This window comes from Peromyscus leucopus, chromosome 2 (assembly GCF_004664715.2).
Source record: "Peromyscus leucopus breed LL Stock chromosome 2, UCI_PerLeu_2.1, whole genome shotgun sequence".
In the NCBI taxonomy this organism is placed as follows: domain Eukaryota; kingdom Metazoa; phylum Chordata; class Mammalia; order Rodentia; family Cricetidae; genus Peromyscus; species Peromyscus leucopus.
Genome location: NC_051064.1, coordinates 134734506 through 134804371, shown reverse-complemented (window position 1 = coordinate 134804371; position 69866 = coordinate 134734506). Strand labels below are relative to the sequence as shown.

At 47.3% G+C, this 69866-nt stretch overlaps 3 protein-coding genes across 5 annotated transcripts; all 3 read left to right on the top strand.

The window, feature by feature from the left end:
* Positions 1-14227: 14227 nt before the first annotated feature.
* Positions 14228-28575, top strand: Lin28a (lin-28 homolog A). Its single transcript, XM_028888199.2, has 4 exons — positions 14228-14396; positions 14861-15057; positions 24804-24988; positions 25908-28575. Exons 1-4 carry the CDS (start codon positions 14366-14368, stop codon positions 26122-26124), a joined length of 630 nt encoding a protein of 209 aa, XP_028744032.1. The 5' UTR covers positions 14228-14365; the 3' UTR covers positions 26125-28575.
* A 2401-nt stretch (positions 28576-30976) lies between these two features.
* On the top strand, positions 30977-57542 carry Dhdds (dehydrodolichyl diphosphate synthase subunit). Of its 3 annotated transcripts, none has more exons than XM_028888106.2 (9): positions 30977-31175; positions 31520-31633; positions 35013-35129; positions 37374-37516; positions 39104-39220; positions 40242-40343; positions 46119-46233; positions 49601-49708; positions 55786-57542. In XM_028888106.2, exons 2-9 carry the CDS (start codon positions 31571-31573, stop codon positions 56023-56025), a joined length of 1005 nt encoding a protein of 334 aa, XP_028743939.1. In that variant the 5' UTR covers positions 30977-31175; positions 31520-31570; the 3' UTR covers positions 56026-57542. The 3 variants fall into 3 exon arrangements, with proteins under 3 accessions (XP_028743939.1, XP_028743937.1, XP_028743940.1); XM_028888104.2 differs by having other exon boundaries at positions 30978-31182; XM_028888107.2 differs by having other exon boundaries at positions 30980-31182; positions 55789-57542.
* A 1449-nt stretch (positions 57543-58991) lies between these two features.
* Positions 58992-62315, top strand: Hmgn2 (high mobility group nucleosomal binding domain 2). Its single transcript, XM_028888108.1, has 6 exons — positions 58992-59183; positions 59951-59995; positions 60182-60211; positions 60512-60562; positions 60953-61048; positions 61471-62315. Exons 1-6 carry the CDS (start codon positions 59169-59171, stop codon positions 61504-61506), a joined length of 273 nt encoding a protein of 90 aa, XP_028743941.1. The 5' UTR covers positions 58992-59168; the 3' UTR covers positions 61507-62315.
* The last annotated feature ends 7551 nt before the right edge of the window (positions 62316-69866 follow it).

Sequence of the window (69866 nt, the reverse complement as noted above, 5' to 3'; positions counted from 1 at the left end):
AGGCAGACAGGAGTTGAGACAATAAGAGGTTAGGTTAGGAGATGGCAAAAAAAAAATTTATTGTAATTAAAAATGTAGATCTGAATTTTGGCCATTATTAACTGTGGGAATGTAGGCAAATTCACTTAGCAAACATTTAACAAGGAATTATGCCAAGTCGTCGGCTGGGTCTGTGTACTCAATACAGATATAGACCCTAGCTTCTTGAGTCTATAGTGGAATAGTTGATGGGAAAGAAAATAGGTAAATCCTACAGAGTGGGACAAGTGTCCTGTCACAGAAGAGTACAGTACTGAAGGAGCACTGGGCAAGGGTGGGGGATAGGTGAGGGGCGGGGCAAAGAGACCCCTGAACGATGGAGTGACAGCTGTGCTGAAGACTAAGAACTGAACAGTGGCCAGATGTGGCGGCCATGCCTGCCATGCCAGCACTTAGAAGGACGAAGCAGAGCCATGAGGCGCCTCTGCACTTACTGTGAAAAGCCTCAGGACCTGAGTTCAGTCCCTAGAACTGTCTTCAAAAAGTTGTCCTCTGTCTTCTACATGCATGTCCCTACACACACACACACACACACACACACACACACACACACACACACACTAATAATTATGATATGTTGGCCGGGGGGTGGTGGCGCACGCCTTTAATCCCAGCACTCGGGAGGCAGAGCCAGGCGGATCTCTGTGAGTTCGAGGCCAGCCTGGGCTACCAAGTGAGCTCCAGGAAAGGCGCAAAGCTACACAGAGAAACCCTGTCTCGAAAAACCAAAAAAAAAAAAAAAATAATAATAATAATAATAATAATTATGATATGTTAATACAATGAATTTTTAAAAAAGAAGTCTGAGGCAGGAGGATTGCCACAAATGTCCAGGACAACCTGGGTTATAGAGTGAGATTCTGTCTCAAAAATAAACGGAGGAGGTGGGCTAGAGAGGTGGCTTAGCCATTAAGAGCATTTGGTGCTGTTGCAGAGGACCACCTCTGGGTTCAGTTCCCGGCACTCACATGGTGGCTCACAACCTTCCCCCAGTTCCCAGGTCTGGCACCTTCTTCTGACCTCTACAGATACCAGGCATGCACATGGTGCACAGACATACATGCAGGCAATACTCATGCACATAAAACATAATAAATCAATGTTTTACAAAGAGGCTGGAAGCAGCGGCACTTACATTTAATCCCAGCACTTGGGAGGCAGAGGCAGGTGAGTATCTGCTTTTAAGGGCAGCTTGTTCTAGATACTGAGTTATAGGCTAGCCGTAGCAAGAGGAGAGGGGGAGAGAGGGAGGGAGGGAGAGAAAATACAACAAAAGCATAGTGATGCTGAGCATGGTGTCTCTGCTGAGGCAGGAGGATCAGAAATCCAAGGCCATCTTTAGCTACATCAAAAGTTAAAAGCCAGCCTGGGCTTAATGACACCCTCTAAAAAAATAAAATAGGTGCTGGAAGAGATGGCTCAGCGGTTAAGAGCACTGACTGCTCTTCCAGAGGTCCTGAGTTCAATTCCCAGCAACCTCATGGTGGCTCACAACCATCTGTAATGGCGCCCTCTTCTGGACTGCAGGGACACATGCAGGCAGAACACTGTATACATCTAAATAAATAAGAATAAATTAAAAAATAAAACAATAACAACAATAGTAATCAACAAACTGAAAGGAAATGTCTCTTCATGCAGAAACAAGATCACAAGGAAACAGCAGGAAGAGAGAGCCAAGGGTGTGGAAGTCTGAGAGTATCGTTTTATGATACAACAGAGTGGGAGACCAAGGAGTTGAGGTTGGAAGTAAGGCTTGGAACTGGGGCAGAGACCTGCCTTACCTTACACAACTATGCACACCCCTCCTGTTCCAGCAGCCCACATTTCTAGGATCCAAGGACAGGAGAAATGGGAAACCACCTTGTTGTTGGAAAAGCATTGCACAAAATAGTATGTAGCCAATAGCAAGAGGCCAGGGGGTCACCAAGACCGGAGCTGCCTCAGTCAGGCGTGGAGACTATTCAAAACAAAATAAAACATAATTTGTCTGAGGCCACACAACTAGGGAAGGGTAGGATCAGGGTTTGAACATGAAGCATGCTCCTCAACCCCAAGTCTTTGCAGAGGATTCATCCTAAGGATGCCTGTGGGTAGAGCCTCCAGAGATCAGATTCAATCCACGGAAGAAGCCACTTTCCCGATCACTACCCCTGGGTGGACGAGGTCTCAGCAGCAGTGCGCTAGCTCCTTGTAGCTAGAAGTCTGTTAGACAATGGTGGACACCAAGCTGAGCCCATGGGGGCAGGACAGATGGCCTGCAGGAGGTCTGAAAGCCTGGTCTTCAAGGACTGTGGAGTGTGGCCATCTCCAGTCCACCCTCTTCCTCCTGACAGGACAGGGGCGGGACTTCAGTGTACAGAACATCACAGCACCGTTAACACCCAGTAGAGGCTGGAGGGGAGAGTGGGCAGCATTATGCCTCTTCTCTGTGATCCTTCTCAAACCACAGATGCCCCAAGGTGAAAAGAAAAGAACAAGAGAGTCCCCAATTTCCTTTTTTTTTTTTTTTTTTTTTTGTCAACTTGTCACAAGCTGGAGTCATGGGGAGAAGGATCCTCAATTGAGAAAATGCCTCCACCAGATTGGCCTGCAGGCAACCTGCAGGAAGGCTTCTTGAATACTGACTGGTTTGGGAGGGCCCAGCCCACGAGGGTCAGTGCCACCTCTGGGCAAGGTCTTAAGAAGAAACAACCCCTTTCCTCCCCAGTTGTTTTTGGTCATGGCGTGTGTCTTAGGGTTTCTATCACTGTGAAGAGATACCATGACCACGACAACTCTTATAAAAAAATTTTTAATTGAGGGGCTCGCTTACAGTTTCAGAGGTTCAGTCAATTATCGTCATGGCGAGGGAGCATGGTGGTGTGCAGGCAGAGGTGGTGCTGGAGCTGAGAGTCCTGTATCTCGACTCAGAGGCAACAGGAAGTCGACTGACTGTCCCATTGAGTGAAGCTTGAGGAAAAGATCTCAAAGCCCATGTATACTTCCTCCAATAAGGCCACCCCCTTTTTTTTTTTTTTTTTTTTTTTTTTGGTTTCTCGAGACAGGGTTTCTCTGTGCAGTTTTGTGCCTTTCCTGGAACTCACTTGGTAGACCAGGCTGGCCTCGAACTCACAGAGATCCGCCTGCCTCTGCCTCCCGAGTGCTGGGACTAAAGGCGTGCGCCACCACCGCCCGGCAAGGCCACACTTCTTAATAGAGCCTTTCCCTCTGGGGGGCACTATTTCAAACCACCACAGTGTGTTATCACAGCCATAGAAACCCTAACACACCTGAAATTTGGCAGCCTTCACTTGGATGACTTATATGTGTTGTGTCTCCCCAGGAAATGTCTTGTCACATCATACCAGGTGAGGCCAAATGTTGTGGCTGCTCCTCAAATAAGCCATTCTGTTCTAAGACTCTTTGCTGTCATGGTTCCTGGAAGGTCCTACCCTCCTTAGCTTTCAAAACTATACCAGTGGTGGCTGGGCAGTGGTGGCGCACGCCTTAAACCCAGCACTCGGGAAGCGGAGCCAGGTGGATCTCTGTGAGTTCGAGGCCAGCCTGGTCTGCAAAGCGAGATCCAGGACAGGCACCAAAACTACACAGAGAAACCCTGTCTTGAAAAAACATAAAACAAAAACAAAACAAAACAAAAAAATAATACCAGTGGCGCACGCCTTTAATCCCAGCACTCAGGAGGCAGAGCCAGGGAGATCTCTGTGAGTTCGAGGCCAGCTGGTCTACAGAGGGAGTTCCAGGACAGTCAGGGCTACACAGAGAAACCCTATCTAGGAAAAAAAGCAAAACCTAACCAACTCTATACAAGGTCTCACTCAATGCTAACCCTCTTTGAAGTCTGCTGTCACATATAGCACATGTGAGTGTCCACTGTGTCCCCGTCACAATTGGTGAGTCTGTGTTTATCCTTCCGTCTGTTCTACTAGTTTTAGCCATGCTAAACACAGAGGGCAGAATGTGAATATGATCTTACATTGTGAAGATTTGAATGAGAATGGTACCCATATATTGTTCATATATTTGGATGCTTGGTTCCCGGTTGGTGGAACTGTTTGGGAAGGATTAGGAGGTGTGGCCTTGTTGGAGGAGGTGTGTCACGGGAGGTGGGCTTTGAGGTTTCAAAATCCCATGCCAGGCCCAGTCTCCCACTGCTTCCATCTTGCAGATCAATGTAAGGTTTCAGCTGCTGTCCATCTCCATATGTGCCTGCCACCCCACCATGCTTCCCACATGATGACCATGGCTAGCCCTCTGAACTATAAGCAAGCCCCCAATTAGAGGTTTCTTTTTCAAGTTGCCTTGGTCATGGTGTCTCTTCAGAGCAATGGAACAGTGACTAGGACCCCTCTAAGATGAGGATACCCACGGGAAACACCTGATGTCCACTTCTAGTTGTCAACTGGCTGAGACCTCAATCAAATGACTTGGAGAGAGCAGGCCACCTCCACATTCTCTAAATGGGGGAGGGGAGACAGTGTAGCAACATTGAGATCCAAGCCTGTAGCTAGAGTTTTTCTGCCTTGCCCACAGTCAGGACAAATCACTGTCACCCGTCAGTTCCATAGCTGCTCAGACCCAACCAAGTAAACACAGAGACTTATATTGCTTACAAACTGTATGGCCGTGGCAGGCTTCTTGCTAACTGTTCTTATAGCTTAAATTAATCCATTTCTATAAATCTATACCTTGCCATGTGGCTCATGGCTTACCGGCGTCTTCACATGCTGCTTATCATGGTGGCGGCTGGCAATGACTCCCTTTCCCTTCCTGTTCTTTCTTTTCTCCACTCTGTTAGTCCCGCCTATACTTCCTGCCTAGCCACTGGCCAATCAGTGTTTTATTTATTGACCAATCAGAGTAATTTGACATACAGACCATCCCACAGCACAAGCCTCTTTTCTTTCTTATTTGGTTTTGAGATGGGGTCTCACGTAGCCCAGGTTGATCCTGACCTTTGGCCCTCCTGCCTCCACTTCCCGAGTGCTGGGATTACTGAACTTGGAGCTCATTCAGCTGTGCACACTATACACAACTCTAACAGTCCTCCTCTTCTTTGAAGAGAATTCTTTTTACTTGTGTTTATGTGTATATGTGTCTGTGTTAGTCTATGCTGTGTGTGTGGGACCCATGGAGGCCAGAATAGGCTGTCAGCTCCCCTGGAGCTAGAGTTAGAGGCAGTTGTGAGCCACCTGACCTGAGGGCTGGGACCCAACCTAACATGGGTCCTTTCTAAGAGCAGCAGGTGCTCCTAACTGCTGAGCCTTCTCTCTAGGCTCTTTAACTCTCTTCTAATGGAAGAGGCAGAGAGTGCTGACGCAAAATGACAATTCTAGAACCAACCAGTTAGCCTCCTCCATGACTTTGAGTAAGCCAATTAACCTGTGCGTCTCCTTGCTTCATTAGTAACATGGTAATATTAGCCATGCCCAGCTCAGAAATGTGTTGGTAGGGTTAACTTTTATTGTTTTTTGGTTGGTTGGTTGGTTTTGTTTTGTTTTGTTTGAGACAGGGTTTCTCTGTGTAGTCCTGGCTGTTCTGGAACTCTCACTGTAGACCAGTTTGGCATGGAACTCACAGAGAACTGCCTGCCTCTGCCTCCTGAGTGCTGGGATGCCAGGGCTGTGCCACTTTGCCCAGCCTGTTGGGAGGGATGAGATAACTTATGTACAGCATTTGGCACATTGCCTGGCCATGGGGAGCCTTTAATCAAGGCTAGCAGTCATATGTTTTGTTCCATTGACAACTCAGAATCTGGAAAAGACATCTGCAACTTCAGCGTCCTCAAAGCAAGCCAGAGTGTCCTTCAGCAGCTCCGGTGTGCCGAGCACGGTATTAAAGAACATACTCGGAAATCATAAAGCAAGGGGAGAGGCTGGGTGCAGCTCAGCAGCTGAACACTGGCCTCCTCGAAGGATGACCAAGGCTCTGGGAAAACAAAACACAGTAACAAAGGATAGCGGAGCAAGCTTGGACATGCAAGGTCTGCCAGGAATCTTTTCTCTCTTTTTCTTTGTGTGTGTGTGTGTGTGTGTGTGTGTGTGTGTCTGTCTGTCTGTGTATAGAGGGCAGAGGATAACGCTCAGGTTCCTCCTCAATAGCTTCTCCTTTTTTGGTGAGGAGGGGGAAATGGGACAGTTTCACTGTGCAGTCCTGGCTGGTCTGGAACTTGTTATATAGATCAGGCTGGCCTTGAACTCACAGAGATCCCATTTGCCTTTGCTCCTGAGTGTACCACACTATATCCGGCTTCCAGGTGTCTTTCACTGAGCCTGAAGCTTACTGCCTGGCCAGGGAACACAGGGGATCTGCCTGTCTCCTCCACCCTCAGCACTGGTTTTCCAGACAGATGTTGTGATGCCTGGCTTCTTTTGTGGGTGTTGGGAAGCCACTCAGGATCTTATTCTTTCATAGCAAACACTTTTCCCACGGGGTTTTCAAGCCAGCCTACTCCAGTATAAACCTTTTCTTGGGCACTTACTAGAGGATATTCTCTTTGATGCTGAACCCAAACCCCATTCATGTGTGAGTCAGAAAGCTGAGTATGGTGATACGTGGCTTTGATCCCAGTACTCAGGAGGCGGATCTCTGTGAGTTTGAGGCCAGCCTGGCCTACATGGCAAGTTCTAGGTCAGCCAAGGCTACATAGAGAGTCCCTGACCAAGAAAAATGAAAAGATCCAAAAACATTAGTTCTAACCTGAAAAGCAGTGAGCAATCCCCAAGATGAGCACCGGGACGCAAACCTAGAGAGCAGGCAGGAGGAGGAGCAGGAACAGGCTCCAGAAAAGGGCTCAGCCAAAGGAAACGAGAACTTTGGAGATTTGAGAGTAAGTAAGGGTACATCAGTGGAAAAGGTGGCTAGAGAGTCCAAGGAGAAGCAGCAGCCAAATAAGGACAGGATTGTCTTGGCAACACACTGTGGGACATTTCCATAGTCATGACAAAGTAAACATCGGTTACAGATTTAGCTGGAAATGGTGATTTATCTGTACTTGGGAGGAAAGGGAAAGGGCCCTGTAGGGGGTAAGTTCTCATCCATCATAACAGGAAATCAATAGAGAAAAGCTAAAACCAATAAATCAAGGAATAGACATCCATGTATATTATTTAGAGATACAGAAGTATCCTCCAAAGAAATGGCTCAGAGAGAGGCAGCCTAAAAGAAGGGAGAGTGGGCTGGCCAGGGTACTCTTCCTGTAATTCTTCCCACACACACTGATTGTGCACGCTGGGCATTTACTACTTTATCTGTTTTGATAGAGAGGAACATCTTCTTTTGTGATCTGTAAGTTGAGGCTGTGTCTTGTCCAGTACCACCGGGGTCACATCTGGATGGCTGAGGACTGGAACAGACAGTGAGCACTGTGTGTATCACCTAGTCTCACATGTAAACAGTCACTGCCGATTCGGGAGAGTGGTTCAAAATGACATTTCAGAAATGACACCCTTTGGTCATCACCCTGCCTCCTGCCTCTGCGGTACATGACAACCATTGGATACAGACAAATGGACAGCGCGTGAATGACAGCCGGATGGGCTGTGACACCTCCCCTGCCCCCTCCTGCGCGCAACCCACCCCCCACCCTGCCAGTCTGGACTAGAGTCGTGGTGAGGATTCATGAATGCAGCAGCAACCAGCTGGCAAAAACCAGCTGGGTCTCAGAAGTTCTACTGCAGAGGATAGCTGGAGAAGGACTGACCCTGGACAGAGGGCTATCACGTGCTCATCATTTTCTCTTGTGGGGGACGTGTCAGAAAGAAAAGATTTAGAGGCTGTCAGGGTGAGGGTCAGAGGTCAGCTGGGGTCAGGAAGTCTATTTCATTGAGGTCACTTTCGTCTCCTTTCAATCTAATGAAGCCATTATTGGTGAAAGCAAGTGCCTGGCGTCTTGCTCTGTGAAGCAGGGCCAGCATGGGGAGCAGATGAAAGAAGGAAGGGGGGTCCCCTGACTCGTCCTCCTGCCAATTCAACAGGCCTACGAGGTGAGAGGTGCACAGCCCTGATGGATGTAGGAAGCACTGGTCCCTGCAGCGGGATGAGGATGACAGCATGGGGTGACAACAGATTGTTTCTCATTGTAGTTAGGAATGGGGTCACACACATGCACGCGCGCACACACACACACACACACACACACACACACACACACACACGCACACTCGCACACACACACCCTGCTTCAGAATTTCAGCTCTGGAAGACACATTTGTCACCAAGGACTCCAACTCTCATTTTAACCTTAAAGAATAAAACTGTGGGTGTGCATGTGCATGTGTGTATGTGTGTGTGTGTGGGGGGGTGCACACATGCATGTGAGTGCCTGTATGTTCAGCCATGCTGTGGCACCCATGTGAAGGGTTAGCATGATGGCTCTTTGGCTGAGTGAGCATGGTGGCGCATGACTTTGATCCCAGCACAGGAGGCAGAGGCAGGTGGATCTCTGTGAGTTCAAAGCCAACTTGGTTTACAGAGAGAGATCCTGATTCAAAAATAAACAAACACCTGTGATCTTCTCTTGCAATCACAGAGACTAACAGGCTGGAAGTACACGCCCTGTATATCAACCCATGCTTATTGTCTGTCTTTGTCTAGATCAACGAGCACGAGGACAGGAATTGACCTCTTCTGCTCCCTGCTGTGTCCCCAGCATTTCACCCAGTGCCATCGATACAAAGTAGATGCTCAGTAAGTATCTGTTAGTATATACATAAGTAGATATTTATATAGTATATAAATAAGTACCATCAGTGAGCTGATGAACTGCACACATCATGCCCCCCCCCCTTTTAATGACATTTTAGTGTGCTTGCGTGTGCATGCGTGTGCCAGTGTCTGTGTTCAGCCAGGCTGTGGTACCCATGTGAAGGTCACAGGACAACTTGCAGCTGTTAACCCTCTGTCTGCCATGAGGGTCTCAAGGGCTGAAATCAGGTCACCAGACTTGACAGCAGGTTATTTACCTACTAAACATTCCTGAGGGCCCCTCCATGTTTTTACTTTTGAGAAAGGGTCTCACTATATGGCCCTGGCTGTCAGGGAACTCACTCTGTAGACTGGCCTCAAACTCACAGAGATCCACCTGCCTCTGCCTCCTGAGTGCTGGGACTAAACATGTGTGCCACCATACCTGGCTCAGTGCCTCCATTTGTAAATTATTTTTACTTTTTTTTCTTTCTTTCTTTTTTTTTTTTTTTTTTTTTTTTTTTAAGACAAGGTTTCTCTCTGTAGTCCTGTCTGTCCTGAAACTCACCCAGGCTGGCCTCAGACTCACAGAGACCTGTCTCTGCCTCCCAAGTGCTGGGATTAAAGGTGTGTACCGTCACACCTGACTTCTCCATTTTAAAGTAACAATTAGAATGTTTCTTTCCAGTGTACACACATGTGTGTATGTACATGGCTGCATGTGTGCCGCAGTACACATGTGGAGATCAGAAGCTAACTTTTGGAACTTGGTTCCCTCCTTTCCCCATGTGGGTCCCAGCAATCAGGCTCAAATCCCCAGGCTAGGTGGCATGGTCCTCGCTGAGCCCTCCTATAAACCTTTCTTGATGAAGTTCAGGGCACTGACATACTGCATAGGAAACATAATAAATATACTGCTTTTTGGATCCTTTTACTGGGTGTTTGTTTTTTTTAAATTTCAAGTCTTCCAGTACAGGAAATGATGGCCTTGAACATCCACAGTACCGGGTTTACAGAATGCTCTGGTGTGACAAAACTTTTCCTGGGAAGACACAACACACTCACGCTAGATAGGGAACGCATGACAGACCAAAGTCCAGATACCACCAAAGTCCAACTTGCTGACCAATGAATGAGTTTTACTGGGACTACTTACAGGATCATGGTGGAGGGGTTACTTACAGGAGTATGGTGGAAGGGTTACTTACAGGAGTATGGGGGAGGGGTTACTTATAGGAGTATGGGGGAGGGGTTATTTACAGGATCATGGTGGAGGGGTTACTTACAGGATCATGGGGGAGGGGTTACTTACAGGATCATGGGGGAGGGGTTACTTACAGGAGTATGGGGGAGGGGTTACTTACAGGAGCAGACATGGACTCAAAGACAGCTGAGTCACCAAGGCCCACCCCAGCGTGGCTGACAGCTCACAAGGCTGGGAACCTGGAGCACACTCACAGCCTTCAGGCAGCTCAAGAGGTTGGAGAGTGTCCTTTCCAGGTGCCTCAGTTGGTCTAAACCTTTTCCTGACAGCTGGCTGGTTCCCCGCTTCTTCCTGGCATCTGGTCTGGCCTCAGAGTTTTCTTTGTAGCCCAAAGGAATTGTTTACCGGGACAGGGAGGGGCTTAGTGAATCTGGTCAGTTTCAGGGAGGTCTTGAGGCATTTCTTTTAGTTGTTTACCTTCCTGTTTCAGGAGCTCCCCTGCAGGAGGCAATGTTTGGGCCTTGGAGAAAACAGTTACACACCCCAGGCACCACCAAATCAGGCTTATGTGGTGCTAGGGACCTAGCTTAGGGCTCTGCGCATGCTCCCAGGCACTGACTTACATCTCCAGCCTTCACTTTTATTTCAAAGCATGGTGCGATGTATCAAAGGTCCTAAGGAGCTGGCATCTTTTCCTGTTTTGTTTTGTCCTTTTGAGACACTGTTCTCATGTAGCCCAGGCTGGCCTTGAACCTCAAATTCTTCTGCCTCCCTGTCTCAGGTACTGGGATTACAGATATGTGCAAGTGCACTGACTTGTGTGTGTGCACACACAGCTGGTGGGATGGGTATCTTGAGGGACACATTGGGGAACAGTTTTCTCGAGGGCACACTACCATTCATGTTAGCAGATGGCCAGGGCTTTACACTCAGAGCTGTTCTTGGGATAGAATTTAAAAAGATAGCCGAGGAAAATGAAAACTAGGAGTATTTTGACAATGCACCTTCTTCCAGTTAAAACCTATTCAAGCTGGGTGTGGTGGCTCATATCTGTAATCCTAGCACCCAGGATGCTGAGGCAGGAGGATTGACATAAGTGTGAGGTCAGCATGGGCTAAAGAGAGTGACCCCATCTCAAAAAGCCAACCAACCTACTAACAACAACAAAAAATAATAGCCTGTTTAGGAAACTCTTCCTGGGTGATTTCTACAGCCCAGCTACTGCCTTAGGTAGTAGGATGTTTGGGGTAAAAAACTGAGGCCAGCCTGGGACCCTGCTTCAAAACTACAATAAAAAAATGCTTTTCAGCTGGGTGGTGGTGACACACACCTTTAGTCCCAACACTCAGGAGGTAGAGGCAAGCAGATCTCTGTGAGTTCAAGGCCAGCTGGTCTACAGAGAGTTCCAGGACAACCAGAGTGGTTGCACAGTGAAACCTTGTCTCAAAACAAACAAACAAACAAACAAACAAACACAAAACAAAACAAAAAACCCAAAACAAAAAAATAGAAAGTGCTTTTCAATAATGGAACTCATTTTAAATTATTAGTAAATACACTATTATATTCAAAGATATTATCTTTCTTTATGATCACATGAGTAAGGTGAGCTTGCAATACCTGCAATGCTCTGAAAGAATCATTTACTTCTAGAAATGTCCTCTTCAGTGTTCAAGAAATATTCAGTACTGGAGAGAAGGCACAGTGATGAAGAGCATGGATTATTCTTCTGGAGGACATAAATTTGGTTCCCAGAAGCCACATTTGATGACTCACACCTATCTGTAACTTCAGCTCCTGGGAATCCAACATCCTCTTCTGGTTTCCGAGGGTAGGCATACAAATACACATAAATAAAAATATAATAAAATAAAATGAAAAAGAAAGATTCAGCCAGGCAAGGTGACATACATCTGTAATCCCAGTTCTAAGGAGGCAGAGGCAGGAGGATTACAATGTGATTGAAGTCATCGTGTGCCATGTAGCAAGGCCTTGTGCTAATAAAAAGCAAAAATAAAGCCGGGCAGTAGTGGCGCACGCCTTTAATCCCAGCATTTGGGAGGCAGAGGCAGGCGGATCTCTCTGAGTTTGAGGCCAGTCTGTTCTACAGAGCGAGTTACAGGACAGCCTGAGCTGTTACACAGAGAAATTCTGTCTCAAAAAAAGCAAAAATAAAGACTCTATTTGTCTCATGTATGTCAGGGGACCTTGGGTGAAAATCAGGTTTTCTGTGAAGGACTTGGAGGTAAGAATGCAGGAAGGTCTCAAGGCAGGAAACCGGAAAGGAGAGCGTGGCATTTTCAGCACCAGGGACAGAGCCACAGGCTCCCTCAGGACCCTGGACAGAGCAGTTGATCCAGCCTGCTGGGGAAACCCAACTACGCTGGAGTCTGACCCAGAGAAGCCTGAGGAGCGCTCACCTCGGTTTTTCACTTCCCTTCAGATGACCTCAACCACCTTCTTCTGAACCTCTGGAGCAGAGGTACAGGGAACAGATATTCTAAAGGCGCTTCTTAACGGGAGCGGGTTATGCAAAAAATGGCTTTGGAGGTTACACTCGGAGAACTCCGAAAAGATTTAATAGTCCCCAGTTGAGAATAGGGCACTGTTAATGATACTTATATTTTTTCAGCTAAGTAGCAGAAGGCTCACCATAGTCTTTTTTATTCCCCAAAGTCCTATCTCATACATCTTACGCTCAAAACTTTAGTCTCGTGCAAAGCACTACGTAGGAAAGAGGAAAATATTCTTCAGAGCCACTGATTCTCCCACCCATCTTCCATTTCCCTACCCCATCATCTTTTTTTTCTCGTTCTCAGATACACACGTGCCCATGAGCGCGCACCGACACACACACACACACACACACACACACACACACACACAGCTGCAGCGTGTGAACCACACAAGATATTCTACACATTTGTGGGGAAGACTGAATTCAGGGTAAGCGGATGCCCCTGAAAGCAGGCTCTGTCCCTTTAAATGGGTTGTAGCCGTGGGGGAGGGGAACTGACCGGAGCTGGCATTGTCCAGTTTGAACTGAGCACCGGAAGTGAAGGGGCAGGGCCAGGGCCGTGCACTGAGCCCCGGGCCATTGTCCATCTCTGACCAGGGCAGTGGCCACCCCCCGGTCCACCCTCTTTATCTTCTAGTAGGGAGTTTACCTCTTCAAATGAGAGACCTCCCTATGCAGTCCTTCCAGCGGCCGCACCACCCGGAGGGTAGCACCATTTGGGATGGTGACTGAGAACAGGAGGGTCTGGGAATCAGAGTGTCCCGGGTACTGGAGGAAGTGCCTCCACCCACAATCTATTACCCTCTGCCAGCAATGGGACAGGACGGGACGCGGCGGACAGGATGAGAAGGCAGCTTTCATAGAGGGCACCCTTCAGGGCTCCCCATGCGCTCCCAGGAAGCTCTCTACCTGGGACCAACTTTAGATGCAGGCTTGGAAGGAAGCAAAGGATTCTTGGCACAGAACCAATTAGGAACTTGTTTCTGATTGGGACAAACCCAGAAACTGATGTTGCGACTTGGAGATGGAGACATCTAGTTGTAGTTAGAGGCAGGCCGAGTTTGAGAGGCGGCCCCTAGGTTAAGACAGATCAGCTCTGTGGGGGTCTCCAGCCGTTTCCCTGCACCCCATCCTGGCTTCCTAGTGTCCAGAACTCCAGGTCTATCTAAGCACACGGGGGTGGGGGGTGAGCGCGGGTCAGCGCCAAGCAGCCGGGTCAGCTCGGAGGCCTGAGGGGGAAGGGGGGGAGGGGCGCTGAGGGGCTGGGGGAGGGGGAGGGCTCATCCATTTCTCCCTTGACAGGTGGTTTGTGTTTCTGATTGGACAGCGCCACCAGGCTCACACCTCCCTCCCCCAACTCTCTGGAATGTATAATTATCTGCCCGGGGGGTGGGGGTGGGGTGTATGTATGTGTGTGTGTGTGTGTGTGTGTGTGTGTGTAGAGTCACGTGGTTATAAAACTACCCCCCCCCCCAGTTCCCCCACCTGTGTCTGCTTTGGGTATCCGCACTGAGTCCTCAAAGTGCAGGATCCCCAAATTCTGGGGGACTCAAGACTTCTAGGGCAAAAGACCCCCATCCCCCAGATATGCGTATATGGAGGGGGTGTCAAGTCTCAAGGTTCTGGGAAGGGACACCCCAGAGGTGTCAGAGACCAGAGCAGTGGGGGAGGGCTGGAGCCAGAGCCGGAGGGAAAGGGAGGGGTAAGGAGAGAGGGGAGGGGAGGGGGCTGCCCGCGGGGGGTTGGGTCATTGTCTTTTAGAATTTGGGAGCCTTTGAAAAGCCGTGGGCCCTCCCACCGCTATTGTACGGGGGAAGATGTAGCAGCCTCTTCTCCGAACCACCCCTTTGCCTCCGGACTTCTCTGGGGCCAGCAGCCGCCCGACCTGGGGCCCGGGGCCACGGGCTCAGCCGACGACCATGGGCTCGGTGTCCAACCAGCAGTTTGCAGGTTCGAGCTTGCGATTCAGCGGGCACACCTTCGGGGGCAGGGCGCCCAAGAGCTAAATGGAAGGGAGGTGGGAAAGTGTCCCACGGACTTGCCCGCGGGATCCCCAAGTCCCTGCGGCCTCCCGCTTCTTGGGGCCATCTCTGGAGCAGGGAACCCTGGTGTTCCCGTGGCTTGTGCGCCGAGCCTATGGGGGCGGAGGGAGAGAAGAGGAGGGGCCTGTCCCGCCGCGTGTGCACGGGCAACATGTTGTGGGAAGACAAGCAAAACTTTCGGGGCATCAGCATCCTCGGTGTAACCTTGGGAAGGCAGCCGGGACAGGTTTCTTCTTGCCAGCTGTTGGGTAGCTGCTTCCTCCTGGGTGTCTATCCGCGGGCTCAGCGCCGAGATCTCCCAGACGGGTCCCCCCAAGAGGGCCCTGCGATGGCTTTGCCCCCAGCTGATCACCTGGCCCTCCCTGTCTCCAGGTGGCTGCGCCAAGGCAGCGGAGAAGGCGCCCGAGGAGGCGCCGGCTGACGCGGCCCGGGCGGCAGAGGAGCCGCAGCTGCTGCACGGGGCCGGCATCTGTAAGTGGTTCAACGTGCGCATGGGGTTCGGCTTCCTGTCCATGACCGCCCGCGCCGGGGTCGCGCTCGACCCCCCGGTGGACGTCTTTGTGCACCAGGTGAGACTGATTCTGGTAACTTGGCTAGAAAAATAGGAAGCCTGGGAGTTGTATGTACGGGCTTGGCGGATGGCCGCCCCTGTTGGATTGGAGGAGATAAAGGACCCTCATTGTGCGTCCCTATCTCTGCCGGGACACCCCAATTTTGAGTTTCGAGTAACTGCGGTGGAGCAAGGAGGAGGCATCACTGATTACCAGCACCCCTCCCCGCCCCCTTCCGGGAACCCCTCCGGCTTACCACGTGTCTATTACCTCTTTCCCCTGGGAAGGGAGCAGGGGGCAGGGAGGTGACCCCATGTGGCAGAAACTAAGGTTGTATTGTGCTTGCGGGTGGGGGAGGGCGAGCAGGCAGACCAGGGAAGCACATGCAGGGCCTGAGCCGGGCGCTAGCGCCTTGAGTCCTGAAGGTCTGAATGGAGTTTCCAGGGCAGGAGGGTATGGGGAATTTGCCACCCTACCTACAGCCATGAACCTGTGAAGTCAGGTTCTTCTCCTGTTTTAAGTGCAGACCGCAGTCAGGTGACCACCCAAAAAGCCAGGTCCTGTGGCCAGTGTAAGTTTGGCAGATCCCGGAAGGATCAATGTGTGGGCCGAAAAGCTCCCCTAGAGGGCTGGTTACAGTTCAGGACCGGCCGGCTCCTCGGCTGTCCACCAGGTCTTGCCAGGAAGGAAAACCGTTAAGAGCCCAGGCCTTCTTTCCTGGCTGGGCCAGTCTAGGAGACTTGGGTCCGAGCAATCCCAAGTTCTCAGTTAAAGAAGAGGAACGCAGTGGGGAGTGAAATTCAGTGTCGAGGGGCCAGGCGGTGCAAGGAGGCTGGCCTCTGGCCCTATTCTCCTCCGCTTGGCATTTATGGCCCCAGACAGTCATTGATTGCTGTCCCTAACATTCCTAACCCTAAACAAGGAAGGGAGTAGAGACCTCAGGTTTCCCTCTAACATGCCTTTCCCTCTCAACATCGTACGGGCATTCAAGTGGTCCCCGGGCCTCGGTGGGAAGGAGGTTCCCTCTTCATTTGCTGGTTAAGGCTGGACCAGGAAAGAAGAAATTGCTAATCCCTGGCCCTGGAGCTTGACACCCGGTCCGGGCAGGGAGGGGTTACTCCAGGGAGGTTAGCTTTAGGAGCTGTGGGGGAGGGGAAAGGAGGATGTGGGGATTAAGAGTTGGAGCCTGAGGGATGGCGTTCTTGAGGGGGAGGGGTGGGGAAGGAGATGCTGGATCGCCTGGTTGGAGGCTGGTAGCTGCTGTGAAGACTGAACACTGCCCTCCAGTCAGGAGGTTGAGGAGGTGAAACTAGGTAGATTTGGGTTGAAGGAATTTGGGGACCAGCTCTTTGCTGTGGGTGTATTAGGGTCACTGGGCTTCTGGAGCATGTGTTTAAGGGACCTGCAGCAGTCAGTACCCTTAGCTACTTACCTGAACCACTCCCCCCCCCATCACTACCACCAGACTGCTGGTTTCTGGATGGTGGCTTTGTACCCCCCATCTCATTTACATATGTGAATGATAACCCACAGGAAGTAATTGTGAGAGAGAAGGGAATTGGCCTCTTTAGATCTATTAAATCACTTTATTACAGGAACCAACTTTGAATGGCCCTCCTCAGCGGGTGGCAAGCCTCCCCTTCTCCATTTATCTGATCACAGAGATTAAAATCTTTCCTGGTCTGGAGATGGGCTGGACAGCTTCCCCAATTTTGGGAGGCTAGGATATAAAGTAGGTACAAAGCTTTCTTGACTCCTTCCAAAGGAGGGAGACACTAAGGAGAATGTACCCTCTGAGCTGAGGTTCAGATTGGTCGAGCTGTGCCTCAGACTTAGTCTTGGGCTTCATAGCAGTTGGAAAGCCAGGGTGTCACTGGAAAGCACTGACTGTCAGTGCAGACCAGCCTGGAGATCCATGTCCACCAGCCCACATTTGCAGTTTTTCTGTGTTTGGTTTTCTATTTTCTTTCTTTTTTTGACTGTCTAACTGGCTGGCCTGGAATTTGCTCTGTAGACCAGGCTGCCTCTGCCTCCTGGATATTGGGATTAAAAGCCAAGGCTCCTGGCTGGCACTCCTCACCCTGTAATTGGTGGTTTACCACAGCCTGCTGCTGGTGCTCGAGCTGGTCCCCACCCCAGCATCATTTAGGCTGGTGACCCCAGTTATCTCTTGCGGGAGGAATGTTGCAGATACTTAATCTCTAAAACTTGTTTACTCAGAAGGAGAGTGTTCATGAGGTAGAGAGGGTAAGAAGTCTCTAATGGAACTTTCTGTTCTGGCGATGAGGTAGGTTGGTGTGGAAGGGAAGAACTTCTCTAGACGACATTTGTCACCCATGGTAAGGGACGGGATCCAGGAATGGGTTGATAAGGTTCCCAACACCCTGTTAAAGATGGTCACCTTAGTTGACCTACAGTTGGGTGACATTCCTTTGCTTTGGCCTCTCTCATGTCTGATTTGCATACCCTTCTTTCTGTTCCCAGTACTAGAGAAGGCTGAGGGTGAGGGGCTTTCTCTAATGCCCACTGTGTTCAGGCAGGTCTTTTTAGATCTTGAAATCTATGTCTGGAATTGATGAGTTATAAAAACCAAACGTCACCATATCTTGTCCAGTGTCCCTTGGGAGGCAGAATCACTTCTAACTGAGAAACAGCAAGATAGTCCTCATTGTTAGGAGCTGCTGAGCACCTGAAGTTTGGGTTTTAACTCTGGTTTCCTGTGGCTCAAAATGGAGGCCACCAAGATTTGTAGAAAGTGGGAAGCACAAATGTATTGGTTTTCAGCAGCTCCTCAGAACATAGTTTTATGTTTTTAAGGTAGGCTCTTTTGTAGCCCAGGCTGGCCTGATCCTTCTACCTCTATATCTCCAGTGTTGGAATTATAGGTGTGCACGACCACCATCTAGCCTAGATGAGTTTTTATTGGCTTTTTGGCTTACAGGCAAAGACTATAAAGAACTAAGTTGGGTTTGGACAAAAAATGAAGCTAAAACTGGTTGAGCCACAATGGCTTGGACTTCAGAACATACCTGAATAACCTGAGGGTCTAGGTTCAGACAGCTGGCTTGCAGGATGTGTATAGGATCTTGCCTTCTTGGTTTATTACACTGCATTCCCAATGAGAATATCCTTTCAAGAGAAGAACTTGACAGTCTGGGTGATTTTTATAGTACATTCTTGATCTAAATGAACGAATATGGGAAGGAAAACAATGAGATGGAGGTGTCAGTGTCTTGAGGAGGATCAGGAGTGGAGGCTCTGTCTTCCAGAGGAGACAGGAAAGGCTGTAGGTGAAGCTGCTTTCTTTCTGGGTTGATTAGGATATGGCCCGGCACCTTAGATTGTGCTGTGAGTATTTGTGGGGTACATGTTGACAGCTCACAACTCCGAACCCCCAAACTTTGGCTTCATTAAGTTCAAAACCAAGACACTGCCTGTTATTCCTATGTCAGTAGGAAAAGGTGGCTTAAAAATACATTTTTTTTTTTTTTTGGTAAAGTTGGTATAAAGAAGTCCATGTGTTATTCTGGCATTTTTGAAATATTTGGCCTCTTTCTGATGAGGCATGCTTCCAGAGAACGTCCTGGGTAATGCTTTGCCACCATCCCAAGCAATGCTTCCAATATGGTAAACTTCTGCCTTGTGAACCTGTACCATATCAGTGGTTTTCAGTGACTTGGTCCAGGGTATAGTGCACAACCATTGCTCAGACATTCCTAATCAGACAGTTTTAAACTTCATATATGGCCGGGTGGCAGTGGCGCACCACTCTAATCTCAGGACTCAGGAGGCAGACCCAGGCGGATCTCTGTGAGTTCGAGGCCAGCCTGGTCTACAGAGTGAGATCCAGGACAGGCACCAAAACTACATAGAGAAACCCTGTCTTGAAAAAACAAAACAAAAAAACCCTTTCATATATGATTTTTTTTTCTTTTTCTTTTTTTGAGAAATCACCACCTGCATGAAGAGCAGCAAGCCTGTGTAGTCCAAGTCTGGGAGGTTGGAAGTTGAAGCAGGAAACATTCATAATTGTACATACCTTTTAAGCATGATTTCTTGTTGCTGTCAGAAACCAGTACGGTGGCTATTTCTATGGTTTTGGCATAAACTCCAGGGAGCTCTTCATTCCCATCCCCACCCTGCACTCCTTGTTCAAGGCCTAGGATCTGGGTTGGATGGGAAGAAAGCCCCATGTCCTTGCAACTCCAGCTTCTTAGAGGATGGAAAGGACCAAGAAAACCACCTTGAGGAGCTGAGGTGTCCGGGCTGCCACAAGTCCCCTCTGCTCAGAGCCTCACATAGGCTGATGCACCCCCTGGTGGAGAGCTGCGGAGGAGCATCTGGCCTGGGCCACTGAGCGGAGGGGATGGCAGTTGACCTTAGGCTGGGGACATTTGGGATACCAAGCTCTGGGCCTCTAGCAATGAGGCTTGGGTAAAGCTTTGACGCCGTTTGTCGGATCTCTAAAATTAAAAGGTATTATTTAGGAGTTTAAGAGTGTATCTAGGAAAAGTCATAGTCGGCTTGCCTTATTCGATCTTGCCGGCTAGAAAAACCAGGCTCGTGCAGTCAGCCCAACACTTGTCCCTTCTTGATACTGTGATCAAGGTGTTTCTTTTTATCTGAAGCTCCTATTGGGAGCTCCTGTCCAGGACACCCCCTCTGCCTGGCTCTCCCACATATATACTTGGCTAGTCTCCTCACTTCATTAGGGTTTCTGCTCCGATTTCTCCTCTAAAGGACATCCCTAACCTTCAAGGCATTTATGAACCTTCTGGTTGTAGTGCCACGTGGGTTTGATAGCAGTATTGGGCACCCTGCAGTCTAAAGTAAACATTGATAGGCATTTTGGCTACTAAACCCAGAATTGGTCACTCAAAATTGGAATGTCCCCAGGGTGCTGGAGAAGAGAGAAGGCCTAGCTTGGGTCCTGGTCAACCCTGTGGAGTAGGATGAAATTCTCCCACAAAGAAAGAAAGAGTGAAATGCTGTGTGCGGGTGCGGGCTGGAAGAGGCGCGACAGTCATAACGGAATCCCGACCTCTGCTTATTTTCGGTCCACATTTCTTAGATGACGCAGTATATGTGGGTTTAGTCCGGTGTGGATGCTGGGGTGGGGTATTTGATGTGGGGGCGGGTGGGGATTCGTCCAAAGAAAGAAGCAGAAGCCAGGAAGTGCTGTAACTCAGGAGCGGCACCGGGGAGGAAACGCGGTAACTGCGTCACGCCCCCCCACACCACACCCCTGCAGTGGCCCGAGCCCGGCTGCCCACCTGACTCACTTCAACAGGTTGGAAAAGGAAAATGGGATTCCTGCCCCATCGCCTTCCTGTTGAAATATTTATCAGCTGCGGGAAGGACTTGACAGAAGGCTTCCTAGGGGAGGCATCCTCTGTATTAGTCCATCCTGAAGGTTCAGGGAGGGCAGCGGGGGAGAGAAGATGGCTGTTAGCTGACTAGCAAACTTCCCCTTCCTGGGGTCCGACTGGGGAAGAGGTTCTTCAGCCATTCCTCTCACCCTGACCATACTGTAGAGGAAGGAAGGAAGGAACTGGTCCGCTTTGAATGTGGGGGAGGGTGGGAGAGAGCCATCCTAGGGGGATCTGTGCCTTGGAACTCCAGGAATCCGACCACCAGAACCAACCAGTGTCAACCCTTTGTTCCCTGGGGCTGGGCTCTATTGGGGGAGCTCAGGCCATGCCCCTCCCCCCCCAGGGCCTTTTCTTTTTGGAGGGGATGGGGAGAGGGGCGGGGCCCTGCTTTGTGTGTGGTTGGGGGGTGGTGGAAGAATTTTCAGGCTCCTTTTAGATGCTGGCCCTGGGAGTCTGGCTTGGTGGGGCTGCACACTGATTACCTATCTGATAAGGGAAGAATTCAAACTATGTTTTAGAAAGGCGTGGGGGAGGGGATGGGCAGCCACCCCTGGAGACCACCACTTTAAATCCTGCCTAGCCTTTCTGGTGAGGTGCTTGCTGGGGCGGTCTTCAGCAGATCGCTGGCAGTGCAAGGGCTGGGGGGTTAGTCAGTCTCATGGCCTTACCCATTTATACCGTCCCCCTTGGTCTCACAAGTCGTAGGAGTGGGGGAAAGAGGGAGGGTGTCGCTCTCAGTAAACTGGACCTCAGAGAGGGGCTGGGTTTTTTGAGTTCCCGAGAATGGTTAGTAATAAAAGCAGAGTTAATCTGAGCATCCCAGCACTTGGCTCTTACTGGTACCCTGTCTCCATCTAGCCTGAAAGGAAGATAATTGGTCCTCCCTCAGGATTTTACATGGCCAGGGAAGTGTTAACTACTTTTCATGTGTAAAGCCTCACATCATCACCATAAAAGCAGTATATACTCCATTCTACAAATGAGCCAGGAGGGAACAGGCTCCTAGACTCCGTTCTTAACCCGTTATCTGCGGGATCACCGCGGGACCCAGCCTAGGCAGGAATTGTCTGGGGAGGTCTGGCCCTCCAGGACCTCACTAGCTAGCTCCTCTTGGGTTGAGGGTGGTTTCTGTGCAGTTGGGGCAGAGAGGTGGGTCCTTTTGAACACTGTATTACTTTTATTTCCTTCTAAGGTTTCCCCCTCTGCTCACATCAAATTCAGGCAGTGGGGTAGGAAGCCACCACGCCCTGGATGTTCCTGTGGATGTGAAACACTAGGGAGGACCTGCGTGAGTGTGCTTAGCATGTGTAGGGCCTTGGTTTAACCCCAAGCCCCCTTTATAAAAAGTGAAAGAATATATCTGGAATATTTCTGTGATGCAACAATTACAAATAATCTTAAAGTATTTATTGCAAGCTTAGTAGGTCCATGCCCATCAGAATCTGGACTTAACGGTCTGTTTAGGTCAAAACGTTTTGCTTGTTTTAAGATGTCTACTAGCATTCAGGAGACTGAGGTGAAAGATCTCCACTTCAAGGCCAGCCTGGACTACATAGCTGGATAAACACTGCTTAAAAAAAGCAGATCTCTGAGTTCAAAGTAGTCTGGGCTACATAGTGAGTTCTAGGCCAGCCAAGGCTACATATTAGGACCCTGCCTCAAAAAAAAAAAAAAAAAAAAAAAAAAAAAAGGAAAGAAAGAAAGAGAAGGAAGGAGAAAACCAGTGCTTATCTATATTTCTGAAGAATCTTAAGGCCTGATTGATGAGCTCACATTTATGAGCATGGAGGATGGATATGGCGCCCAAGCTTGTGCTCTTCACCAACACCCTTGATGGAGGTTTTGTTTTGTTTAATATCACCTAAATTAAAACAAAAGTTAGGTCGGGTGGTGATGGCATATACCTTTAGCAGAGGCAAGTGGATCTTTGTGAGTTCAAGGACAGTCGTGGTTACACAGAGAAAACTTGTCATGAAAAACAACCCCCCCCAAACCAAAAAAAGAACCCCAAAAGTTAGAATGATTGAGGAATTTGTGTCTTACGGCTAATAAATAGTGGTTTTTTTTTTTTTTTTTTTCTAGAGTCCTAGTGTGAAGTATTCTACCAACTAGAATGCTAGTGGAAGTTGTTAACGCTCTCTGACAGTCCTGGCCAGATGCACAGTGGTCCCTTTTGTTTCTCTGAACTCATTTACTTTATCTTTGTCCCTCCACCCCCACCCTGTGTTGTGTGTGTGTGTGTGTGTGTGTGTGTGTGTGTGTGTGTGTGTGTGTGTGTGTTTGTGTGTTTGCAATAGGGTCTGTAGTTAACCATGTCTGGAACTCTATGTAGACCAGGCTGGCCTCAGGTACATGGCCTCTGCTGCACCACAAAGCCCAGGTCATTTACTCTCTTTTTGGGGAAGTGAGATCCACTGACTGCTACACAAGCAGAAGCATGGCCTTCCAGTCCCGTGTCCCACGGTGACATTCTTGGTGACGTAATTACACACTGAATCTCTCATTCTGGTTTACGCTGTGGTAAAGACTGTTCTGTTTCTGAGAAGAACTGGGAAGTGCTCTCTTCTGCACTAATAAACAACGGAGCTGGTCTGTGGTAAGGCAGCGGCTGCGCACTTAGGGCTTCTGGGTTCCTTGGATGACTAGGGTCCCTTCCTTTTTAAAGGAGCTGGACTCCTTTAAATTTATTTGCAAACTGCTTATACCTATCGGTGTTTTTCAAGTTTCAGGTAAGGTATGCAGTATTTTCGAGAAATTATTACGTAAATCTTTATTTCGGTTCACTATCCTCATTCCAAATCGAACAATTTGTGATCTCTTTTCTCGTCGCTGGACACCACACGTGGTCCCAGCTGCTGAAGAGGCTGCGGCAGCAGCAGTTTGGGCAACACAGTTGTCAAAAAATAAACCGAAACCTAACTCAGTGCCATGGAATACAGGTGTAGTTACGGCACTTTGGAGGCTGAGGCAGGAGAATCATGAATTTGAGGCCAGTCTGAGTGGCACAGTGAGACAAAATCCAGAAACCCACACTTCTTCATTAATACATCCAAAAATGGACCCAGATGAGGTACCAAAATGTGGCTTTTGTACTTTTCTAATTTGGGTGTGCTTGTGTGTATACAGCACACTTGCCACAGTGTACACTTGGCGGTCAGAGGACCACGTCTGTCCTTCCATCTCGTGGGCTCTAGAGACTAAACTTAAGTTTTCAGGCCTGGCAGCAACTGACTTTACCCACTGAACCATCTTGCCAGCTCCCCCTTATAAACCTTTTAAAATATGTGTCCTTCTATGTGTTCTGGCCTTGAAAGTTTGTTGCTCAGGCAGGTCTTGAGCTGGAGCTCTCTGTGGAGGCCTCCTGAGTGCTGGGATTGTGGGGTGGGTAGAGGTGTGTTTGTGCAGTCTCCCCTAAGTACGTAGTAGCTTTCTGTAGATCTGTCTGATTGTGTCTGACTGTTTCCGTTTTTGTTGTTCTGTTTTGAGACCACGTTGGCCTTGAACCTGCCTTCCTCCTGAACATTGAGACTAGTGCTGTGTCATGGTCCTGGCTTGCCATTTTCTTAGCAGTTAGGCATTTCATTCCTTCAGATGTATGTTGAGCTGGCTAGTGGTGGCGCACACCTTCCATCCCAGCACTTGGGGGGCAGAGGCAGGTGGATCTGAGTTTGGGGCCAGCCTGGCCTACAGAGGGAGTTCCAGGACAGCCAGAGATAGTCACCTATTGGCTTCTCCACACACTCCTGGAATCTCTTTGTGACATTCCATTTTAGTCCTTGACCCGAAACTGACTTCAGTTTTCAGTAACATTATTTTCATGATTTCAAATTTAAAGATTACAGAAATAGACAAATTCCCTTTTAATCCCCCCCCCCCATTCAACATTTCACCCTTTTTACTGTATCCTTATCTCTACAGTTTTTGTTGTTTGGGTTTTGTTTGATTGTGGGGGGGGGGGTTGGAGAGAGACAGGGTCTCACTCTCTAGTCCTAGCTGGCCTGGAACTCATCCCTATATATAGGTCAGGCTGGCCTCAACCTCAGAGATCCATCTGCCTCTGTGTCCCACCAGCTAGGATTACAGCCTTGTACCACCACACGTGGCTCGGTGATACCACCTTAGTAACCGTAAATATAGCATTAAGTATGTTTTGTTTCTGTTGAAGTGTTTTCCTGTGTATTTCCTAAGAATGGAGGTGATTTCTTGCTGTTTTTAACGGGGATCCTACAATTGGGTGACAGGCATGTGCCGCCATGCTCAGAGTTTTCTCATTGTGAAATGGGAGTACTGTCTCTTCTTCCTGCCTTACAGGAACAGGTACCCGGTTTGCAGTTTCATTCTATGGTACAGTAACGAAAGCAGACAGTAAAGTCTTGTGTTTCCCTTCGTTAGAGTAAGCTGCACATGGAAGGTTTCCGGAGCCTCAAGGAGGGTGAGGCGGTAGAGTTCACTTTCAAGAAGTCTGCCAAGGGTCTGGAATCCATCCGTGTCACTGGCCCTGGTGGGGTGTTCTGTATTGGGAGTGAGCGGCGTCCAAAGGGAAAGAACACACAGAAACGAAGATCTAAAGGCGACAGGTGAGAGCCACCAGCAGCTTGTGTAAGTTGCTGAGACTGATGTTCACTCAGGTGCCACCGGAATCGGGTTACCAAAGAGAACTTAAGCTTTGGCAATGCAGTCATGGCTGGCTTGCAACTCACTCTGCCCTGAGACTAGCCTCTATTGCTAAGAGTGAGTGACACTGGCTGTCCATGCTGACTTTAGAAGCAAAGGCTACGGGGTGTGATGGTACATATCTGTTACCTACTGTTCCTTTACCAGCTTGCCGAATGGTTAAGTGTCTACATTTTTGCTATGGGGCTTAAGACCTCTTAGCTCTAAAGAGGTAATATAATTTGGCTTTAAAAATTCTCTCCTAGCTGGGTGGTGGTGGCACATGCCTTTAATCCCAGCAGAGGCAGAGGCAGGTAGATCTCTGAGTTGGAGGTCAGCCTGGTTTACAGAGCGAGTTCCAGGACAGCCAGAGCTACACAGAGAAACCCTGTCACACAAAAAGGGGGTGGGGTGGGGATTCTTTCTTTAGTCAGGTCTGGTGGTACGAGCTTGTAATGCAGGACTTGGGAGGCAGGGGCAAAATAGGACTGCCACCAGTTGAAGGCCAGGCAGGAATATAGAGTGAAACCTTGTCTCAAATGAAAATAAATAGGGCTGAAGAGATGGCTCAGCGGTTAAGAGTACTTACTGCTCCTGCAGAGGACGCAGAGGAAGCCTCACCCAGCCTTCAAACTGTCCTTCACGCTTGCGATCTACCTTTGTTCTCTTGATCTTTTGAAGTTGATGTAAACCTGAAGGTCATCTAATAGATCTAGAAAAGGCATAAAGGGGAGGGAAATGACTGTAGTCATGAGCCTAGATGAGGATGTCATTCATACCTTTGGAGGCTTCAAACTTTGTCCCGCATCTTTCTCTCACCTTTGCTGTTCTGTCTCGTACCAGGTGCTATAACTGTGGTGGTCTAGACCACCATGCCAAGGAATGCAAGCTGCCGCCCCAGCCCAAGAAGTGCCACTTTTGCCAAAGCATCAACCATATGGTGGCCTCATGCCCACTGAAGGTCCAGCAGGCCCCCACTTCTCAGGGGAAGCCTGCCTACTTCCGGGAGGAAGAGGAAGAGATCCACAGCCCTGCCCTGCTCCCAGAAGCCCAGAATTGAGGCCCAGGAGTGGGGGCTATTCTTTTGTTATTGGGGAGTTTCAAGGAGGAGGCATCAATCGGCAGGATGGAGAAAGTGGGATGGGGTGGGTTGCGGGTGGCTGGCATTGCCATGTTTCTCAGGCCGGGGTTCCCAGTATCGCCCTGTCTCCCCTTGGTGGGGGGAAAGGGAGAGTCAATGGAAACTCCAACCATGCTTTATCTACATGCAAGTGAAGGAACCTGCATGCCTTGGCTGAGGCTTGAACCCAACACGACATGCGTTTGAAAGTGGCTGGGATAGGAAAGTCCTTCTGTAGAAGGCTGTGTGATATTTCCCTTGCCAGACAGGGTGTGAAACAAGTGCAAAACCACATCAATGAGCCTAACCCTCCAGCTACTACATCCTGTGGGAGGGACTCGCAAAAGCCAGGCAAGGGTTTCCTTTCCACATCTTGCTTACTCATAACCCAGTCCTGGGGTGCGGTGCTGGGAACAGTGTCCGGCAGTGGGTTGTGATGACAGGCAGAGGGTAGCTGGGCAGGGGGACAGTCGCAGACCTGCAGTGCTCCCTCCCTCCCAGCCCCTTCTGGGCCAATGTGATTTTAATTTATTTGCGCCCTTGGGTAACTGCACCTTGGTTCCACTTCCTCCAGGATGCCAACTGCACTGTCTGTGTGCGAATGACGTATCTTGTGCGTTTTAGTTTTTTTTCCTTAATATAAATAATGGGTTTGTATTTTTGTATATTTTAATCTTAAGGCCCTCATTCCTGCACTGTGCTCTCAGGTACACAAGCAATCTCAGGGATAAGTCCAAGCAGCTCCAGGTCTGCGCAGCAGGAATACTTTTTTGTTTAGATCACCATGGAGACCAACCATTGGAATGCACAGCCTATTGAACTACCTCATTTTTGCCAATTACAGATGGCTTTTCTGCCATATAGTCCTTAAAACCTCCGTCCACCTTAAAATGTCTTACAGGAGGCTAGGTTTTAATTAAGCTACCCATGACTTGATCTCACTTTTTTGGGCAAAAGATTGGAAATTACACAGGAAAAGGTGGTACAGAGATGTCAAAAAGCTGGGCCAGGTGAAAGGCACAAGAGTCATTTTCCATCCCAAGTCCATCCTTCACCAGATGAGTCTGCCATACATAGCAGGGTGTGAGTGTGTATGTATGTGTGTTGGTTTTTTAAAATGCAAATTTATGAGGATGAGGTTTTTCTGTTGTTTGATTGTTTTTGGATACTGGGATTGAACCTTGGGCCTCATTTGTGCTGGGATGTCCCCTGCCACTGGGTTCTCCTGGTAAGGATGCAGCCTAAGACCAACACCCTTAGTCCCACACTGTGCTGTCTAGGGATGGGGATGTGAAACAAGGACTCGAATCCTTAGCCTTTCACAGCCTTGGCTTCCAGAGGGACTCTAGGAGTGTGGGCCTCTGTGGCAAGGGTCCTGTCCTGCTGCAGTGTCATGGTTGGTAGCTAAAGGAGAAAAGGGGGTTTCGTTTACATGCTGTGAGATCACCGCAAACCTACCTCACTCTGTTGAAACGGGGCAAATGCAATAGAGCACATTGGGTGGGGTGTGTCTGATCCTGGTTCCTCGTCTCCCCCAAATGCTGCCCCCCTCTAGTTATTGTAGTCGTCTGGCCTTTGTAGGACTTCACTGTCTGAGTTGGTGATTGCTAGGTGGCCTCGATGTGTAAATATAATGTGTTGGTCTTCATGTTGTTTTGGGGTTTTATTGTTTACAAAACTTTTTGTATTGAGAGAAAAATAGCCAAAGCATCTTTGACAGAAAGTTCTGCACCAGATGACAGACAGCATGAAACCTAAGGGTGGGGTCCTCTTCTCAAAGTGAGCGAGCCTCTGGAACCATGGTTCCCCTTCTGTTCTCTTCCCATCTCCCGTTTTGGACCACATTCTCTGACCTTAGAAAGCTCCCATACCACCCTCTTCTCCCTCGTAAGAAACTTACATTTTCTTTTTGGAATGTCTCTACAACTCTTGAATGACCCACGTAAAAAATCTGAAGAAGCCATGAACCTCACTCACCCCTTGTTCCCAGACTCAGTCAAGAGTTTTGGTTGGTGGTTTTGAGACAGGGTCTCACTCGGTAACCCAGGTTAGCCCCAGATCCTGGGCTGTCCTCCTGCCTTAGCCTCCTCAGTGCCGGGCTCGCAGGTGAGCCGCTTCTCCCTGGCAAGACCATTTGTTGGTGTGATTCACCTTTGGATGGATCAAACCAACTTAGTCTATAACCCTTAGGCAGAGAGAAGCATTTGTGGGGCCTTCCATCTGAAGACCAGAAAAGGAATATGAATGTATAAGTCAAGTCACTCAGGAACTTAATGCCGGTGCAAGAAACTTATGTCAAAGTGGCCACAAGATTGTTACTAGGAGACGGACGAATGTAACTCCATGTTTACTGCTAGAAACCAAAGCTTTGTGAGAAATCTTGAATTTATGGGGAGGGCGGGTGGGGAAAGTGTGTACTTGTCTGTCCTTTCCCTGATCCCTTCTCTGTCCTGAACTGCAGGAGACTGAGCCCCTCGGGCTTTGGTGGCCCCACCACTGGGGGGTTTATTTCATGGTTGATTTTTTTTTTTTTCCTGTACCCAGGTACTTATATTCCTATCGTATAATCATTTTGTAACACATGCTGACTTTCCCTTCCCTTCTTCCCTGGGAAAATAAAGACTTATTGGTACTCAAAGCTTGGTCCTCAAACTGTTCTCTCATCAGATATGTAGGCTGCTTTTCACTTCCCATAATCCCCACCTTGGATTGGGAAGTCACAGAAGCATTAAGTTTTCCCCTTCCCACTTTGTTAGGGATGAATCTTGAAAGTTCAACCCTTGTAGCACCTCATTACACTGGATTTTTGTTTCTAGTTAAGGCCTCTTGTCCCTTCCTTGGAAGCTGCCACATTCAAGAGGGGATTAGAGGCCTGGAGTGCATAAGAATGGGGATGCCTGTGCCACTGGCTGGGATGAAAGGATGGGGCCAGGGCTTAGGGCATGAGACCCCAATAATACTTTGTCCTTTACTCCTCAAAGCCCTTTACAAATCCTAATTAACCCCTTGCAACACCCCAAAAAAGGAAAATGCCAGGCAGAACTGGGGAAATTGAGGCCAAAGGAGATTCACTGACTATAAACCAGTATTTTGAGATACAGTTTGCTAGCTTTCTAATGAATGCTTAAATGTTTTCTAAAGGATAGGAAGATTTTAATGGGGGAAGGGGGAAGAGAAGAACTTGACCAGAGGGAAACCTAAGTATTAATAGAAGGTGGATTAAATAAATCCTCACACTGTTAGCAGAGCACAGGGGGGTTGTGACCCTTTAACTAATTGCACCAAAAGTTAAACCTAGCAACGCTAACTACTGGGCTTCATTGAACTAACGGGCTTCCTGAAAAATCGTATTATTAGCAGAAACTTCACAGCTCTCAGAGAAGAGAGAATGGAAGTGTAAGACCTGATGAATGGGTTATTCATCTCCACAGCTTTGTTTGATCACATTTCTGTTAAAACTGCACTTTCATCAGGGAAAGCTCAGGGACAGGCAGTATCTCTTCCTTGCCGATATCCTTGAGACTGCAGGGCAAATGAGGTACAAAGGTTCTCGGGAATTGTGAAATTCTAGTACAGGTGCAAGTATGGTTTGAAACCAATGCTAGTTGCATCAGATACAAAAAGTGCAGGGATTTGTTTTTTTGTGTTTTAAGCTTTGAGAAAGAACAACGTCTTCCCAATCAGCATCACTAAGGAAAAGTCCATAGATAATACTTTCGAGGAGATGTCCCCTGAAGCCCGTGGTAGCTCCAGTTTTGTTTGGTATCCAGAATTCCTGCAAGATTTGGTATACAGCCAATGCTCTGGATTTCTCACTTTACTTCATTGTGGCCTTTTTGTTCTATTATTTACATTGTCTCTATTTTTCTTTAGTTTTGAGGCTGGGTTTCCCAGTGAAGCCCATGCTAACTTCAAACTCCAGTCACCTAAAGTGCTGATTCTCCTGCCGTCCACAGCCACCATGCTCCCTCTTGTGCTGGGCTGGAAACTGAACCCAGAATTTCTGGTGTGCTAGGCAAGCGCCACCTCTGCTCTGTTCCCCAGCACCGGCCAGTTAGAGTAAAGCGCTTCTGGCTTTAAAGTCACTTACGTGGTTCTTGGGAATCTGCAAATTATAAACTCTGGATGTCTTAAGCCCAAACAGTGACCAGAGGAAGGAACCTGTTTCTGATCAGTTAATAGCACTAAAAGGAGATAAGCAGAAATACGTTAATTTTTTTTTTTTTTAAAGAAGCAATATCCTATATAGATCAAGCTGGCCTCAAATTTATTATGTAGCAGAGAAGATCTTGAGCTAATCCTGGCCGAGTTCAGTGACAGCCACTATTTTCCGCTAAAAGTACAACTTTAAGACTAAATTGCAGCAGAGCTTTAAAAGGAATCCACTTCAGCCCTGCACGGTTTACGATCATAATTCCAGTAGTTGGAGACTGCGGCAGGAGGACTGCAGACAGTACAGTGTTACGGTGTCTCCCAAGATATAAGCACAGTAGTCACCCAAAGAAAAACTGATTTCTGAGGTGCAGCAGCCCCTACCGCCCCGCCCTGCCCCACTTCCCCCCCCGGCCGTCCTGAGGGTAAATGCCCCAGCACCTGAAGCAGCTCAGGATTGGTGGTAGTGTGCGGGAACCAGGACCTGGCCGGGCTTCAATTAAACTCCCCGGACCACGTGACCTCGGCCTCCCAGGCCGCTGTTGTCCACGCCCCCCGCGGGAGCGTTCACCAATCGCCGACTCTCAAGAGTTCGCACCACGCCGAGTCCGCAGGCGCAAGGCGTGGCTCCGCCCACCATGGACGGAGGAGGAGGTCCTAGCGCGCAGCGGTGACGTGTTCTTCCAGCGCCACGTCGTGAGTCGCCCGGGAGTGGAAGAAGTAGGCTTCCCGCGGCACCCTAGAGTGAACTAGCGACCCAGAGGAGGGGACGGTGGGTGAGGTGTCGGCCGCGACAGGCATTAAGGTCCGGCCGGAGGAGAGAGTCTGAGACCACCAAGGTAACAGGTGCGGCAGCCGATGGGGGTAGTGATTGGGTAACTCGGAGTGAGAAATGGCTTGCGGAAGAAATGAGTAGGTAGTTGCGGGGAGCCACCAAGACGTAGGCACCATGATGTGGCAGGATATTAGGAAGAAATCAGTGCACATCAGAAGGAAAAGAAAATGGGAACCACTTTGTCCCAAAGTTCTCCCGTTGGCTCGTGCAGGCCTGAGTGGTGAGAGGTTAGACCAGTGTCTCTGCATTCAGATGCGGGCCGCTTGCCAAAGTCCAACAGAGTCCCTTTAAGTCGGGTTTGTTTATTTGCAAGCATGGACGACTTCTCTCTCTTTTCATTTATTCAAGGTTATCTGGTTGTTATTTTATTCTGGGGTGTTTTCTGACATAGCAAGAACTATGTCATGGATCAAAGAAGGAGAGCTGTCGCTTTGGGAACGCTTCTGTGCCAATATCATAAAGGTAAGCAGTAGCCCAGAGGGCAAGTTGACCTTTTGGATAGTTGAGTAATCTTATTAAAATTCATTATTAAATTTTAGCAATCTCTGTTGTTAAGTGGAGTTTAACAAAGAAACGAGATAATCTTAAACTTATAATGTAGCTTGCAGGGCTGCATTTCTATTGTTTATTGTTCCGAGTGACTTTCTTTTTTTTTTTTTTTTTTTCTCGTTTTTCGAGACAGGGTTTCTCTGTGTAGCTTTGCGCCTTTCCTGGATCCCGCTCTCTAGACCAGGCTGGCCTCGAACTCACAGGGATCCTCCTGCCTCTGCCTCTCGGGTGCTGGGATTAAAGGCGTGCGCCACCACTGCCTGGCAACTTATTTTTTTTTTTTTAAAGGTGAACCAGGATCTCTTAATATCATTGGACAACATAGACTGTTAGATTTTCCTTCTGGAAAATTGAAATTTTGGTGTTGGGAATGTCAAAAGAGCTCACTGGTAGGATGTTTGCTTGGTATGTACAAGACCCTGAGTTTGAAAAAAGAGAGAGAATATGAACGTGAATTAGCATGAACTGAAATTTGTCTCCCCAGAGCAGTATTCTCAACCTATGGGGCATGACCCCTATGGGGGTTGAATGACCCTTTCACAAGGTTACATGTTAGATATCTTACATATCAGATATTTGCATTATGACTCATAACAGTAGCAAAATTGAATTTATGAAGTAGCAACAGAAATAATTTTATGGGTGGAGTCACCACCACATGAGGAACTGTATTAAAGGGTTGCAGCGTTAGGAAGATTGAGAACCGCTGGTTTAGAGCTTCCATCCACTTTTCCTTTTACTATCTACTGAGTTAATCTTTCTTTGATGGTTAAGACTTCGAACAATAGCGGCAGACAGCCATGAAGGAAACTACTGTTATTTATCAGTTCTGTGGCTTAACAAACGTGCCTTTATGAGTATTAAATGAAATATGTATGCAAAGAACTTAGTACAATTTCTAGTGGTACTCTTTTATTTATCTCAGTGTCAGGGTATATGTGGAGGTCATTGAATAACTTTCGGGAGTGGGTCATGGGGATTGAACTCAAATTATCAGGCTTTGGGAAGGCAAGCACCTTTACCAGCTGAACCGTCTCGAAGGCCTCATCAGGAATCACAACCATGTCGTATTGTGTGCATGAGACATATTTTTGATGAAAGCCAGTAGCCTGCCTTTTTTTTTTTTTTTTTTTTTTTTTTTTTTGCTACAGACAGTCAAGCAGCATGTAACAATGAATTTCAGTCAGTAAGCTTTGTATCTTCACATACTCATATACGAATGCCAAGTAATCACAAGCAGGTCAGAAATGGAAACTCTCTCCTCAGGAAACTGTGTATGAAAGCTTCGTATTGGCAAATATGAGCTGCTTGACTAGGTTAGATTTGTTAAAAGGCTTTATGTAGCAAGACAAAAGGAGAAGACAGTGGAGGGCTGAGCTGGAAGATGACTTAGTGGATGAAGGTTCCTCCCACCAAGTGCAGTGACCTGAGTTCAGCCCCCATTACTTACAGGGCAGAAGGAGAGAACTGACTCTTAGAAGTTGTCCTCTGACCTCCACATCAGAACACACACACACACACACACACACACACACACTAAATAAATGTAATTTCGAAAAAGTTAGAGACCAAAAAGGAACAAATAATGAGTTAATAAAAGAGTTAAATTAATTGAACAGATTTAAGATAAATACAAATGGTCAATTAGTACCTGAAAAAAAATGCTTAGTATCTGTAGCTACCAGGTAAACAAAACTCAAAACTCGCTGGGTGGTGGTGGCACACACATTGAATCCCAGCACTTCAGAAGCAGAGGCAGGCAAATACCTGTGAGTTCAAGGTCAGCCTGGTCTACAGAGTGAGTTCCAGGACAGCCAGGGCTACACAGAGAAACCCCGTCTTGAAAAACAAAACAAAAGTCAAAACTCATTAAGATCAAATTAGAAAGGGCTGGAGAGATGGTTCAGTGGCTAACGGCACTTGCTACTCGTGCAGAGGACTCAGGTTCAGTTCCCAGTACTGCCCACCGGGCAGCTAGCTCACGGTAACTCCAGTTTCAGGGAACCTGATACCCTCTCATTCGGGAGCACAGGCGCACATGTGACACACAGACATACACACACGCAAAACATCCGGGCACATACAGTTATAAAATGAAATTTTAAAAAGCACCTTGCGCTGGGTGGCGGTGGTGCACGTCTTTAATCCCAGCACTCAGGAGGCAAAGCCAGGCGGATCTGAGTTCGAGGCCAGCCTGGTCTAAAGATCCAGGACAGGCTCCAAAGCTACACAGAGAAACCCTGTCTCGAAAAACAAAAAACAAACAAACAAACAAAAAGTATCTTGCTTTACCCAGACAGGATGACAGTCAAGAAAATTTTAAACAACAGGTTTGGCAAAATAAAACAGGCAAAAGAATCCTTCCACGCTGCTGATGGGAATGTAGTGTGGTCATTGTGAAAATCACTAGAAAGGTTCCTCAGAAAATGAAAAGTAGAATTTCCAGGTGGTTCAGCCAGGTCACTCCTGTAGCTCACAAGCATCAAAGTCAGCCCCCTCAGATGCCAGCCAGCTCAGGTTTATTGCTCACTGTTCACAGTAGCCAGCTTGCCAAATCAGTCTAGTGCTTCTCAGTTAAGAGATGGATTTTTTTTTTTTTTTTTAAAAATGTGGCATATATACACACTAATGTTTTATTTAACCACGAAGAATGAAATCATGTAGTTTATAGGAAAATGGAACTGGAGGTCATCACGTTAGATGAAATAAACCCATCTTACAAAAATTAGTCCCACTTGTATTTTTTCTCATATGTGGAAATGATGAGTCATGAAGTCAAAGCAGAGGTGACTACTAGCAATGTGGGGGAGGGGGGGAGGAAAGGATGCTAAGAAAGGTTAGCTGAGGGGTGACTAGGACCAGAGTATAACATGCATGGATGGAAAAGGTATCGTGAACTGCTTTATTCTGTACAATTGAAAAACAAAAATATCCCGAGTTCCCTTGCGCAGAGGTTTTGTCGAAGAGTATGTTACTGACATTTGTTTATTGTGTGTGTATGTTTGTGTGTGTGTGTGTGCATGTATGTGTGTTGTATGGAGGTTACATACATGCCACAGCACACATGTGGAGGTCAGAGGAAAACTTGTAGGTGTCGTTTTTCTTCCGGTTTGTGCACTGGTTCTGGGGCTCACACTCAGGTCGTTGGCTTAGCAGGAAGCACCTTTACCCACTGGGTCACCTTGCCAGCCCGGGAATTTTATCTGATTGTTCAAACCTATGAGTTAAGGATCTACTGTTCTCCTTTTATCACCCAAAGAATGAAATTGGCCGTCATTGTCTTATTCTCTAGGCTGGCCCAGTGCCCAAACATGTTGCGTTCATAATGGACGGAAACCGCCGCTATGCCAAGAAGTGCCAGGTGGAGCGGCAGGAGGGCCACTCACAGGGCTTCAACAAGCTCGCTGAGGTGGGTGTGGTGACGGCGCCTAAGCGAACGGCATGACTAGATAGCAGAAAGGGGGATTGGAGTTGCTGCGGTTTAAGTGGTTTTTATTTCTGTTCTGTTGTATTGCTTTGCCTGCCAGGGTCTCATACTGGCATTAACAAAACTGAATCACAGAACATTAGAATACTAGAATCAATAACACACTTTGGTCTCTTGCTACCTTTGGGTTTATTGTTTTGTTTTATTGTATGTCTCATCCAGGCTACTACTAAATGTCTTAACATTTATAAAATTGCTGGGTCAACAGGGAAGGGCGCTAGCCATCAAGTCTGCTGCCCTGAGTTCAGTCCCTGGAACACCTGTTGTATAAGGAGAGCCCCGACTCCAACAACTCTTTCTCTAACCTCCATACACATTTTGTTTTGGGCATGAATGCACATGTGTCAAAATCAACTTTTGAAATTACATATATCATTAAACTGACTTTATATTTGTTGGGCTTTTTGTTTTTTGTTTTTTTCCTTTCTACCGATACTCTAGTGACAGAAATTGCTTACTTGTTTATTTTCTTTTGAGAGAGGGTTTCTCTGTATAATCCTGGCTGTCCTAGAACTCACTTTGTAGACCAGGCTGACCTCAAACTCACAGATACCTGCCTGCCTCCGCCTCCTAGTGCTGGGATTAAAGAATGGGACATCACAAGTGGTTATATTTACTTTCGAGACAGTGTCTTATATAGCCAGGTTGGCCTCAAAATCTGTGTAACCAAAGATAACATTGATCCCCTGCTCTTCTCGCCTCTACTTCAGAAGTGCTAGGGTCACAGGCATGATGCCACTGTACATGATTTTAATATTGTGCTGGCATTGAACCAAGGGCTTTGTTCATGCTAGGCAAATTCTTTACCAACTGACCTACCTCCCAAACAGTGATTGATTGATTGATTTATTTAGACTTTTAAGAAATTTAGCCAGGCCTGGCAGTGATGGTGCAGGCCTTTAACCTCAGCACTTGGGAGGCAGAGGCAGGAGGATCTCTGAGTTCGAGACCAGCCTGGTCTACAGAGTGAGTTCCAGGGCAGCCAGGGCTGCACAGAGACCATGTCTCAGAGAGAGAGAGAGAGACAGAGAAGAGAACGAGCAAATCAACAACAAAAACAGCACCTCCTGTGTACCAAGCTGGACGTAAACTCGGGGTCCTCCTGTGTGTCCAAGCTGGACGTAAACTCAGGGTCCTCCTGTGTGTCCAAGCTGGACGTAAACTCGGGGTCCTCCTGTGTATCCAAGCTGGATGTAAACTCGGGGTCCTCCCACCTCAGCCCCTTCAGAGTGCTCAGTGTGCTGTGCGCTGCTCCCAGAAGTCACTTTGGCCATGATTCAGCTTTGAATGTTGACTAATGTGTCATGTCTAAAGTAGCATGAACACAGCAGTCCACTTGTAAATGGTTGTCTGGAAAGTGACACACAGGAAACCCTGTTGCCACCTCTGAAGTGCTGCCCGGTGTTCCAGGTGTAACTTCTGTTCTGACCTCCCAGCCTCGGTCTGCGGTCATCAGCGTTATGTTCGGGCTGTAATGCCTCTGTATAGTCCGTCTAGCCATCCTGTCAGGATGGGCGGCAGTCCCTTCCTGCAGTTAGACAGGCTAATGATCGCCTCCATTCATTACACGTCCACGATGGAGTCACTGCGAAGATACCTAGGACTTTATGTTCTTGCTGAAGAGTTCTTTGGGATAAAGTACAGATCAGTTTTTAGGTTTTCTTTCTTTCTTTGTTTTTTGAGATATTGTTTCCTATAGCCCAAAGTGGCCTCAAGTTCAATGTGTAGCCCAAGTCTGACCTGAAACTCATGATCTTCCTGCCCTCTACCTCCCAGATGCTCATATTATAAGAGTTCACCAACATGTCTGGATCGATTTATTCTGTTTATTTTTTTGTAGGGTTTGTTTTTTGTTTGTTTGTTTGTTTGTGTTGAGACGGGATCTTACTATGTAGTCTAGGCTAGCCTTGATCCGTGTGTCCCAGCTTCTCAAGTACTGGGATAATAGAGCTGAGCCAGCACAGGCAGCCTCAGATTTCTCAGTTTCTTGAATGGTGATTTTCTTCTTCCTGGTTGGTTCATTATTCTGACGTAAGTGCTGATGTTGCCCTCGCTGTACTCGTCTGGGGAGGAGAGACATCCTTGCTCCAACCCTGACTCAGGCGGGAACATTGGTTACCTCTCCCGTTCCTCCCATGTCCTAGCTCTTCATCTTCTCCCTCTCAGACTCTACGCTGGTGTTTGAACCTGGGCATCCTAGAAGTGACTGTCTATGCGTTCAGCATTGAAAACTTCAAACGCTCCAAGAGTGAGGTTGACGGGCTACTGGATCTAGCCCGACAGAAGTTCAGCTGCTTGATGGAAGAACAGTAAGATGCTGTCCAGACTGGCCCTCCCCACCCCAGCCCCGAGCCCTTTTCCTGAAACTTACTCAAGAGGATGACATCCAGGCTTCTCCACTGGCCTCCACATGCACACACAGGAAAAAGAAAACTACTAGTCTACTTGTATTTAGTGGTTGGGTCATTAAATCCCTGTGACGAGAAGAAAAGGCCTTGTAGGTAGCCACAGTAGGTTAGTGACGGAGCCGGGGTGGGAACCCAGCCCTGGCTCCTCGGGGGTCTTTGCAGTTCCTCTGTAAACCTCAAGAACTTCTTGCCTCTGTTCCCTGAGAATGAGCATTCACGGGCATCTCTTTGCACTCTGCCAGCTTGGGACTACGGCAGGGCTGCTTGTCTCCAGTTTACAGGTAGCGGGAGATTGAGAGACAAATAGGGGCTGAGCTCAGAGATGCCAGGATTTATGTGCAGGATATCAAAAGTGGGGGTACTTGAATTGAAATCTAGGTCCTATTCAAATTTTGCTTTGATTAGACTATAATTGATTTTTTTAAAGATTTATTTATTATGTATACAGTGTTCTTCCTGCCAGAAGAGGGCACCAGATCTCATTATAGACAGTTGTGAGCCACTGTGTGGTTGCTGGGAATTGAACTCAGGACCTCTGGAAGAGCAGCCGATGCTCTTAACCTCTGAGCCATCTCTCCAGCGTCCTATATTGATCTTTTATAATCTAGTATATCCTCAAAAATAGGTAAATAGTTCTTGTTTCACAGACTTTGACAAATGTGACTGAAGGTTATATAGGGTGGATGGGCCGTGAATATGGCCTTTAATTCTGGGTCAGGTCCTCAGGACCTGCCAGGATTCCTACCCCACAGCAACAAGCTCGTGCTTTGCAAACAGAAAACACCGGGTTTCCTTGCGGCATTCCCTAGTGAGAGAGACTGGGTACAACCCGAGTGCTCGCCGTGCAGCGTGAGGTGCTGTGGGAGCACTGTGAATGTTCTATGTACGGGCTCGGTAACTAGACCCCCGGGTTCAGACCTGGCCTTTCCTTCATCCAGATCTCTAAACATTTGAATCTTCTGTGCCTCAGTCTCCTTGCTTGTAAAGGGGAACTTACAGTATGTACCTCAGAGTATGGTGCAGTGATTGAGTTTGTTGGTTAGAGTAGGTATTTCGACCACCACCTAACTCTACAAACTGTACTCTCAGCTGTCATTATTATCTTATTTCATCAGAATATAACAGATGTCACCAATAATACAGTTCCTGTTCTGGAGCAATTACTGTCTTGCTAGAATGGGACAGATGTCACAGAATGTGTAAATGCAACTCTCTGTAAGGTCAGCTGAGGCAGTGTCATATGGCCAAGAGTTTGTATTCTCAAGGCAGACAGATGTGGTTCAAGCCAGATATGACACAGGAAAGGACCTTGGCCAGTTTCTGTGTGAGCCTCAGTGCTACACTGATCGCCTTTCAAAGTGTTGGCACAGGCTCTGAGACCCTGCACATTCACAGTGCCTGGCGTCGAGAGCACCCAGGTGCTCCTTGCCTGGGTGCCTGCTGCCCGTCGGGTGCCATGTCACATGCTGCTTCTTTTTCCCTGGTCAGGGAGAAGCTCCAGAAGCACGGGGTGTGTATCCGTGTCTTAGGCGACCTGCATCTGTTGCCCTTGGACCTCCAGGAAAAGATTGCACATGCTGTCCAGGCTACTAAGAACTACAACAAGTACGTTCTCAGGCTGTTCCTTAAGGGAGGCGCCCAGAGCTTCCTTGGTCTGTGCGAGGTATGAAGTACAACCAGAGAATAGTTTGTGATGCTTCTTGCACCTGGAAAGGACACCCACTGCCTTACCATTTACTCACATACAAATCCAGTTCCTCATCACTTGTCCATCCCACCCCAATGTGTTTATGCAACTATAAACGTACGTGCACACGTACAGATACACCACACATACATTAACTTGACAAGAGTTGGGATAGATATCTATTAGTCCTAGGCCAGGTGTGGTTGTACTTACCCTTAATCCCACCACTCAGTAGGAAGGAACAGGCATAGCTCTGTGAGTTTGAGGCCAACCTGGGCAACATGGAGAGACCCTGCCTAAAAAAAGAAGTCCAACAGTCCTAATCCTTGTCTATATGCCTTTTAAGAATCTATTCTTGTTTGGTTGGTTGGTTTTTCAAGACAAGATTTCTCTGTGTTGCCCTGGCTGTCCTGGAACTCACTCTGTAGTCCAGGCTGGCCTTGAACTCAGAGATCTGCCTGCCTCTGCCTCTCAAGTGCTGGGATTTAAGGCGTGTACCACCACCACCTGGCTCAAGAATCTTTTCTGTCCCACTTTTGGGCCCATGGACAGATTTAGAGGAGAGAGTTCAGTAATCCACACAACACTGTGTGTGCCTTTGAAGTACTACTGTTTGGCAGTGGTTTATTTTATATTCAGTCTCCTATGCTTGTGCTAATATCACAGGGGAGTTGTCCTCTGAGCTGGTTGTCAGTAGAGGTCAGGAGGGCAATCAGAGATCATTTAGTTTTGATCTAATTAAGGGATCAAAACTAAATGATCTCTGACATGCTTATTCCAAGAACTCTTAGAAATCATAAAACAGCCCCCAGTCCCACCCTTCACGTGTGCTGCAAACTCCAAGTGCCTGCGTCCTGCCAGGGAGCGGCTGCTCCGCCATCACTCCGACCATCAGACTCTGGCCTTGGTTGGTGAATTATTCTGCTCTGCCATCCTCAGGTGCTTCCTCAATGTCTGCTTTGCATACACATCCCGTCATGAGATCACCAACGCCGTGAGAGAGATGGCCTGGGGAGTGGAGCAAGGTCTGCTGGAGCCCAGGTATCTGGGGGAGTCTTTCCTGGTAGCTGATAGGAAAGATGGGATACACTCTGTTAAAACCTTTTCTGAGCCGTGTACTTGGCCAGAGCTCACATCAGGGGCGTACATGGGAAGATTTAGGAGATGTTCCCCAAACAGGTTAGAAGCATCTGAATACACCGCACACCAGCAAACCGCTGAGAAACTGCAGGACAGCCGCCGAGGCCGTCCCGTCCAGTGAGACGCCCTCCAGTCCCTTGTTAACACTTCTCCAGTCATTCTTTTTATGCTTGGTTGTGGAGGAGACTGTTAGGTTTCTCCTCTTACAGGGTCATTGCACAGGATGAAGGTATTGTGAGGAATGGGTGGAGAGGGAAGGGAGAGAAGAAAGGAAGGGAAAATTTTAATCCATTACCAGTGGAATCCTAATTATTAAGGCTTGAAAGAATGGAGGAATTTTTGAAGCCATCTGTCTATTTGGCCCTTCTAATGTTTTTACTAATACAATTTTTAATCATGTCAGTAAATTGATAATAGTAATAGTAAAATAATGGTAGCAGTAATAATTGAGGCAATATTTTATATTCCCTGTTTACTGTTGACCTCATGTGAGACAGTCAAGTCTTTTCATTTTATAGATGTGGAAACCTAGAGTTGCATATCCAAGGTCAGACACCAATTCCAGAATCCTGGACTCTCATCTTTATTTTATGAGCTCTTGGGATGCAGGGAATTTTCTGATTTTTTTTTTTTCTACTGTAATGTGTTTGGCTAGAAACTAAAAATCATGAAATTGGGCTGGTCATGGTGGCCAGCTACTTAGAACGCTCCCAAGTTTGGGATCAGCCTAGGCAACATAGTGAGACCCCTATCTCAAAACAACAACAGTATTATCAAGATGTTACAGTGAGGCTGTCGCTCAGTTGTGGAGCACTTGCTTAGTAGGCATCCCACCTAGGGTTTGATCTCCGGCACCACAGAAGAGGAACAAAGAAGAAGACAGTTTGCCCCCTTTTTTAAAAAATGACTAATGCTCACCCAGAAAGTACTGTTTTGTTTTTTAAGATTTTTTTTTTTTTAAATGTATGTATGTGTGGGTGGGTGGGTGGGTGGGGAACGTACACACGAATGCAGGTGCCCTCAGAGGCCAGAAGAGGGTATCAGATTCCCTGGAGCTGGGGCTGCCAGTGGGTGCTAGAAACTGAACTCAGTCCTCTGGCAGGCAGAGTAGCAGTCATTCTTAACCACTGAGTCATCTCTCCAGCCCCAGAAAGTACTGTTTTCTTTCTTCATGTTTTGATACAGGGTCTCACTGTGTAGCCCGGGTTGGTTGGAGCTTGCTATTTAGACCTTGGACTCACCAGGTCTGCCTGCTTCTGTCTCCCACACGTCAGGACTAAGGATGTGTGCCACTTTCCCTGGCTCAGCCTTTTAGTTATTCGTTTTCTAGTACCAGCTGTAGGTAAGCACATCGCTCTCTATATCAGGCGATTCAGTGGTGAGAATGCGAAGATCGACTTTTTTCTCTATTTTGGAGCTCTGGTAAGGAAACAGACATTAATCCAGACACAAATTAACGAACATAGTGGTGATATGTGGCCTAAAGGCATTGTGCATGGTTCTGTGAGGGGTTTGATAAAAGGAAAGACTTGGCAGAGAAGGCCTTCCTCCTGGAAAAGTGACCTAAGAGAGAAGAAGCAGCAGTAGCTAGGGGACAAAGCAGGACTGTGAGGTGAGCCTCGTTATAGCAACTCCTGAATAGTGGGTGCCATTGGAAGGAGCCTGGATTGTAGTGGTGCTCGAATGGAAAAAACACCCTGCACTGAGCTGCAGAGAGGAAGATTTAGGAGAACTCAATGGACTGATTCTGGAGTAAGAATGTGTTATCCAGGATGTTTGACCCCTGGATTTTATTTTTATTTATTTTTTATTTATTAAGTATACAGCATTCTGTCTGCATGTCTGCCTGCAGGCCAGAAGAGGGCGCCAGATCTCATTACAGATGGTTGTGAGCCACCATGTGGTTGCTGGGAATTGAACTCAGGACCTCTGGAAGAACAGTCATTGCTCTTAACCACTGAGCCATCTCTCCAGCCCCTGACCCCTGGATTTTATCAGTGGATATTGGTGCCCTCTACTGTGCTAGGGAACCCTAGGCAGGATTCCATTTAAGGAACAGAACCAATAGTTTGGTTCTGGGTTTGTTATAGAACAGAGATGTTAGATCAGTGGTCCAGGGGAGTCAGGAGCACCAGAGGTTCTCCAGCAGGAAGGTCATGTAGGGTGATGGATTGAGGAGGGGTAAGAGGGAGCTAAAGAGAGTCTCCTGGGAGTAGAAGGCCAAGGGTGGAGTTCTGAGAAACTCTTTCTGAGCCTGTAGGGCTGATTGGCACTTATGGTCTGTGTTACAGGGCACAAAAGGGGATTTGCTGGTACAGATTGAGAAGGAGGTTGGCACATGTTGGCGTGGTGGTGCTAATGCTCTAGAAGGGTAAATTAAGGTGTAGGTTATAAATTGGCTGTTGAGGGAAATTAAGAGACTGGTTAAGTGGATGGGGACAGGAGGCAGTCAAGCTGTAAAGGCAGAAGCGGAACACAGAGGAGTGGGGATGTGTTTGAGCTAGTAGGTGCAAGGCCTGGGTTCTATTTCTAGTACTTCCTCAGAGAGGGAAAGGGAGAGACAGAGAAAACATGAGACCATGTAGATGTAGATGCAAGTTATTGGTAATTAGCTTTGGGGTAATTTCATAGTTGTTCATTATATTATGCTTTATGATTCATGTTTTGAGTAGTATTATAAAATAATAATTGAAGTAATAGTGGAAAATATTTATGTTAGAAAGAATACTCTAATTTAGCGAACAGACTTAATATATATTTGCTCCTAGGAACTGATCTGACTCCTGGTATCACATGCTTTACCCTCACGCTGTTCTTCAGAACCCACTGACTTACACCTTGCTCACTCCCGGGAGATTTTCCTGACTGTCTTCCTGACTCTGTCCCTTTGTAATCTGCCTCTGGGGGCTTTCGGGTCAACAGGGCAGATAGAATCTCCAGGGTCAAGAGGCTGACATCTCAGCACAGCTTCACAGGTTGTAGCTGGTGGTGGCGCATGCCTTTAATCCTAGCAGGCAGAGGGAGGCAGAGCTCTGTGAATTAGAGACCAGCTTAGTCTACAGAGTGAGTTCCAGGACAGCCAGGGCTCCACAGAGAAACCCTGTCTCAAAAAACAAAACAAAACAAAACCCAAATTAACAGGTTGTTTGTGAGCCTAGAATTAGGGAATAAGGAATAAGGTTGGCCCTCAAGGGTAGTCAATAAACTGTCAAGGAGTTACTTTAAATAGGCTGCTTGGCCTCCTGGGGTCCTCCATCCTGTGTGATAAGTAATAATTGTGACCATTTACTGAGTAAGCACAAGGGCCATTCCAATTTTCTGTATTCCAGGTTTTTTAAATTACTTTTATTATTATTATTATTATTATTATTATTATTATTATTATTTTGTTCAAGACAGGGTTTTATTGTGTAGCCTTGGCTGTCCTGGAGTTCACTCTGTAGACCAGGCTGGCCTTGAACTCACAGAGATCCATCTGCCTCTGCCTCCTGAGTGCTGGCACTAAAGGCGATCGACACCACCCAGCATTGATCGAGTTTTATATATGCCCTCTTAAGAGAGCACTGACCTCAATTTCTTGGTCCTCCTACTTCAGCCTACTGAATGCTGCATTTACAGGGGTTTACCACCATACTCAGCTCTCAGACACTTTTACTCCCAGACTCTATAATGTACATATTGTTTTTACATTCATTTATTTATTTGTTTAATTTATGTGTGGAGGTACAGTTTTATGCATGCCACAGTGCATGTGTGAAGGTCAGAGGATAGCCTCCGGTGTGGATCCTCACCGTCCACCTTATTTGAGACCCAGTCTCTGCTGCAGTGTAAGCCTCTCTAGCTGGCCCTCAGACGTGTGGAGGTTCTGCTGCGTCGCCTCTCCCATACAGACACTTGACTTCCTGCATCTGGTTTTTACAGGCTTCTGGAGAGCCAGTCTCCAGTCTCCAGCCTCCAGCCTCCAGCCTCAGCCTCAGCCTCAGCCTCAACCTCCAGCCATCAGCAGGCACTTTCACAAACTGAGCTGTGATTTTTTTTTTTTTTTTGAGATAGAACCTCCCATGTAACCCAGGCCTCGAACTCCTGACCCTCTTCTCTCAGCCTCCAAACTAGAATTATAGCCATGTGCTACCTCATGTAGCTTAGATTCTGGTTTTGAATACTCATCTCAGATATTTCTGCTTTCATTCTCTCTTTTTTGTATTTTTTTCCTTTATTTTTTATCTTACGTGTATGGATGTTTTACCTACGTGTGTTTTTGCACCATATATGTGCAGAGGCCTTATGCAGTGAGCCACCATGTGGGTGCTGGGAATCGAACCTGGGTCCTCTGCGAGAGCAGCCAGTGCTCTTAACCCCTGACCCATCTCTCCAGCCCCTGTTCTGCTTTCTTGACCCTGTGACCGAAAGCATGTTCTCCCAGGAAAATTAGTCTTTTTTCCCCTTCTCCAGCTACAAATCTTATATTGGAGCGTCCCGGTCCTGTCCATGTGTACTTGTTAGGATGGGTAAACAGTCCCTGGAGCCAGCAGATGGCAGCTGGGCCGCATCCTCTCCTGCCAGCATCCTCTCCTGCCAGCGGGGAAGTTTTACTTCAGAACATGCCGCCACCACCAGTCTCCATCACTTCTGTTTCTGCTCTCTCTCCACCTTTACATGGGTTTTAGGAATGAAATTCAGGTTGCCTGACTCTCGTATGCCAAACACCTTTACCCACTGAGCCATCTTGCCAGCTCGTTCCTTTTTTAAATCCGTGAGTTAAGAGGTATACTCAGCGGTATGTTGTGTGTGCTTTGCCTGTGTTTGCCTGGAGTTCAATCTCCAGCATAAATCAGTAAGTAGAGAAAAGTCTTTTCTTCCTTCTTAACCAACTCACTGTTACTAAAATGTGAGGCTTTCTTGATTTCATTCTTTTTGCACACACACACACACACACACACACACACACACACACACACTTACCTTTTGTTGTTTTCAGGTGTGTTTCAGCAGTACTGGGGATTAAACTCAGAGCTTTATGCATTTGAGGCAGGTACACTACCACTAAACCACATCTCCATCCCTCAATTTTCTTTTTTCTTTTCAAGACAGTGTTTCTCTGTGTAGCTTTGGCACCTTTCTTGAAACTCATTCTATAGCCCAGGCGGCTGTGAACTCACAGAGGTCCACCTGCCTCTGCCCCCTGAGCGCTGGTCAAGGCATGTGCCACCACTGCCTGGCCCTAAATTTTCTTACAAAGGAAAGAAACCTAGTTGCATACTGTATCTTCACATGCTAGGTCATCGGGTGCCTTTTAAAAGCAACACTTCAAAGGAATGGCAACAGCACAGTGGACACATCTGGATTCAGGCCTAGCGGGAAATGTGCTTGGGCAAACGCTTCATCTCTGCCGCTGTAAAACTGGGTTATGAATACCCTTCGTACGAAGGGCTTAGGGTGATACAGTGTTAGAGTGCTTGCCTGGCATGTACCAAAGCCCTAGGTTCAACCCTAGTAATGTTCCCACCCCCCAAAAAAGTATTGTATGTGATTGTGCAGATTTAAAGTCATTCTTGGGGTTGGTGATCCACTGGCAAATGTGTTTGATAATGGCCCATGAACTGGGAAGCTGCGCATGGAAGTTCACCAGGAGAGTTCTACAGAGAGATGTGTGCTTCTGTTTCCCAATGGCCTTAGTGATGTCTCTGAGTCCCTGCTGGATAAGTGCCTCTATAGCAACCACTCTCCTCATCCTGACATCCTGATACGGACCTCGGGAGAAGTTCGGCTCAGTGACTTCTTGCTCTGGCAGGTAGGTCATTTTGGAGCTTGTTATTTTGAGGTTGGGCTGAATCATAGAACTGTACCCAAACCCTGAATGAGAGTGATTCATTCCCGTTCTGCACCATTGCAGGAGCAGGAGCGAGGGCCAACATCCAGAGCAACACCTGTAGGCTGTACCTGCTAACAGTTACCCGAGCCTGCGAGTACAATGTGGTTCTTGCGATCTGAAGTACAGGGCATTCGTCCTAAGGGAAAGCAGAGCATCCTACCCTAATGAAAACTGCCCAAATGCCCCTTTTCAGAGAATGGGCCCTGGAAACCTTGGTTAACCCGGCAGTCACTCTAGCACCAAGAACCTTCCTTACCTTTCTGTTAGTAGTGTCCTCTTCAGAACATGGGCTACATCTCTGCAGGCGTATTTCATGAGAGACTTAGCTTGTATCCAAATTCTCAGGCTTACTGGTGCCTTTTTGCTCAGTTATCCCAGCATAGGGAGTCCCTAAAAGTTCACATTCAACTAGGACTATTGATTGTTGAAAAATCTCTGCATTAGCCGGGCGGTGGTGGCGCACGCCTTTAATCCCAGCACTCGGGAGGCAGAGCCAGGCGGATCTCTGTGAATTCAAGGCCAGCCTGGGCTACAGAGTGAGTTCCAGGAAAGTTACAAAAGCTACACAGAGAAGCCCTGTCTCGAAAAACCAAAAAAAAAAAAAAAAAACCAACTCTGTATTATAGTGCACACCTTTAATCCCATCACTAGGAAGGCAGAGGCAGGTGGATCTCTGAATTTGGGGCCAGCCTGGTTTATAGAGGGAGTTTCAGGACAGCCAGGACTACACAGAGTCGAGAAAAAAAAAAAAAAAAAAAAAAGGGAAAGGTTAAGGGAGACTCAGTTTGGAAATATCTCATGTGTCAAAGTCCAGGAATTTTAATGGATTGGTCTTAAAAGTGAGGGGCTAAGAAGATTGTGCATTTGGTAAGACTTGGTGCATAAGCATGACAAGCTGAATTTGAGCCTGGGCACCCATATAAAAAGCCTGCTGTGATGGTGCGCGCTCCATATCCCAGTGCTCGTAAAGAGCCGACAGGAGGATCCTGGAGCTCTGGCCAACCAGCCTTGCCTGGTCTGCAAGCCCCAGCCCCGGAGAAAGAGCCCAGGGAACTAACAGCTAGCGACTGAGAATGCTTTTCTTATCTTTGTCTATCTTCAAGGAAATACAGTGTGTATTTAATGGTTCTGTGGCTATTCTGCTCAGATCACATTTTTAAAGTTTACGTTGAGCTGAGATTAAGAAACCACAGTTGTGGGGCTGGATTTGTAGCTCAATGTTACCCTGCTTGCTGAGCATGCTCAATGCCCTGGTTTGATCCCTGGAACTTTTTGGGGAAGACAGAAAGGGAGGAGAGAGGAAAGGAATTAGAAAAGTGGGAAGAAAGAGAAAGACAGAGAAATATACTGGTAAAGGACCAAAAGGTCACCATACAGGTGAAGGAGTCCCATGCCTTTAAAAAGGAGACTTAGTAGAGGACAGTCATCCACAGAAGCTGACTGTTTGCTGTAACATGAATATTAAAAAGATCTTCAATTAAAAACTCAGAGCTGAATATCGGGGTGAATGCTCAAAGATCAGAGAGACAAAGGAACAAGCCACTGCCATGTCTCACCTCACCAACTCCACAAATCCTCTGACTGAAATCCTCACCCAAAAGCCTCCAGCTGAAAAAGCCTCTAGCTGAACAGAATGCTTCTGTCAAAAAAATATCCCTTTAGTTCCTGTCTCCTCACGCCTTATATACCTTTCTCCGCCCAGCCATCACTTCCTGGGATTAAAGGCATGTGTGCTTCCCAGTACTGGGATTAAAGGTGTGTGCCACCACTGCCTGGCTCTGTTTCTCTCCTAGACTGAGTCAATCTCGTGTAGTCCAGGGTGGCTTTGAACTCACAGAGATCCAGATGGATCTCTGCCTCCTGAGTACTAGGATTAAAGGCCAATGCCACCACCGCCTGGCCTCTATGTTTAATCTAGTGGCTTGTTCTGTTCTCTGATCTTCATGCAAAGTTTATTAGGGTGCACAATATATCACCACAGTTTCCTCAGAAAAAAAACGCTTGAGTTCCAACTGAGTGACCAACTCAGAACTGAGTCCTCCTCTCTGTAAATGGGAAACTGCTTGGCGTGTCCAGACTCTCAGCAAGTCATGCAGCCATGGGAAGAAGAAGCTTGAGGCCAGTCTGCTCTATACAGCAAATTCCAGGCCAGCCAGGGCTTCAGAGTGAGACTGTCTCACAATTTAAAAACAAAACAAAATAAAAAGCACTTTCTCAGCCAGGTGGTGGTGGTGCACACCTTTAATCCCAGCACTTAAGAGGCAGAGTCAGGCAGATCTCTATGAGTTTGAGTCTAGCCTGGTCTACAGAGTGAGTTCCAGGACAGCCAAGGCTACATAGAGAAACCCTGTTATGGCAGTACTTCCTCCTATCCCAGAGAAAATACTTGGTATCTTGGTAACAGCTGTGGAGAAGGTGACATTGGTCTAGACTAGCAAACAAGTTGTCCCATGTGAGGCATTTGGTTGTTTAATGCAGCAGACGGTAAGCCTTGGCTTTCAGGACTACTCAGGGCTCAGGGGTAGCCCGGTGGTAGTAATGATAGTTCATGTGTACGCTGTTCTGTACTTTCCTTCATATATTTAATCTTCATAGTTCATAAAACCAGACTCTCAGTGTTTTCTACTTTAGACTGGAGGAGGCTGAGGCCCAGAGAGCTTAAATAACTCAGCCAGTTCAAGGCTGCTTGACCCCAGAACCCATGGGCTGAAACCTAATGTCACACTGTTGCTACTTAAAATAACAAGAGCAGCTGCCATTTGTTCTGGATGACTTTATCGGACTGTGTGCATCTCGGATGACCTCCTAGAGCCAATAACATAATCCAGATGTTATTTCATAGTCCTAAAATTGGCTTTAGAGGTGTGGTGGAGCTGGGTGTGGTGGCACATACCTTTGATCCTAGATCTCAGGAGGCAGGCAGATGAATGTGAATTTCAGGACAGCCTGATTTCTATATAATGAATTCCTTTCCAGCCATTGCTACACAGTGAGACTGTCTCTCAAATAAAACAGAAAAACAGGGAAAAGACTGGTGTAAACATTTATCTAGTCTAGCCCTGCTTTGCCACAGGCAGGTGATCTAATTGCCCCGTGCTCTGTCTTCTAACAATGAGGGAAATGGGCTGACTGCAGAAACATGCCGAGCTCTGGAAACCTGTGCCGTCTTGTTTCTAGGCCTTTCCCCTCAGCTTGCCCCCCCCCCCCCCCGCCCCATTGGAGGACTGACCAGCAGTGCAGCTCCATGGGTGTGACTAACTCATACTCTCTTCCTTATTTTTACCAGACTTCCCATTCCTGCCTGGTGTTCCAGCCTGTTCTGTGGCCAGAATATACATTTTGGAACCTCTGTGAGGCAATCCTGCAGTTTCAGATGAACCATAGTGCACTTCAGGTACGTGCTGGGCAGGATAGGATGGGAAGAGGTTGGCACAGACAGACCTACCTTGTGCTGTGCCTTGCTGTGTACTTAAAAAAAACTCTATTACATTTATTTATTTGTATATGTGTTTGTGTGCATAGACATGCCATAATTAATGCATGCATGTGTCATAGTGTATATGTGGAGGACAGCCTTTGGAAGTTGTTCTCTCCTTCACGTGGGTCTCAAGGATTGAACTCGGATTGTCAGGCTTGGAGACAAGTGCCTTTACCCACTGAGCCATCTTCCCAGCCCACCACACATTTCTTGACAAACCTAATGATGATCATTATATTCATAATACCTACCACCCACTGGTCATTTATTGTGTGGCAGACGCTGAATAGTCACATGCAGCACCTCACTTCTTACTGCTCCCAAGAACTCAGTCAGGTAGATCTTCTTAGTCTCTCGTATACAAATGAGTAAATAGAGGAAAAATGCCTGGGACATGGTACTATAGGCTTTTAACCCCAGCACTCGGGAGGCAGGGACAGGTAGATCTCTGAGTTCATGGCTAGCCTGGTCTACATATCAAATTTCAGGCCAGCAAGGGCCTGGTCTTTAAAAAAAAAAAGGAAAAGAAAATGAAACATTGTTTAGAAACCAATATGATGTAAGAATAAGGTGTCCTAAAGAGACAGGAGAAAGCTTCTCAGATTATTCATTATTTCTTGAAGATGTTTTCCTAGATAAAGTCATAGCTGCTGACACCCACCTGTACTACTAGTGGGATGCTGAGGCAGGAGGATTTCTTCAGGCCATTAATAAATGTGTGACCGTAGAAGTCTGCAGAACTTATGAGCAGCATTGTCTTCCTGCTGACTCTAGGGATTACCCCTGCTAATGTGGGCGGGGCTGCCGACATCGCGGGGCTCTGCTGGTCCTCGGATAGTTATCTGTCTAACCTTCCTAAATATAACAGACTGCGTGTCCTCATTTTTGCGATAGGAAAACAGGGACAGAGAGACAAACTGTGCCAAGGCCACAGAGCCAGGAACTTGAATTTTGAAATCAGCTGTTTCTTAAGTCTGGAGAAATAATGGCCAGGAAGAAGGGATGATGTAAGCCAGCAGGCTTGTTGGTCTTTGGGCCCTTTTTGGGAAACTAATGAAAACCATAGAACATGTCCAATGAAAACCAGGTCTACTTTCCATAGGATGGTACTTATACTCCGCTACATAGAATCCTTTTGGGATTCACAGAATCCCTGAAACCTGTCCAGGAACCCCGTTCTGAACTCTTGGCATTAGTCACTTGAATTATGAGGGTTTTATCATTGAGTCTCAAAATACGAGTGATTTGAACAAGGCGGCTTAGAACAAGCGATAAGAAAACTAGCAAAGCTCCGGTTACCTGCTGCCAATAAGGATTTCCCCACGTGACTGAAGCTCCCTCTGAAACGAAAACATTCTTGCTGAAAAACATTCTGAAGTAGGTCTTGTAATTCATTGACACCTACAATGTACCTAGCAGTTGCTAATGGTGATGATGATTAGAATAATCACTTTCTAAAGATGGTGATAGTGGTAACTCCCGGCTCAAGCACTTCATTGTCCAGTGATGCCTTTGAAGAGCAGGACTGTGGATGTGAATGAAGCTAGGTGGCCCGAAGTACCTGACTTTGAGACTTCTTGTATACTTTTCTAAGTCCTTCCTCTTTGTCTCCTGCTGTGTCGGTGGCTGATTTTGACAGCATTCCCCTCCTCCCTTTCCTTCCTGTTGACTGTTTTAAATCAACTACAGGCAAAGAAAGCTGGTAATTAAGCACAGTAGTTGTGTATATAAAGTGAGAGTAAATTGGCCCTGCAGGAAGCCCAGAGAGCCTGGTGTGTGAAGCTTTGGGGCATTGATAGTCTTGTGTGTAGACCTCTAATTGGAATGCCCAGAAGCCTTTCATTAGCTCAGGTTTCTCCGGGCTTTGCATGTGGTTTGTAGAGGGGTCGTCACAGGCTCTGTCTGCTTCATAAATGTTTACTGACTCCCTAGTCCGAATCAGGCATGTTGTCAGGCTCAGGAGGACCAGCAGTTACCCAGCCAGGCAAGGCCTCTGCCCTCACGGGGCTTCTATTTTCGGTTGGATAGACAGTGAACAAGCAAACAGGGCAGAGGATTCTCAGCGGTAATAAGGCAATGTAGAACACCCGGTGTGACGACAGAACGCGATGAGAGAGGGCAGCGCCTTCCGGAGGGAATACTAAGGGGAGGCCTGGGAAACACGCCACGTCGGCCGCAGGCACGTCGGCCGCCGGCACGTCGGCCGCCGGCACGTCGGCGCCGGCCTCTTAGTTATGCACGCAAAGCTTGGCAGGTGGAAGTTACACAAGCAGCAGACTTAGGGGTGGACAGAATCTCATAGGGCATTTGGTAAAGTGAAAAATCACGTAGACTTGAAGGGGCCAGAGGCAGAGCTGAGAGACTAAACCCCTTTGGTGCTGGAGAGTAAATCCAGGACTTCATGTAACTAGGCAAGCACTGGACCAACTGAGCTGCTTCTCCAGCCCTAAACCTGCTCTTCGTTGTTTTCATTTATTGTTAGTTTTAGTAATGGGGGGCGGGGTTGGTTATATACACATGAGTGCAGCCACCCACAGAGGCCAGAGGTGTCATCCTCTGGAGCTGGAGTTACTGGTGACTGTGAATGCTGGGAACCACACTCAAGAAGAGCAGCATGTGCTCTTAACCACTGAGCCATCTCTCCTTTCCTTTTATTTATTTATTTATTTAGATTTTATTTATGGACTGGAGAAATGCTTTGGAAGTTTAGGGCACTTGTTGTTGTAGAATACCCACATAGTGACTCACAACCATCCTTAACCCCAGTTCCAGGGAATGCAGTGCCCTCTTCAGACCACCGGGGGCACCAGGCATGCACAAGGTGCACACACACACACACACACATCCCTGGAAGCAAACACTCACACACATAGATAATTAAGTCTTTAAAAAAACTTTCTTTCTTATCTGAACTTGTTTCTTTAAAAAATAAAAATAAAAAAAATTTAAGCTGGGTGTGGTATGGCCTTTAATTCCAGCATTGGAAGGCAGAGGATCTGAGTTCAAGACCAGCCTGGTCTGTAGAGTTCCAGGACAGCCAAGGCTACACAGAGAGGACGATCTCTGTGAGTTTAAAGGCCAGCCTGGTCTACAAAGTGAGTTCCAGGACATCCAGAGCTGTTATACAGAGAAACCCTGTCTCCAAAAACAAAAGAAAAAAGAAAAAAGAAAAATCCTTAGGTGGCTAGAGAGATGGCCCAGTGGTTAGGAATACCCATTTCTCTTCTAGAAGATCCTGGTTCAGTTTCAGATATCTCTATGATGGAGTTCAGTACCCACTTCTGATCTCTCCAGGCATACACAGGTGCATATACATATAGATGCAGGCAAAACACTCGTACTCATAAAATTAATTAATGTACAAACTGTTTACTTTAAGAAGGAGCACGAGCCTTGGAGCCGGCCTAGCGACACACGACTGTGACCCAAGCACAGGGGCCAGAGGTAGGAGGGTCGTCACAGCTCTGAGCCCAGTCTGGTTCCATTAGAAGGTTCAGGCCAACCAGGGCACATAGCAAGACCCTGTCTTTAAATAAATACGTAATTTTTAAAATGCTACAAACAAAAAGTAAAATAAATTATACTAATTTTTATAGCTGGTTTATTTTAACTGATTGAAAAGTTTTGTGTAAGATATTCAATAGCGGGCTGGAGAGATGGCTCAGGGGTTAAGAGCATTGACTGCCCTTCCAGAGTTCCTGAGTTCAATTCCCAGCAACCACATGGTGGCTCACAACCATTTGTAATGAGATCTGGTGCCCTCTTCTGGCCTGCAGGGATACATGCAGACAGAACACTCTATACATGATAAATAAATAAATCTTTAAAAAAAAAAAAAAAGGAAAAGAAATAGAAAATCTTTTTTTTTTTTTTTTTAAGAAGAAGAAGAAATATAGTCTTAGAAAAGTGAGAGTCTTTTGGACAGGAATTTCTCAAATTTCAGGGCTTTAAGCAGATTCATTCTGACCTGAGAAAATTCATGCTACTTTTTTATGTGTGGTGTGGTTAGTGTATGTATATGATACATGTACTTATTTGTGTGTGTATATGTAGGCTTACATCAGGTGTCTTTCCTTGATCTTCCTCATCCTATTTTTTTAATTTTATTTATTAGTGTATATGTTTAAGTATAATGTGGGTAGACACACAGTGTCCACAGTGTGTGTGTGGAGGTCATAAGACAACTTTGTGCAGTTGGTTTTCACTTTCCACTTCTTATTGTTTTTGAGACAGGGTCTCACTATGTACTTCTGGCCAGCCTGGAACTCATAATGTAGGTTGGGCTAGCCTGCCACTCCCTCTGTAGACCATGCTAGCCTCAAACTTAGAGTGATCTGCCTGCCTCTGCTTCCTGAATGCTGGGATTAAAAGTGTGGACTACCATAACCAGATCTCCTTTCACCTTTTCATGGGTTCCAGGGATTGAATTCACGTTGTCAGGATGAAATAGCACCTTTCCCTACCGATGCATTTTGCCAGCCCCCCACCTTTATGTTTTGAGACAGGATCTCTGTAAAGGTGAAGTCCATCTGTTCTGCTAGGCTAGAAGGCCAGTAGGTTTCAGGGATGTCCTCTCTCCCTACCAGGGCCTGGGTTACAGGCACATTCTGCCACCTTTGGTTTCTGGGATCCAACTTGAGCTGTTCCCACACACACAAGTAATTTGTTTGTTTGTTTCTTGGGGTTGATTTTGGTATTTTGAGACAGCGTCTCCCTGTTATGTAGCTCTGGCTGTCCTGGTTGCTGTGTGTAAACCAGAGTAGCCTAGAACACAGAGATCCACCTGCCTCTGCCTCTTAGGTGCTGGGATCAAAGGCATATGCCACCACCTGGTCTGCTCACAGCTCTATTTTGAAGGTCAGTGAGACAATGGATGATGTGTTTGTGAGCATACATGTAGAAAAAAGAGGGGAGACATAGCAGTTAGGACTTATAGATTGATTGGGACAGGACAGGTTCAGCGTGAGGAGCTCTGCTGCCAGGACTCTGTAGGCCAGACAGATTGGCAGGAACAGTCCATGAGACAAGCCAGCCTCTTCTGTTCTAAAGGGAGTTCCCGCTTTTGCCACAAGCACCCTTCCTGTCCTCTTGTGATTGTATGTTAAGTGAGTGAACACTTCATATGCAGAGTGCTCCAGGTGCCAGAGAGGAAAGTCATCTCCGCCCTCTTGAAGAGTTTTATACACACACACACACACACACACACACACACACACACACACACATACATGGTCTCAGAGGTACTGCAGAGACTCTGATCACCACCAGCTGTCAGAACTGATTCCTGGGGCCCTGCTGCTTCTGGAGCCAAGGAGGGATTCTTCTCCAACAGAAAGCAGACATGAGGAGACTAATACCCAGTCTAGGCGGCAGTAAGTGGCTTAAGAGTTGAATTTGCTTCCCAGCCTTCTTAGGAAGGCTGTTTGCTCAGACAGTCAAGCCTGTCTTCATTATAAGAGGCAAGTCTAGAGCTGGACCCTGAAAACAGACTAGGGAGCTGGAGAACGGCACCTCACACTGACCCAGGAACCATAAGAAGACCCAGAGAATATCGTCTCAGACAGTAGACAACAGCAACATATAAAATCACTGTTTCTCTGCCTGCCTGTATGTTAGAGTGGGTTTTGCATTTATTACCCCTAATCCCTTAAACCTCTCTTCAAGGTAGGCACAGCCCCCACTTTACAAATGAATAAAAAAACCAAAAATTGTTGGGGAGGATCTTCCTGCAGCTAGAGAATCAGAAGTCAGACTGTTGAACTGTTTCCAAGTGTAAGCTTGAAAGAATTTAAGAAATACAGCTATTTCCACATAAAACAAGCCAAGATGGACTTCTGCTGGCTTGTCTGTGTACCAGGGGTGCCTTTCCACACTGGTGGAAACTCTCCAGAGTTGTCTACTTGGCCACTCCGTACCTTCTTCCCACCTTCTCCATCCCATCTCTACTGACACCTAAAATTATCTCCCTACCCCAAACCTGACTTTTTTTCTAGCAGAAGGCCCGAGACATGTACGCTGAGGAGCGGAAGAGACGCCAGCTGGAGAAGGACCAGGCTGCAGTGACCGAGCAGCTGCTTCGAGAGGGGCTCCAGGCCAGTGGGGATGCCCAACTCCGACGGACACGCTTGCACAAACTCTCCGCCAAACGGGAAGAGCGAGTCCAAGGCTTCCTGAAGGCCTTGGAACTTAAACGGGCTGACTGGCTGGCACTTTTGGGCACTGCATCTGCCTAAATGAGGCCACTTTGCCCTGCCCTGTGCCTCTTGGGCCCCAACTTCCTTTTCTTTTCTTTGTGAAAGGCACCTTTCTGTTTTTGATGAATTGTGCTCCCTTTGCTATTCAGGGAGCCCCAAAGGCAAGGCCTACTACCTGTAGACAGACACCTTTGGGTTACCTGTGACAGTGACCCCCACTAGAGTTTGAGGGAGGGTCTCCCAGGTTTACACTAAGTCCAAGACCAGTCACTGATAATCTGGAGACCAGGGGCCCCTAACTCATCACCTGTTTTTCCTGTCCCCGTCTTCAGATGCATGTTCTTTTTCCACTAGCATATCCTTCAACATGCAGAAGAGGTCTTCCCAAAACCCAGGCCTTTCCGTATCCTGCCTAAGCCCCCCATGTGACTTTTACAAAAGATTTGAATCTACTGGTAAATAACTGATAGGCAGCCCGCAGCACTGGGCAGGAAAGAAAGGGGTGGGAAGGACAGGAAGAAAATTTGCCCATCTGCTGCCCCTCCCCTTGCCTCTCCACCTGGGATTTGCTATTGAATCTCCATCCCTCCCACCACCAGTACTGACTGCTCACTGAAAGGCTCAGCGCCCCCAATGGCTCATGGAAGCCAGGCGGGTGATTACAATCCAATTACCTATTGTTGACTCAGCCCACACAAGCTTTACTCCCCCTTGCAGGGCGTGGGGCCAGGCTCCACTCCCCAGTGAGACCCAACCCCCTCCATGGCTACAGGGTAGCAGAAGGGCCTGTAGAGGCCCTAAAGTCTAATCCAACACAGGCCAACTCGTAACACATCAGGACTGAGCAGAACCTAGCATTTCCTGATTGACTGTCTCCTTCCCTTGAAGGCTCCTCCTCACAGCTCTGACCTGACTCCCCAAGTGGGTCCTGAGACAATTTACTCTCAGCATGGCAGACCTCACTGCAGGCCCTCAGCCTGTGAGGGCCCACGCTGGCTTACGGGAAGAGGCAAGATTCCCTGGCACCCATGGGGTTGAGGAGAGGTTACTGCCTTTGAAGGAAGGTCTGCAGAGCTAGCCTGGCGCAGATGCCTCCAGAGCAGTAAATACTAGCCAGGAGCTCTGACCAGATGCCACTCTGGGTCTCCCGTTCTGTCTGCAAACCTTTTCCCCAGCACGTTAAATGTACTCTGAGATTTCTAACTTTCTTTGCCTTGCTCCCCCACAAACCCGGTTTTGTGCCTAGATACCTGTCATTGGTGACCTTGTGGCCGTCATTCTTCCTCTCAGAGTCAAGTGTAAAAGCCTGACACTGCACCGGAAAGCCAATCAGTGCACCCTCTGGCAGGGCCCCCTGTACACCTGGCACTCCCCAAAACCAGTCCCTGGCACAGAGTTCCCCAAGAGCAGGTGCTGTACATTTTCCAGCTTTACAATGAGGCTGTTGACAGCTTTAATTAGGGAGGCATGAATTATGTGGCTATAATGCAGAGCCCTACAATTAAGGCGGGAATGAGAGGCTGGAGGCAGCGAACGGAATCTGCCCAGCAAGCATGGCTGTTGAGTCCTGGCTGACTTTCTCTTGCGATTGGAGTACAGTACAGGTGATTAATGGGGAAGGTATCTTCCAGCCTGGGGACCTGTATTCTGGGGGGTGGGGTTGGGGGCCGCCTCAGGAGGCACTGTGGGAGTGGAGGGAAGAGGCAGATCCATTGCTGCCCAGAAGCAAAGGCTGCAGAACGCTTGATTTGGAGGTTTGCTTTCTGCTGGTGTGGTTAGTGCAAACTAGCTTCAACCCTTGCCTCAAAAAAGAAGGTGGGACCTGTTGGTGTGCTTTGCACTTACGCGCCCAACACCCTGTTGCAGATGTTTAGCCGGTTGTGTTCTCGGTGTCAAATAGATTTTTTTTTTTTAATTCTTAGATGTAAGATTTGTTTAGTAACTAACAGGAGAACGCCTTGCTTTGCTTCTGCGATTAGCAACCTCCCTCGGGTGCGCTTGGCTAGCTCCAGACCGCTGGGCTTTGGGCTGGGGTGCACTGGAGGGGCCCCTTGGCCATCACACCTGTTCGTCTACTTGTTTCCTAATCTTCCGGCGCTTTCCTTCAACGGCTTTTTCCTCACGCAAGCGAAAGCAAGCCGGCATGATAGTGTACTGGGAGGGATTTCGCCAGCTGTGGCATCTGCAAAGCCCAGGTTTGGTGGCCTCTGTCGAGTGGGGGCAGCTGGGCTAGCTTTATCCGAGACCCAGAGGGCTTAGGGGGAGGGGAGTGCTCGCGGACCGTGTTGGCGGCTTTTCTCCACCATTCTGTGACGGGTCCAGGGGGCCGGACGTGCAGGGACTTAAGGGAGGCACCCAACCGATGTTGGGGGGCTCCTCAGCGTTTGGGGAGGCGATTGAGCAGTAGGTGCTGAAAGGACAGCTCCTACCTGCCCCGCCGAACCCGAAGGCTCCCCTGCGTGGAGTCTCCGCTCCAAGCCCATGCCCCCACCTCCCGGGGACGGCTCTCCAGGTGAGGCGCACGGAGGGGCTCCCCAAGGTGGCAGGCGGCTCCGAAGGATGCACGTCCGCCTGCGCCACGCCAGCCGCCTCGCTCTCATCCCACCGGAGCCCGTGGCCCCCGGAGCTGCCGCCCGCGCCTCCCGCCGCCAGTGGAGCTGGGCGGCGCGGGCAGGCCTCGAAAACCCTCTCCGGGGCCCCAGCGGGAGCAGGAAGGAAAGCGGCCGAGACGTGCCCGGTGTCGCACGGCTGGAGAAGTGGGCAGCAGGGTTGCATAAGGTGGAAGGAACTTGGGAGTTTGCAAAAGCCAGCTCGGGCGGGAGCGGAACCCCGAGCCCGCCGCCTCGCCCGCCCCGCATCCCGTGCCTCCGCCGCGCGCCTTCCCTCGCCGCGCCCCCTCCCCCAAGGCGCGCCGCCGCCTCGCTCGCCCTCCCCCTACACCCCCTCCTCACTCCAGAGGAGGTGAGTTTAAACCCCGCCCACGTGACCCCAACTGGGCCAATGAGCGGCGGCGGGAGGTGAAATCCGGTTCTAACCGGTCCGGGGCTCCCAGCGCTATAAAAACTTTATAAACCCCCCGGAGCCCGAGCAGTGTGAAGAAGCAGCGAGAACGACCCCCGGACGGACCGACCCCGCGCACCGCCGCATCCCCGCGTTCAGCGCCGACGTCCCCCGCCGCCGCCATGCCCAAAAGAAAGGTACGTGGCGCGAGCGCGCGGGCGCCCAGGCGCCGCCACTGCCACCGCTCGCCTCGGGCGCCCAACTCGGCGGGCAGAGCAGGCGCGGCGCGCGGTTCCAGCCCGAGTCGGGCCGCGGGCGAACCCCGCGCGGCGCGCTGCCCGCGGGCGCCAGAAGCCATATTGGAGGAGCGGCGGCGGCGGCGGGAGGAGCCATGTTGGCAGCTGTTTATCCCGCTCCTCTCGGCCGCCCGCGCCCCCTCCCCCACCGGCAGCCCCCTCCCCTCCTCCGGGCGGGCGAGCGAGCGGGCGATTCAAACCCGAAAGGGCGGGAAGGCGGCGCTCGGCTGGGCGGGCGGGGGAGCGCTCTGCCGCCAAAAAACTGACGCCGCGAGGGGCGGGGCCGCGGCGTGGCTCCGCCCCCCGGCCGCCCACGTTCCCGGCGCAGGGGCCGCGCGTCGCCGCCCACGAGTTCCCCGAGCTCCCGCCCTCGACGGCTGCCATAGCAACGGCGCCGGGCTCCGCCCCCGGAGGGGTTTGTTTGCACAATCTGCAGCTGTTGCTCCTGCCTGGCTGGTGGCGCCGGCCGGCTCCCCGGCCCCGCTCCAGCATCTCCCGCGCTGCACGGCGGACCTGCGGGCTTGAGTTGGGCGCCATCCCCACTGCAGCTACTTTTAAGAGAGACGGAGTGGATACGTCTTGGAAACGTGGTGTCACTTTCTGTTAAGTTCTCGATGACTGAGATTTACTGCCGAGGTTACAAATTTCGGTCTTTTATCCTGTTGTAGGCTGAAGGGGATACTAAAGGAGATAAAGCCAAGGTGAAGGACGAGGTGAGTCTTACGCACAAAGCCTTGGGTAGTAAACACCACGGGGGCTCCCTTGGTAGGATTTGGTATTTGACCACCGCCCCTGGTCTGGAAGTTGCCCTAGAGTTGTTTTGTGTGTTCACTTTAATGCGTAAAAATCCCGGCGTGAAACTCATGCTTATTTTTCTGACTTTGTTTTTATTTTAATAGCCACAGAGAAGATCTGCAAGGTTGTCTGCTGTAAGTGTGAATACTCTGAATTCTTCCTACTTACCCTGCGGTTGGGAAACATTTTGGGGGTCCCTTTGGTTTCATTGAATTATAGTTTGTGGCTGGTTTTGAGTAAATTGTGGTGGTGCACATCTGGAGTTGACCGTTGTCTTGAGTTCTGATGGTTATGACCAAAGCAGCAGCTCACTTTTAGATTGTAAAAGAAAGGCAATCCCAATGAGAGGGGCTTGCCTAGCTGTGGTTTGGGGGTTGTTTCTTTTGGTCCATCGTACTAATAGTTTCCTCTTCCTCTCTGCCTACCAAAATAAGAAACCTGCTCCTCCAAAGCCAGAGCCCAAGCCTAAAAAGGCCCCTGCAAAGGTAAGCGGCACTCAGAGACTGTGGTGCTAATACTAGATTGGTAATTTTCGCAGAAAGAGAACCGTCCTTCACCATCTTAACCTAATTCAATATAATGGTGACTCCATCAGTGGATGTTGTAAGTTCTTTTGATAGCCTTATTCCTGATATTTGTCGTGTTGGTATCCTTGGCACGAGTTCCAGAAGACTACACTTGACTGTTAAAGAGTATTTTTAGCTGTTGTGTTCTGTAACTTATATTTAAAGGACGTTGTACGCTGAGCAGCGTAAGTTGTGATTTAGCCAGTGGAGGGGGTGTCTTCATAGGCAAGCCTGCTTTGCAGAACGTGGTAGGTTATGTCCTGGTGTACAAAACGAAGAACTGTTCCATCTGCCCTTCCTTGGTTTTAGAAGGGAGAAAAGGTCCCCAAAGGGAAGAAGGGGAAAGCCGATGCCGGGAAGGATGCGAATAATCCTGCAGAGAATGGAGACGCCAAAACAGACCAGGTACAGTGGCAGCCTTGCTCTCCACTGGGTATGCATGCGTCAGATGAGTCACTGATTACAAAATTGTTTATGACCCCTTATATCTGGATCACTCCGGTAGGGTGTGACTTTCCTCCTGTCTGAATCCTTAGTTCCAAAACTGTATTACAGTCTGAAAGGCACTGCTGTTTTCCGGTCCCAAAGTGTCCCCCATGCTGCAGTATGAAATTTTAAAACGGGAAGTGACCTTGGGGCTTCTGATCTTCCCTAGTTCATCAGTGGAGGGGGTGATTGAGTAAAGTTGATTAGTGCCATTCTTGAAGTGCAGTCTTGGTGTTTTTAAGTACCCAAAAACCTGGATTTTATCATGGAAACAGTGATACCATGTATAGACTATAAGCAAAGATAAATTTTAATTGATGTGTTGGTTTTATCTCTTTTAGGCACAAAAAGCTGAAGGTGCTGGAGATGCCAAGTGAAATGTGTGCATTTTTGATAACTGTGTACTTCTGGTGACTGTACAGTTTGAAATACTATTTTTTATCAAGTTTTATAAAAATGCAGAATTTTGTTTTACTTTTTTTTTTTTTTAAGCTATGTTGTTAGCACACAGAACACTTCATTGTTTTGGGGGGGAAGGAACATGTGTCACTAACAAAATGTCTCCCAAGCTGGATTGATGATGGTTGATATTGGAAAACATCTTTCCCTGCTAATTTTGAAAGACTCCTCTTGGCTCTCAGGGGAGACGTCCTGGTGTTGACATATGTGACCACCATGGCCTAGTGTGGGAAACTAAATTCATTTCTGTGTCTTCCTCCCCTGGACCATCAACATAGACTTACCTCCCTTCAAAACAGAGACCTGTTGGAACCTGACCCCCAAAATTGGTTTTGCCAGTCTATCAGGCAATCTGGACTTTGCAGTGGTATCATTGTGTCCTCAAAAGAGCAGCGGTTCCTTTTATAAAAGATTGTGGATCTTCAGATTGATAATTCTGCCGTGTTCGTTTGGTTTCCTGAAAGTCAGGGTCGGCTTGTGAAAAGTTGTTAAACAACATCCTCAATGTGAACTGTCAGCCCTCACTCTAAGCTCTCCCCCTTTTCAAAGCATCGAATGAAGACTCATCGGGTTTTATAGTGGCTTTCTGATTTTGGTAGTCTATACAAGAAGGGAGTTTGGAAGTTCTTGTATACTGTTAATGACTGTCTGCCCATGTCCTGCCTGAAAAACCATGATTGTTTATGGAAAGTATCTTTAATAAAGCTGGATACAGTTTGGCTTGGAATGCTGCCTCTGATCTTTTTCCAACATTGGGGAACCTGGCCTCCAGCTCTCTTGGTTTGATTGAATGGTCTTAGATCCAGTCAGTCTCCCAAACAGTTGTGAGTGGAGGTGGGTGTGCATCCCAGAAATAGATTGAGGAGAGTGGGAAATGGTTCTTGAAGTGTTTGGTGATCCTTACAGGGTGCGCAAAGATCGGCAAGTCAAAGCTTTGGTTACCAACAGCTGGGCACCCCTCTGATTAACATTAGCAATCCGCTGACTGTCAATTGGGGCAATGCTCCTGTGTTTGACCATGTAGATGAATATGGTCTGCCACAACTGACCTGCAACAATGTTAGTAGAGACTTTTTCTGGTTGAAAGGTATAGGAATACAGACTTGATGGATTTGTGGCTTCAATTTGAACTTGTTCCACAGAATTCATGTGGCTTATATTTTGAGGGAAATAAGTTGGGAGACTACAGAAATTGCCTCATTCTCTTCCTTTAAACTATGAGAAACCATAGTTTAAATTTACCATACTGAATATAAACATACTGGTTGTTCTCCCCCATCCCCCACCCCCCACCCCCCGAGACAGGGTTTCTCTGTGTGTAGCTTTGCGCCTTTCCTGGATCTCACTGTGTAGCCCAGGCTGGCCTCGAACTCATAAAGATCCGCCTGCCTCTGCCTCCCAGAGTGCAGGGTTTAAAGGCGTGCAGTGCACCACCACCGCCCGGCCGAAACATACTGTTAATAAACATACTGAGCAATGAAATGAGTTTTCAAACTATTTGTTAAGAATCTCAGACTTGTATTCAAAGGCGACTTTGTTTTGACTGGTGAGACGATTTTACAGGGAATCTGAGCTGTTTGGTTGGTTACTATTAGGGTGGAGTTTATAAAGTGACATCTCCATATGTCATAGCTGGCTGGGATTTCTCTGCTCTGGTCACCTGTTGCCAAATAATTGGGGTAAGTATGTTGAGCTTGAGCTTTAAATTTTAATCCTATAGCTTGGCCTAGTGGACCACCTGTGTCTGCCCTGTGCTGAACTAAAGCCTGGATGTAGCCCTGTACTACCTGGCTATACTTTTATACTATGGCCCAAGCACTTGGGAGGCTTAGTCAAGATCAGGAGTTCAAAGTCATCCTAAGCTACATGAGTTGAAGACCAGACTTGGCCACATGAAAACCATTTCAGTAGCAAAAAGTGGACCCCTAGAGGGCTGGAGACATGGCTCAGTGGTTAAGAGCCCTTAGTGACTCAAAGGATGCAGATTTGGTTACCAGCACACACAACCTGCTAACACCTAACACTTCTAACTCCAATTCCAGAGAATCCAATATCCTCTCCTGGTCTCCACAGACACCAGGCACACACATGGTGCACAGACATAATATGCAAACAAGATGTGTTTTTTTAATAAAGGTGGATCTTTCCCAACTCAAAGCAACCAATCTCAGCCTTTTAAAAAAAAATATTCTTAATTTCCTCCTTACCACCTGAGCCATAGCCCTAGCCTCACTGTGTATCTTTTTAAATGCCTCTCTTCAAATCCTTTGCCAATATTTGTTTGTTTTTACACTGGGCAGGTGAGAGCTTTGTATTCTGGACTTTAAATCCTTATATAATTTATGACTATCTCATTCTATGGGTTGTTTTATTTTTTACAGCATGTCTCACTGCAGTAGACCTCACTATGTAGCCCAGTCTGCCCTCAGTTTACAGCAATTCTGCCTGAGCCTACCAAATGTAGGGTTACGGCAGAAGCTGCCATATCTGTGGGGTGTGTTTGATGCTTAGAAACACATGTCTCCATTCAGCCCAATACGGTCTTGAACTCTGATTCACCCTGCCTCTACTTCCAGAGGGCATCGAGTGCAGGGTTTTTGCACCATGCCCAGCTGGTTTGTTATGAAATGAGGTCTCCTGTGCAGCCAGGCTGCTATCAAATTCTTGGTCCTTCTGCCTCAGCCTCCCTATAACTGGGTTACAGTGGTCAGCTACTGTCCCCAGCTGAGAGTGTCCTTGGAAAGCAAATTTTTTTGCTGGGGATGTGACTCACACAGTGGTAGACTCTTGCCTACTACATTTAAGGTTCTGGTTCAGTCCCAGTACCACACATAAAAATTTTGTTTAAGCCAAGTGTGGATGTGAGCCTTTAATCCCAGCACTCTGGAGGCAGAGGCAGGCTGATCTGAGTTTGAGGACAGCCAGAGCTATATAGTTGAGACTCTGTCTCAAAACAAAACAAAAAAAACTTGTTCTGGTGAAGATACGATTTATTTACCTTTGGTTGCTGTTTCCTTTGGAAAAACTAAGAAACAATGGCCTCTTTTAGGGTCAAGAAGGTTTACACTTGTGTATTCCAAAACATTGCCATTGTTGTACTCTTCAACACAGTCCTTTGATGGGTTGTGTTTACATAGTGTGTTGCACGGAGTCCAAGCATTCCCTCTCCTGTGAAATGGTTCTAGACCTTTTCCATGGCTGCCGGAGATACCTCATGACAACACCTTTGGAGTTTCTTAGCTCATGTGATTCTCCCTGTGTTGTTATCCAGTGACACATTTTGACCTTTGGCCTCATTTCCCCTGAGCTGGGGTTTTGAACCACCACTACCCAATGTCCTAAAACTTTTAAATTAATATTTAATTCAAAAATAATTTTAGCTGAATGGTGGTGGCGCACACCTTTAATCCCAGTACTTGGGGGGGGGGGTGCCGAAGAAGGTGGATCTCTGAGTTTAAGGCCAGCCTGGTCTACAGAGACAGGTTTTTTTTCTGTGTAGCTTTGACTGTCCTAGAACTTGCTTTGTAGACCAGGCTGGCCTCAAACTCACAGAGATCTGCCTGCCTTTGCCTCCTAAATGCTAGAATTAAAGATATGTGCCACCACCACTTAGCAGTGGCTTTTAATCTTAAGATGGAGTCAGGCTGGTCCATCATTTCTACCTTGTCTTATGTGTCTCTTTCAAATCCTTAATAGTGAACAGTTTTTTTTTTTTTTTTTGGTTTTTTTTTTTTGTTTTTTTTTTTTTTTTTTTTTTTTTTTGAGACAGGGTTTCTCTTTGTAGTTTTGGTGCCTGTCCTGGATCTTGCTCTGTAGACCAGGCTGGCCTCAAATTCACAGAGATCTGCCTGGTTCTGTCTGCTGAGTGCTGGGATTAAAGGTGTGTGCCACCACCGCCCGGCAGAGAACAGTTACTTTTATATGCTGTATGGGCAATAATGCTGGGGGTGGGGCAAGTATCATAGTATTCTTTATTTGGAGAGAGACAATATTTGTATCATGCTATGTCTCTCTAATTATGTCTGATTGGTTAGCATAAGAAGGATAATTTTTTTAAAGCCATCATTTTTGTTCTACACAGAGCAGGTGAATGCCCTATCATATTGTAGAACTATTTTAGCTAATTACTTATTGATAGCTCTTGATCTATTTGGTTTTCAACAGGTACCTGTCTGTTAGTGAGGGAGCTGGTTATATGAATAGTCACTTTACCCCCTTTACCAGGGATTTTCCTTTGGATCTACCACTCCAGCCTTGGTTAAGAATTTGTTATGTACTCTCCTCTGTAACTACTTCCTGTTGAAATTGTCAGGGTCCATGGAAGCAAGCTAGAATGCTAGTCAAAGGCTGGGAGGGGATTCAGGCAATCGGGTATTCATCAGAAGCATCTAGTTAGCTCAAGAGACAGGGAGCAATCATGTGGGCTAGAATGGTTTGTATCTGCTTTCATCAAGTCCAAGACTTGTAGCTATTTGGAGCAGTTTGTAGTCCACAGCTGATTCCTTGATTGTGTGTACCAGCCAAGTTGAAACTGCAGACACAGATGTAGACTAGGGACAGAAATTAAAGTTAAGGAAGTTAAAAGAAAAACATTACATTTTCTTTTGAGCTTCCAGGCCCATAGTCCTGGTAGGTGGGGGCAGGGGAGGAGTACCAAGACCAGGGGAGAGAGAGAAATCCTAACCTCAGGAATAAGCAAGTGGAGAAACTTACACTCTGCTTTTGTTTTCTTTTGTTTTGTTTTTTTTTTTTTTTCCAGACAGGGTTTCTCTGTGTAGCCCTGACTGTCCTAGAACTCACTCTGTAGACCAGGCTGGTCTCAGACTCATAGAGATCCGCCTGCCTCTACCGCCCAAGTGCTGGGATTACAGGTGAGCGTCACCACCACCCAGCACTGAGTCTGTTTGACCTGTGAGAGATGGATCCAAATTTCCTCAATTCCCTGAGGCTTACATGAATATTTTTAGTTTACAAAAGAGATACAACTTTTAGTTATACTAGCATTAACATTGTTTGTAATCCATATTGAAATCCACGTTGTAGAAAAAAGCAGGTAACAGTTGACTGTAAAACAACTAGAATAGACTCAAGCCTTTGAGTCACAGCAAAAGCTATGGCTTTGGGTAAAAAAAAAGCATAAACATTCTTTTTTTTTTTTCCTGTCCAGAGGACTGGAGAAATAGATTGGACAGAGATATTTTTAGCAGGATGAGAAGCATCTTTAAGACAACCAAAGGAAATTTAAAATCTTGAGCTTGTGACTGATAAGAGTCAATGCTTTATCATCTTATCAGAACTCCATTGATTTAAAACTCTGAACCTTTGAAATCGTAATATAATAGTATAGAGTAACTTGTATTTATATATCTTAAATCATTTTCTTAGACCTTTGTAATTTATTTAGGCTTTATATCCTTAGATATAGTAATTTAATAATATTTCATAATTTATAATTATATATAATTTAAGTTATTTTAGATTTTCATAATTTATATAAACCCTACACTTTTGTATCCAATTATTTACCATTACACATATTATAAGTGGTGGTTACTGAGAGCAGTCTTGGCTAAGCAAGTTCCTTTAAATAGTAAAAGTTACATCTAATACCTGTTTATCCTTGAATACGAAGCCTGTTTGTCAGGCAAACCTGCCTGTGAGTTTGTCTTTTTCATCAGATGACCTAATAGCTCTAGAAAAGGAAGGCCTGGTTTTTATATATGAAATGCATTGACCAGGTAGCTGCTGCTAAACTGATAAAGCTACAGTTAGCTGTCAACACCCTCAGAGATCTGAGGAGGATAATTTATAGCAGGAACTATAATCCCAGTGGCCTGTGTATCAATTTAAATGACAAGAGACTTATGGTTACCTGGATGGTTACACTAGGCTCCAGGGGTAGCTACGTAGGGACAGAGGTCAGTCTTCAGCTGTCACACAGGACAGCATTGAGCATAGGCCTTCAACTCCCAGATCCAGAAGGTCTGAGAGATTTTCATGTGGAAGAGGAACTTGGGAAAATTGGCCTACGTTTACTTAGGCAGAGTATGGCAGTCAACCCAACAGTTTGGGCAGGGCCTTGGCAGCAGCCTAGGTATAGGGCAATTCTTCCCAGTGGTTAGTATCATCACAATCCTAGTCTGTGCCCATCTGTCTTTCTCGGAGAACTTATGGAGCACCTCTAGGATCTGGTATATCTGTCTATCGTAGGAAAATGTTTTCATTAAACATTTTAAATGTCATATTCGGGGCTGGAGAGATGGCTCAGAGGTTAAGAACACTGGCTGTTCTTCCAGAGGTCCTGAGTTCAATTCCCAGCACCCACATGGTGGCTGAAAACCATCTGTAATGAGATCTGGCTCCCTCTTCTGGCCTGCAGGGATACATACAAACAGAACAATGTATACATAATAAATAAATAAATCTTTTTTAAAAAATGTCATATTCAGCAGATCGCTGAAAATTTTTGAGAGCTATCTATTAAGCATACATGGTTTTAAATAAATTTTACTTGTTTTTAGTTGTTAGCTTTAGGTTTAACCTTGCAAGTATATACAGGAGGCCAAACAAAGTTTATTCCTGTAAATAAATTACATTTGTACCCAGTATGATTACAAGCATAGTTCTGAACATATTAAGCATTTGGTTATTAGCTGAGCACAGGTGGCACACAACTTTAATTCCAGCACTCAGGAGGCAGAGGCAGGTGGATTTCTGTGAGTTCAAGGCCAGCCTGATCTACAGAATGAGTTCCAGGATAGGCTCCAATGCTAGACAGAGAAACCCTGTCTCAAAAAAACCCAAAAATTTGGTTACTTATAAGGTGACTTTTGGTTTTTGGTGACAGGGTTTCTGTGTAGCTTTGGAGTATAAGGTGATTATTAACTTGCATGTTTTAATTATTTTTTATAACAAGTCAGTATCTTTTATAATATTAAGATTCAAACTTAGCTCTAAATTGAATACCTTTTTCATTTCAACATTGGCCCTGAGAAAGGTTGGACTTGCGGTGGGGATTTCAGACTGGATGTGATAGAGTTGAATAGGAAACACAGCAGCCAGTGATACCCCGCCTTCAGCCAGCGGTAGGAGCTGGTCCTTAGCTTTTGCATAATTTGCTATGAACCAGAACCTGCACATTCAAGTATCCAGGCCTTCACCCTATCATACAGTGTGTAGAGCTGGCCACAGGCTTGTGTGCATTACGAAGTCCAAGTCTATGTTTCAAGGCCAGACAGACTTTATGATGCTCTAGAGCTCCCTGTAGACCAGCATTTGGAAATTCTCATTCCCCTCTCAGTTTCTTTATATTTTTGACCTTTATCCATCATTTTCCTACTGTTTTGCTTTGGAGCCCTTTGGAGCCATTTCCATCTAGACTCTGGGTTTAGAAGCCTAATTCGGGCTGGAGAAATGGCTTAGAGGTTAAGAGCACCGACTGACTGCTCTTCCAGAGGTCCTGAGTTCAATTCCCAGCAACCACATGGTGGCTCACAGCCATCTGTAGTGAGGTCTGGTGCCCTCTTCTGGTCATACATGCTGTATACATAATAAATAAATAAATCTTCAAAAAAAAAAAAAAAAAAAAAAAAAGCCGGGCAGTAGTGGCGCACGCCTTTAATCCCAGCACTCGGGAGGCAGAGCCAGGTGGAAACCCTGTCTCGAAAAACCAAAAAAGAAAAAAAAAAAAAAAAAAAAAAAAAAGCCTAATTCTATGAGAACCTTTTAAAATATTTATCGGCTCTTCAGGGGATGACAATTTCATGGATATTTAGGGATATCTAAGTCTACCTAGACATCATTTTCATGTAACATTCTGGCAATGTCTGCAGCAAAAGTCTTTTTTTTTTTTTTTTTGTAAAAATAACAAAGAGGAAGTAACCCATGGGGCAGAGGAGAAGCTTGTTAGGCACAGTGACAGACTTCAGTTGGGCCTGTGTGCTTTACCAAAAGGAAAATACCACCGGGCAGTGGTGGCACACACCTTTAACCCTAGCACTCAGGAGGCAGAGGCAGGCAGATCTCTGTGAGTTTGAGGCCAGCCTGGTCTACAGAGTGAGTTCCCGGACCAGCCAGGGCTACAGAGAGAAGCCCTGTCTCAAACAAACAAACAAACAAAACACCTTAAGCTTTTGTGCTTGTGGATGTGGCTCCAACTCTTTAGCTTTTTATTTTTTATCTAAACTAATATAGGTTTTTGCAATTTATGTCTTTCCCAAACTCTGGCCAGATCCTGCCTCCTGGCTTTAAACCTCTGCCAGTCCCTCTCAGTTATATT

What these genes read in the sequence shown, in the direction of transcription:
- Lin28a (XM_028888199.2), top strand. Translation starts at nt 14,366, where the DNA reads ATGGGCTCGGTGTCCAACCAGCAGTTTGCAG. An exon ending in GTCCAACCAGCAGTTTGCAG is followed by an intron (nt 14,397 to 14,860) that starts GTTCGAGCTTGC and finishes CCCTGTCTCCAG; the next exon opens with GTGGCTGCGCCAAGGCAGCG. An exon ending in CGAAGATCTAAAGGCGACAG is followed by an intron (nt 24,989 to 25,907) that starts GTGAGAGCCACC and finishes GTCTCGTACCAG; the next exon opens with GTGCTATAACTGTGGTGGTC.
- Dhdds (XM_028888106.2), top strand. Translation starts at nt 31,571, where the DNA reads ATGTCATGGATCAAAGAAGGAGAGCTGTCGCTTTGGGAACGCTTCTGT. An exon ending in TCTGTGCCAATATCATAAAG is followed by an intron (nt 31,634 to 35,012) that starts GTAAGCAGTAGC and finishes CTTATTCTCTAG; the next exon opens with GCTGGCCCAGTGCCCAAACA. An exon ending in GCTACTAAGAACTACAACAA is followed by an intron (nt 39,221 to 40,241) that starts GTACGTTCTCAG and finishes TGCCATCCTCAG; the next exon opens with GTGCTTCCTCAATGTCTGCT.
- Hmgn2 (XM_028888108.1), top strand. An exon ending in AAGCCAAGGTGAAGGACGAG is followed by an intron (nt 59,996 to 60,181) that starts GTGAGTCTTACG and finishes TTATTTTAATAG; the next exon opens with CCACAGAGAAGATCTGCAAG. An exon ending in GAGACGCCAAAACAGACCAG is followed by an intron (nt 61,049 to 61,470) that starts GTACAGTGGCAG and finishes TATCTCTTTTAG; the next exon opens with GCACAAAAAGCTGAAGGTGC.